Source organism: Mus caroli, unplaced genomic scaffold (assembly GCF_978045245.1).
Source record: "Mus caroli unplaced genomic scaffold, Mus_caroli_1 scaffold_13, whole genome shotgun sequence".
In the NCBI taxonomy this organism is placed as follows: domain Eukaryota; kingdom Metazoa; phylum Chordata; class Mammalia; order Rodentia; family Muridae; genus Mus; species Mus caroli.
The window spans coordinates 53,874,388-53,935,335 of record NW_028227268.1 but is presented as its reverse complement, the minus strand read 5'-3'; the positions used below and the strand labels follow the sequence as shown (position 1 = coordinate 53,935,335).

Below are 60,948 nucleotides of genomic sequence, written 5' to 3'. Positions count from 1 at the left end.
GAGAAACAAACAAAAAAACAATAAAACAAAACAAACAAAACCTCTAAAAAGCCTGTTACTGAAGGCAATGCTAGTCATTGACTAGGTAGCTCCATTTTGCTTTTAAGTCGACACTGGGTTTTTATTTACCATTTTCTTTTTTCCTTCCTTATGAAGCTGAGTCTTTCCTCCCTTTAGTAAATTTGAATGTCAGGATCAACAGTCCTGCTTGAAGAATGTCTTAAAAGAAACTAATAAAACCCCTTAAACAACAGAGGCTCTTCTTGTGCTACAAAATCTTTAGTTGAGACATGGCTACTAGGGTTGGAGCTTTTGCCCCAACTTCTCTTTCATCACCACAGTGCATATTTCATGACATAAGGAGTTGTTTGCATCAAAAGTGAAGCTGAATGAAGGGATACAATAATTTGCAGGTGTAATACTTTGTTGTTTTTCTTTTGTTTGTTTCCAAACAGGGTTTCTCTGTGTAGCCCTGGCTGTCCTGGGACTCACTCTGTAGACCAGGCTGACCTGGAACTCAGAAATCCGCCTGCCTCTGCCTCCCACATGCACCACCACTGTTGTTGTTTTAATGTAACCCTGGCTGCTTTTTTTTTTTTTTTTTTTTTTTTTTTTTCTGGTTTTTCCGAGACAGGGTTTTTCTGTGTAGCCCTGGCTGTCCTGGAACTCACTCTGTAGACCAGGCTGGCCTCGAACTCAGAAATCTGCCTGCCTCTACCTCCTGGAGTGCTGAGATTAAAGACTTGCACCACCAGGCAAGGTGCTCCCTGGCTGCTTTAAACTCAGGAAGATTCTCCTGCCTCCTGAATGCTGTGATTACTGCACTGCCACATGGTTCCTTTTCTCTCTTGCTTTTTATGTGTTTGAGTGTTTTGCTTGCATGAATGTATGTGTACCACGTGTGCAGTTACTCAAAAGGTAGCACCAGGTCTCCTGGAACTGGAATGCCAGACAATCTCCTGGTTTTGCTTGCTTGCTTGCTTTCTTTCCCTCTTTTCTTTCTTTCTTCCTTCCTTCCTCTCTCTCTCTCTTTCTTTCCACTCCATATATTTTGCCTGTTTTTCCCAGTCAATTTCCTTGTCTTAGAACAAGAGGGTTTTTGTTTTGTTTTCTTCAATGAATATAGCCAGATCCTATGTGCCTGCCACATAGATGAATTGTGTTTCCTCCGCCAGTACTGAGTTCTTGATTGCCTGGCTGACTGAATTAGGAAAAGCAAAAGCTTTCATGAATTGAGTCACATATGTCCACCAAGTTCTTTAGCAAAAAGTATGTGTAGACATTAGAGTAAAAAACAAATAAAAAAAGACTTGCTAAATGCAGCAGTGGCTTAAGTCCACTGCACATATCACGTATGCTAATGGTGTCCGGTGGCTCCCTTTTTTGTCCTCAATTGTAGTTCTGGCTGGCCTGAAATTCACTATGAAGAGCAGGTTAGGCTGAAACTCAAAACTCGCAGAGATCTCCCTGCCTCTGCACCCGGATTCCTTGGATTAAGGGCACATGCGACACCCCATCCAGTCTGTGGCTACTTTTAAATTGCACATCTCTGCTTGGCAAGATCAGGGAGGCTGAAAATTTTAGGTGTTATGAGCCAAGTGACTGTGCGCTCCAGCGGTCTCCCGCCCGCCCCACCCCACGTGAAACACTAGGATCCGGACGCGCCGTCACTATAGAAGGGAAACAGGCCAGATCTGGTGACGCACATCTGTAATTCCCGCCGTTAGGAGTCAGAAGCGGAAGGGTCGCTGCAAATTTAAGGCCAGTAGGCTCCTTACGGCAAGTTCACCGCAAAAGGTCCCTGACGCCCCAGTACCCTGGTGGATGCAGAGGGAGGAGGCAGTGCTGCTCCCTGACGTCACAGGTTCCCTCCCGTGAGCACTTGCGCCCGGAGTTCGCGCGTTCTTCAGGGTAGGGGTTTGGCTCATCATGGCTGCTTGCCGAGCACAACCACCTACCTCCGTGAGTGCTGTTTGTGTGATTCTCGTGGGTTTTTTGTTTTGTTTACCCTTCTTGTCCTGGATTTCTTTTCTTCCTATACTCCTTCCATCCATTGCCCATGGTCTTGGCCTGGGGAACGGAGGCTTTTCCGGCCCTTTGTTCCAGGGCGGACCTAGCCTGGAATACGTCTCCGCCCACTGTCGAAGGTTTACGCTCTGTGGGAGATTAGCTTTGCTGGTTGTTGTGGTTACAGGGGCCCTCTGATTTAGCTGGTTTGGGAAAGGAGAAACGCCCCAGTCCTTGGATGCGTACCCCGGTTAACTAAGCGGGAAAGCATCAGAAAACGGTACTAGGCAGCAGAAGCCATTTTGCTAAGCAAAGAGTTAAAGCAAATATCGTTTGAAAAGCTAAATGTCATTGGGTGGAGGTGGAGGGGTCAGAAAGAATAGTGAACTGTCTTGACTTGCTAAGCAACGACTTCTTGGTAGTTGTTAGTGGTCTTTTTATAACAGCGTCACATTAACATCACCTGGTGCTTGCTATGTAATTCACTAGGCTAGCCTCTACAAGTCACTCTGCCTGTCTCGCACTTGGTGGCCCTTTTTGGACAAGGGAGTGGTTGGCTGAGATTTGGGTCTTACTTTACTGAAGTGTACTGTGGACGGTTGACCTGAAAGACCATAGTTGAAAGCAGAGTCTATGGTATCTTCATCCACTACAGCAGAGTTGGGGTACCAGAGGTAAAGAGAAGAAAAGGCCAAGCATGGTGGTTTACACCTTTAATCCCAGCACTGAGAGGCAGACAGATCTCTTGTGAGTTCGAGGCCAGTCTACATAGTGAGTTCCATGACAGCCAGGGCTATGTAGAGAAACCCTGTCTCGAAGAACAAACAAACCCAAAGGAGTAAGACACTAGAATCTAAAGGGGTGGATATTGTAAATGACAGGGAGCCAGTTAAGGAGTAGCCAAGGATTCAAGCTAGCTGGCTGATCAGTGAACATGGCTTTAGTGCTGGAGTTGTTGTAAAGAGGACGTATGTGCTGCAGTGCTGGGCAGAGTGCTGAGACCAGAACTCTCAGCTAACGGAGAGATCTTTTTTTAAAAAAAAGATTTATTTATTATATGTAAGTACACTGTAGCTGTCCTCAGACACTCCAGAAGAGGGCGCCAGATCTCATTATGGATGGTTGTGAACCACCATGTGGTTGCTGGGATTTGAACTCAGGACCTTTGGAAGAGCAGTCAGTGCTCTTAACCACTGAGCCATCTCTCCAGCAACAGGCCTCTTTTAAAGGTCAAGGTAGACGATTCAGCCAGGTGTGGTGGGCTAAACCTTTAATCCCAGCAGTTGGGAGGCACAGGCAGGCAGCCCTGGTGTATATAGCAAGTTACAGGGTAGCAGGACTCCATGGTGAAACCCTGTTTTAAAAACAACCACCACAGCAAAGGTAGGCAATTCAAGTATTTGAGGGTATAGTGTTAGTCTTACATTATACAAAATGAATCTTGGGGTTATTCAAAATACAGACCTGTTTCATTTGATTCGGTAAATGTCCTTAGTTTCCCTTTTCCCCTCGAACAACCAACAGTGAAAGCCAAAGTCTTCCCTATGTAACTGAGTCTTCCCTCAAAATACACTGTGTAAGCAGGGCATGGTGGTGCACGCCTTTAATCCCAGCACTTGGGAGGCAGAGGCAGGTGGATTTCTGAGTTCGTTGCCAGCCTGGTCTACAGAGTGAGTTCCAGGACAGCCAGGGCTACATAGAGAAACCACCCAGTTTCAAAAAAAAAAAAAAAAAAAAAAAAAAAAGTGACATCTGCCTCCCCCCAAATTTGATTTCACTTTGAGGTGATGTCACTACTTTGAGAAACAAAGGTTGTCAAGTAATGGGCAGGGCATGAGAGGGCCAGCAACCAAAACCAAGCAAACCTGAAAGAAAACAACGTACTTCTAGCCTTTGATCATGTCGATGAAGTATTATCTATCTGGGTAGTGGTTTGGTCCACTGTCTAAAACTCTGAGAGTGAATGCAAAGAGAGTGTTTGTCCTAGGTTTAAGTCAGTAGGACTGTCTACACAAGAATGCCAAAATAATTTAGGACATTGAAAGTGGTTTCTCTGAATAGGTGCTAAGGGTGTGCTGACTATGGGATATTGACCGGAGATGGAGCTATGGTGATTAGAACTAGCTGAAAAGACAGAACAGGGCAGATCTAGTGGGATTATATCTTGTGTATATTTAGTTTATAGGGACTCAAGTGCATATACTTCACTAAAAAAAAATGGAATGGTTAAAAATTATACTCAATACAGTCGTGATGGTACGTACATTCCTTAATCCTACTGACACTTAGGAAGTAGAGGCAGGGGATCTGTGAGTTCAAGAACAGTTTGGTCTGTATATTGGGTTATAGGCCAACCAGGGTTATGTAGGAAGATCTTGTCGCAAAAAAAGGTGGGGGTGCTCTTGGTGAGAATGCTCAGGGGTTAGAGCACTGGCTGTTCTTTCAGAGGACCCAGCATCAGTTCTCAGCACTCACATGGTCCACACCCATTCTTTTTTTTTTTTTTTTTTTTTTGGTTTTTCAAGACAGGGTTTCTCTGTATAGCCCTGGCTGTCCTGGAACTCACTTTGTAGACCAGGCTGGCCTCGAACTCAGAAATTCGCCTGCCTCCGCCTCCCGAGTGCTGGGATTAAAGGCGTGCGCCACCACGCCTGGCTCTTCCACACCCATTCTTAACTTCAGTTTTAGGAGTTGGAATGGGCACCAGCATCCATGAAGGCCAAACATCCATAAGTTACTCTTTGACCCTTTGCCTGTGTCCTTTCTTGTGTTCTATTAGATATTACTTATATTAAGATCAGTAATGTGTTTTTTTTTCCTGAGGCTTAATTTTTTTTTCATGCAATGTATTTTGATCTTACTCTTTCCCCTCCATCAACTCCTAGATCCTACCCACTCAACTTCATATTCTCTCTCTCTCTCTGCCAGAAATAGAGACACAAATTCAAAACAAAACTCAAACCAGAAAAGCCAAAAGTAAACAAAAAACAAAACGGAAAAACCAGAAGCACAGAATGTGTCATGTTGGCCAACCAATTCAGAGCGCGGGGCGGGCGTGCTTTAGAGTCTGTGTGATATATCTTCACTCCACTGGAGAAACCTGATTTCCCTTCTCCCAACACACATCGCTTGCAGATAGTTTCTTGGTTAAGCATGGGACTTGGTCCCCATTTCCCCTTCTCCTTGCAGGGTTTTGTCTTGATTGAAATAGTTCAGTTCTCATGCTGTCACAGCCTCTGAAATCATATGTACACCCACCTTTAAAAAAAAAAAGATGTATTTATTTTATCTATGTGTTTTGTCTGCATGTATATGAACACCATGTGTGTACCTAGAGCTTGTAAAGGTTAAGAAGTGCATAGGATATTCTAGAACTGGAGTTACAGATGTTTGTGATGTGCTATGTATGTGGTCCTGGGTCCTTTGTAAGAACAAGTTCCCTTCACCACTGCAATCTCTCCTAGTACTGTGGCTTTTGTTGTCACCCGCCATCTTTGTTGTTGTTTCCTTTTGAGACAGAATCTTACTGTGTCTCTGGCTGGCACCACACTCAAGATCCTCCAGATCAAAGATCAAGTCTTCTCAATGTTGGGTCACAAACTCTGTCCTTTTTTTTTTTTTTTTTTTTAAAGATTTATTTATTTTTTTATGTGTGAGTACAATGTTGCTGTCTTCAGATACACAAGAAAAGAACATCTGGCCGGGCGGTGGTGGCGCACGCCTTTAATCCCAGCACTTGGGAGGCAGAGGCAGGCGGATTTCTGAGTTCGAGGCCAGCCTGGTCTACAAAGTGAGTTCCAGGACAGCCAGGGCTATACAGAGAAACCCTGTCTCGAAAAACCAAAAAAAAAAAAAAAAAAAAAAAAGAAAAGAACATCTGATCCCATTATAGATGGTGTGAGTCACAACATGGTTGCTGGGAATTGAACTTAGAACCTCTGGAAGTCAGAACCTGGAAGTCAGGCTCTTAACCCCTGAGCCATCGCAGTGTTCCACAGCCTCTGTCTCCCACCCTCCCCCCCAAACAATTTTTAAAGGATTTTTTTTTTTTCCCAAGACAGAGTATCTCTGTGCAACTCTGGCTGTCCTGGAACTTGCTCTGACCAGGCTGTCCTAGAACTCAGAATTCTGCCTGCCTCTGGGGGATTTTATTTATTTATTTATTTATTTTTAATTTTTAATATTTTTTATTACATATTTTCCTCAATTACTATTTATTTATTTTTAAAGACTTATTTGCCAGGCGGTGGTGGTGCACGCCTTTAGTCCCAGCACTCGGGAGGCAGAGGCAGGCGGATCTCTGAGTTCGAGGCCAGCCTAGTCTACAAAATGAGTTCCAGGACAGCCAGGGCTACACAGAGAAACCCTGTCTCGAAAAACAAAACAAAAGAAGATGATTTATTTGTTATTGCTTACATATATGCCTGCAGGGCAAAAGAGGATACAAGATCTCATTATAGATGGTTATCAACCACCATGTGGTTGCTGGGGATTGAACTCAGAAGAACTCTGAGCCATCTCTCTACCCCAAAAGTGTGGATTTTTTTAAAGCAATTCTACCCCCCCCCCTTTACAACCAGACTCAATGTTAGATAAGATAACCCTAACCATGGGGCCAGTGCTGTATAATAAGCCATGTGTGCAAGGTACTGTGGAAGCTCCAAGGTCAGATTGGCAGTTGTCCTAGGATGGCCAGAGAAAGGCTGATGGGGGAATCTCTCTGTATCTTTTTTTTTTTTTTTTAATGTAGACGTTTTGCCAGCATGTATGTCTGTGTACCCTGTGCCTACCAATTCCACTGGGAATTGAAATTTGGTCCTCTAAGTCTTAACCCCATCACTGGAGTCTTAAGTTTCTTTTCTTCCTTGCTTTTTTTTTTTTTTAAAGATTTATTTATTATTATATCTAAGTACACTGTAGCTGTCTTCCGATGCACCAGAGGGCGTCAGATCTCATTACAGATGGTTGTGAGCCACCATGTGGTTGCTGGGATTTGAACTCAGGACCTTCGGAAGAGCAGTCGGTGCTCTTAACCACTGAGCCATCTCTCCAGCCCTTGAGTTTCTTTTCTTTTTTTTTTTTCTTTTTTAAAGATTTATTTATTATTATACATAAGTACACTGTAGCTTTTTAAAGATTTATTTATTATTATACATAAGTACACTGTAGCTGTCTTCAGACTTTCCAGAAGAGGGCCTCAGATCTCATTACGGAGGGTTGTGAGCCACCATGTGGTTGCTGGGATTTGAACTCAGGACCTTCAGAAGAGCAGTCAGTGCTCTTACCTGCTGAGTTATCCTCCAGCCCTATTGTGTCTATTCCTTTATTCCCCTGAAAATCCTCCAGCTTTGCAGTGGCAGTATTGTAGCCAATGAGGTTTATTTAAGGCCTGATAGAAAATCCTAGTTGAAAATTCTTTGGTGGGCAGGATATTGTGAAACTGTTTTAACTAGTTTCATTTTCCTCAGGAGCAAGCCTGGCTTGAGGCTGCCCAGACCTTCATCCAAGAGACCCTCTGTCCAGCTGGCAAGGAGCTGAACAAAGAGTTGACTCGGTCAGTAATTGATTGTGTGAAGGAGACGTGGCTGTCCCAGGGGGAGAACCAGGACTTAACACTGCCCTTCAGCTACAGGTAGGGTGAGGTGGGGCGTGGTGGGTGGTTGACTTTGGGGTTGGGAAGGAAGGATGAGTGGAGAAGGTGGACCCACCACACCCTCTTCTGCAGAACTTTCCTATTCTTGGTTCAGTTTCTTTCCTAAAGGTCTCCTAACTTGTCTTAAGTCATGTTTCTAGAGAAGGGGAGGAGAGATTAAGACAGGGATTGAGCTGATATGACGTGTGCAGGCGATACTCTCTATAGCCTTGTTCTTGCCGCCTGCCTTAAGACTTAGTGCTTTGTCGTATTTGCTTTGTTCATTTTTGAAGAAAAAGAGTTAGTAAGGTCTCCTAATAACTGTGTCAGTGATCCTCCTCTGTAACTTCAAAGGTTATCACCAGCCGGAAGGGAAATGCTTGTCCCTTCAATCTCAGTATCTGTGTGTGTATTGTTCTCAGTGAAGTCTTACCAGTTTATTCATATAACTGCATAACTGCATATGTGTGTGTATATATATATATATATATATATATATGCCTATTTATTTAATTTACTGAATTAAATTTATTTTACGTATATGGGTATTTTGCCTGCATGTATGTCTGTGTACCACACATATGCCTAGAGATGTTGGAGGCCAAAAGAGGGCATCAGGTTCCTTCAGGTTGTGGTGACAGACAGATGTGTGCCACTATGTGGATGCTGGGAATCGAACCTTGGTGTTCTGGAAGAACAAACAGTGCTCATTGTTTTGTTTGCTTTGTTTTGTTTTGGTTTTTTTTTTTGAGACAGGGTTTGGGTTTCTCTGCGTAGCTCTGGCTGTCCTGGGCGCACTCTGTAGAGCAGGCTACCCTGAACTCAGTGGTCTGTCTGCCTCCCAAGTGCCGGGGATTCAAGGTGTTCAGCACCGCCGCATGGCTGCAGAATGCTTTTAACTGCTGAGCCATTGCTTCAGCCCCTGTTTGTGGAGTCATTCTTCTTCTTCTTCTTCTTCTTCTTCTTCTTCTTCTTCTTCTTCTTCTTCTTCTTCTTCTTTTTTTTTTTGGTTTTTTTGAGACAGGGTTTCTCTGTGTAGCCCTGGCTGTCCTGGAACTCACTCTGTAGACCAGGCTGGCCTCGAACTCAGAAATCCACCCGCCTCTGCCTCCCGAGTGCTGGGATTAAAGGCATGCGCCACCACACCCGGCAAGTCTTTCTTTAGTGTTCTCTGTGCACATTTATTTTCTCAGACTGCTCCTGCAGTTTACTTCATGTCTCTTGGTCTCTCCTTGTAGAGAGATTCATCCCAGAGTCTCTTGTTTCCCTTAGAGACATTGCCCAACCTTTAGATGTAGACCCCGTCCGTAATTTCACAGCAGCGATCTCTTGGTCCACGTTCTCCTCCAGCCCCTGTCTAGGGTGCTTGGTGCTCTGTCAGGGTGGAGGGTCTTTTCTCACATGAAGCTGACTTTCTCCACTTTTCAGCTTTGTCTCGGTGCAGAATCTGAAGACCCATCAGCGCCTCCCGTGCTGCAGCCACCTGTCCTGGAGTCAGAGTGCTTACCAGGCTTGGACCCGCGGAGGCCGGCCGGGGGATGGCGTCCTGCCCCGGGAGCAGCTGATACTTTTGGGGACACTAGTAGACCTATTGGGAGATTCAGAACAAGAGTGTAGGAGTGGAAGCCTGTATGTGAGGGATAACACTGGAACCTTGGACTGTGAGGTAAGTAGACCGGGGACAGCTGCCTCTGGGGTGAGCAGGAGCAGGAGGTCAGCTGCTAAGGTCCTGGCTAACCTGTGGCTTTGCTCTCTTCTAGCTTATCGATCTAGACCTTTCTTGGTTGGGCCATCTCTTCCTGTTCCCCAGTTGGAGTTACCTTCCTTCTGCCAAGAGGAGTTGCTCGGGGGAAGGACACTTGGAACTGTGGGGTACACCAGTGCCAGTACTTCCTTTGACTGTCAGTCCTGGCCCTCTCATACCTATCCCTATCCTCTACCCAGAAAAGGCATCCCACCTGCTCAGATACAGGTAATTTTCCACTCTTAGGAAAGAGAGGAGCACTGAGAGATTTGAGAATGATGGTGCTTACCGTGGCCGAAGACATATTGGGAGTGATACAGATAATAGATGGAACAAGGGAGCAGTGGGATTTGAGTATCAGGAAAGTTAGGAGGAAGGCTTGGAGCTGGTTGTGGCTCACCTCTAGAATCCCAGCATTCAGGACACTGATGCAGGAAGGCTGTGGAGCCTACAGTGCGTTTCAGGTTAGTCTGTGCTACAGTGGGAGACCCTTTCTCAAAAGACGGAAAAAATAGGTTGGAGTGATGGTTCGCTGGCTAAGAGCACTGTCTGCTCTTCCAGAGAACCTGGGTTTGGTTCCTGGCACCTTCGTGGTGGTTTACAGCCATCTGTATTCCCAGTTCTAGGGGACCCAATACCCTTTTTTTTAGCTTCCCTATGCACCAGGCATGTGGTGGACAGACATATATCCAGGAGAAGCATTCGTACACACAAAATAAGATTTTTTTTCAAGACATGGTTTCTCTGTGTAGTACTTACTGACTGTCTGGAACTCACTCTGTAGACCAGGCTAGCCTCGAACTCAGAAATCCGCCTGCCTCTGCCTCCCCAGTGCTGGGATTAAAGGCGTGCGCCACCACTCCCCACGCCTGGCTGATAACTTTTTTTAAAAGAAAAAAACCCACCAGATTCTTTTGAATATGTTTGTGTACATACATGATGTGTTGATCAACCTTCAGTGTCATTTCCTTGAACAGTAAGGGAAATAGGCCCCTCATTGGCGTGAGTGGTCACAGAGTCCCACACGTCTCACCCTCCACCACAGGGATTATGCCATCACACTGACCTTTTAAAAGGTGGTTCTGGCAATAGAGCTTGTATTTAGAAGGCAGACAAGCACTCTCCCTGGTCCCCACGAGGGTTCTGTGTGTGTGTGTGTGTGTGTGTTTATGAACATCCCATCTTAGCACACAGACGCACAGAGGTCAGAGAGCAATTGTGGGATGGTTCCCAGGATCAAATCCAGTCCTCATCCTTAGCAGAAAGCACCTTTCCCATCGCAGCTGCCTTTGACTGCCAAGGACATATATTACATACCCTGTGTGAGTGCAAGAAGGGTTGAACTGTTTTTAGATAATAGCTTGGAATTATGGCTATTTTACATTGCTACAAGATTGTTTTTTTACAGTGGAAGGGAAGACTTGTGGAAAAGGAGAGAAATCAAAATGCCTTTTTTCTTCTTTCCTTAGAAAGAAATCCAGTATAAAGGAGATAAACCTCGCTGGAAAACTGGTCCATCTGAGTGCCCTGATAATAACTCAGAACAAAAGGTATTTCATCATGACACTTGGTGAATTAGCCCAAGCTGGCAGCCAGGTGTCCATCATTGTACAGGTGAGGACCAGGGTAAAGTTGGGCATATGAGAGTAGAGAGGGTGATCCAAAGAAGAGAACACAGGGAGAGATAAGCCAGACACAGAAGAACAGATGTCAAGTTTGTTATGTATAGTATCTGGATTAATATATAAAATATGGAAGTAGAAACTATGGAGGAAGGAAACAGTGTAAAGGCAGGCAGAGAGGATAGTGGGAGAAAAGACAGAGCTAAGGAGGTGGCTTAGTAAAGCCCTTTCCCTATGCACATGAAGGCCTGGCTGTGATTCTCATGGAAAAAGCTGGGCACAGTAGCATGGCCTGTAACCTTTGTGATAGTGAAATGGAGGCAGCAGAGCCCTGGAGCTTGTAGGCCAGCAAGAGAGCCTACCTCAAAAGGTAGAAGACCTGCTGTGAAGTGATAACTGGGATTGTTTTTGACATCCACATGAATGGGCATAGGGCATCTGCCCACATGTGCACCTGTACACGCATGCTAGAAGGATGGATGCTAGGGTGGTGGCTCATGTTTTTAATCCTTACACCTGGGAGGCAGAGAGGCAGGCAGATCACTGTGAGTTGAGGACAACCTGATGTACATAGCAAGTTCCAGGCCAGCCAAGGCTACAAAGAGAGAGAGACAGAGACAGAGACAGAGATAGAGACAGAGAGACACAGAGGGAGGGAGAGAGAGGAGAGAAGACTCGGGTGGTAACTTTTCTCTTCCAGAGGACCTAGGTTTGGTTCCCAGAACCCACATGACACCTCACAAGTGTTTATAATTTCAGTTTCAAAGGATCCAGCTTGAACACTTCATGCAAGTGGTACATAGATATGCACGAATGTAAAACATCAATCTACATAAAATTTAAATAAATACATTAAAAAAAAAAAAAGACGCCGGGCGTGGTGGCGCACGCCTTTAATCCCAGCACTTGGGAGGCAGAGGCAGGCGGATTTCTGAGTTCGAGGCCAGCCTGGTCTACAGAGTGAGTTCCAGGATAGCCAGGGCTATACAGAGAAACCCTGTCTCGAAAAAAAAAACCAAAAAAAAAAAAAAAAGACAGAGGTTCTGGGAGGTAGTAGCACACGCCTTTAATCCCAGCAGTCAGGAGGCAGAGGCAGGGGTTGTGACACCTGCAATGTGAGCCCCCTAAGGAGGAGGAAATAGTGGCCAGCGGACCTCTGTCTCCTGTGCAGGAAACAGTCACTGCCTGATTTACAGAATGAGTTCCAGGACAGCCAGGGTTACACAGACAAACCAAAAAAAAAGCAAAACAAAACAACCCCCCTACAGACCCAAAGAAACCTAAACAAACCCGAAACCCACAGAAAGAAAAGAAAGAAAGAAAGAAAGAAAGAAAGAAAGAAAGAAAGAAAGAAAGAGCTGGGCGTGGTGGCGCACGCCTTTAATCCCAGCACTCGGGAGGCAGAGGCAGGCGGATTTCTGAGTTCGAGGCCAGCCTGGTCTACAAAGTGAGTGCCAGGACAGCCAGGGCTACACAGAGAAACCCTGTCTCGAAAAACCAAAAAAAAAAAAAAAAAAAAAAAAAAGAAAGAAAGAAAGAAAGACAGAGAGAGAGAGGGAGGGAGGGAGGGAGGGGGGAAGGGGAGAGAGAGAGAAAGAAAGAAAGAGAGAGAGGGAGGGAGGGAGGGAAAGGGAGAGAGAGAGAAAGAAAGAAAGAGAGAGGGAGGGAGGGAGGGAAGGAGAGAGAGAGAGAGAGGGAAAGAAAGAAAGAAAGAAAAAAAGAAAGACAGAGAGAGGGAGGGAAGGAGGGGGAGAGAGAAAGAAAGAAAGAGTGTAAGAGTGAAAGAGTGTAAGAGTGAAAGAGTGTAAGAGTGTTTTGTTTTGGTGCATGATCACGTGTGTCTCTGTATAACTGTTTAGGTTTTTGTCTTTCCATGATCTGAAACATGTTAAAGAGGAATGAATAACCTGTTACTTAACATTTGTCTCAATACTGGAGTCTTGTACTCAGCTCATATTAATGAAATAAATGGTTAGCTTGTATGTTGTGGGGTAAGAGAGTACATTGAACATGATTTTCTTGATGGGTTATTTACCACTTTGAAGACACTTCACGGATGGTTTCCATCTTTATGAAAGGCTTAGGAAATATGTGGCATTTCCTGTTGATGTAGAGAGATCAGTGGCTTATTATAATACTAAGAGTTCAATACTAGTCTTGGGTACATAGTAAGTTTAAAGCCAGCCTGGGCTATATGAGACCTTGTCTGAAACAGAACAAAACAAAACAATAACAAAATAGCCAACCAAACAAACAGAAGAGGAAGAATAAGAGGAAAGTCATGAGGTCTTTGGAGTGAAATTGTTGTGGGAAGGGCCTTTGGCCGACGGGCAGCATTATGGGTGAGGGCAGGGGTCTCATGTTTAATGTTACCTCCCTCTGCCTAAGCCAGATCCCTGCTCAGATGGTGTGGCACCGAGTCCTCCGGCCTGGTAGGGCCTATGTGCTGACAAAATTGCAAGTAACCAAGACCCGCATTCACCATTCCTGTATTTGGACAACCATTCCATCTTCAACTCTGAAGCCTCTGAGACCAGGCTATGTGCAGGAGCTGGAGCTGGACTTAGAGTTCTCGAAAGCTGACCTGAAACCACTGCCCCGGCCCACCAGCTCCAAAGACAGCAGAGGGCAAGAAGGTCTCGTCCGGGCTTCCAAAGTCTTGCATTACTTGGTGAGTGCAAGGTACTGATCCTAGAGGTTGTGACACCTGCAATGTGAGCCTCCTAAGGAGGAGGAATAGTGGCCAGCGGACCTCTCTTTCCTGTGCAGGGAACAGTCACTGCCGTGTTGCATGAGTCTGCCGGCCTCTACATTCTAGATGGGCAGCTGATTCTCTGCCTCGCATACCAGAAGATCCATGGCCTCAGGCGGGTTATTCGACCAGGGGTCTGTCTGGAGGTATGTTAGAAATTGGATGGCGATGAGAAGATGCTCAGTTCATGGGAGATGGTGGGTGACCTCGGAGAGAGTGAGTTTTGGTAGGAAATGAGATAGGCAACACTGGGGAGTTTCTCTTGGAACCTATGGTGGAGAAACAGTAGCCATCTCCCCAGGGGTAAGCTGGGGTCTCACCTCTCTCTGCCCTTGTTTTGTTTTGTTTTGTTTTGTCTTGTCTTGTTTTGTTCCAGACAGGGTTTTTCCAAAGTTTAGTTGTTGTGAGCCACCCATAGTGGGTACTAGAACTGAATTTGAGTCCTATTCAAGAGTAATACTTTTCTTTTAACTGCTGAGCCATCTCTCCAGCCTTTAGGTAGTTTTTTGTCTTGTTTGTTTTGAGACAGGGTCTCACTTGGAAGCCTTGGCTGATCTGACACTTGCTATGTAAACTAAGCTGGCCTAAACCTCAAACTCCCTCCCTCTGATCTGGAGTGCTGCAGTTACAAGCATGTTTTTTTTTTTTTTTTTTTGTTTTAGATCACAGGTAGCTCAAACTGGCGTCAAGCCTCTGTGTAGCCAAAAATGGCCCTTTATCTTCGAGTCCTCCTGCCTCTGCCTGCCAAGGGCTGGGATTTACAGGCGTGTGCTACACACTTCGCTTACCTCCGCTTTTCTGTTTTCCTGCAGCTCCGAGATGTTCATCTCCTCCAGGCAGTGGGTGGAACAACAACAAAACCTGTCCTGGCGCTCTGTCTCCATGGCACTGTTCGGCTTCAAGGCTTTTCTTGTCTTAAGCCTCTGACTTTGCCGTCCTCCAAAGTTTATGGTGCCTCCTTGTATGAGCAACTCGTGTGGAAATGTCAGTTAGGACTTCCCTTATACTTATGGGCTGCCAAGACCCTGGAGGATCTCATCTGCAAGTGAGGAGGATGGAGATTGAGGGTCTGGGGTGGAGATGGGTGGGAGTGTTACTTTCTCTGTGGGGAAGCAGGATCCTGGAAGAGACAGATCTTGGGGAAATGACTATGTTTCTCCTCCTGGCCAGGCTGTGTCCCCATGTGTTGAGATGTCACCAGTTCCTGAAGCAACCCTCTCCTGGGAAGCCCAGCTTGGGCCTGCAGCTCCTGGCTCCCTCCTGGGATATTCTGATTCCGCCTGGCAGCCCCATGCGGCATGCGTACAGCGAGATCCTGGAAGAACCACACAACTGCCCCCTTCAGAAAGTATGAGGACGTGGGGAAAGATTGGCTTGATGACCCAGGGCACAGGGACACAGTGTGATTATGTCTCTCTCCCCACACACAGTACACTCCGCTGCAGACTCCCTACTCATTCCCTACTATACTCGCCCTGGCAGAGGAAGGGCAGCACAAGGCTTGGGCTACTTTTGACCCAAAGGCCCTGCTGCCTCTCCCAGAAGCCAGTCACCTGACCAGCTGCCAACTGAATCGCCGCCTAGCCTGGTCCTGGGTCTGTCTGCCATCCTGCGTGTTCCAGCCAGCCCAGGTAAGGGAATTCTAGAAGGCTCGTGGGACTACTTATTGCCAGTTTCATCACTACTACTTGTTCAGATTATGTGTTTTTTGTTGTTTTTTTGTTTTTGTCTTTCAATCATGCTCTGTGTGTGGGTGTGTGAGTGTATGTGTGCGTATGTGCACATGTTTGAAACAGGGTCTGTGTAGCCCTGACTGTCCTGGAATTCACTCTGTGGACCAGGCTGACCATGAACTCAGAGATCCGCCTGCCTCTGCCTCCTAAGTGCTGGGTTTAAAGGCGTGCGCCACCACCCGGCTTACTGACTTTCTTTTTTTTTTTTTTTTTTTTTGGTTTTTCGAGACAGGGTTTCTCTGTGTAGCCCTGGCTGTCCTGGCACTCACTTTGTAGACCAGGCTGGCCTCGAACTCAGAAATCCGCCTGCCTCTGCCTCCCGAGTGCTGGGATTAAAGGCGTGCGCCACCATGCCCGGCGCTTGCCCGGCGCTTACTGACTTTCTAATTAGACTGCTGTATCTGTTCCTGCGCCTCACTGATTTTTCCTTTTTACAGCAACTGGGAAGAATGAAAGAAATTGTAGCTAGAGTCAGGTGTAGTTACACATGCCTTAATCCTAATGCTCAGGAGGGAGAGATGAATGGATCTCTTTGAGTTAGACCAACTGGACTACATAGACCCTGTCAAAAACAACAAGAACAACAACTAAAACCATGGTGGGCATGGTGGTTAGCCTGTTTCGGGCTAGCTAGAGATGCACAGTGAGACCTTGCCTCAGAAACAAACACACAAACAGAACAAAACAAAAGAGGGTGGTGTGTATGGACCTGGAGAGATGGCTCAGTGGTTAAGAGCACTGGGTATTCTTCTTTCAGAAGGTCCTAAGTTCAATTCAGAGGTCCTGAGTTCAATTCCCAGATACCACATGGTGGATCACAATTCTTTCTTTGAATTATTTCATTTATTTTGTGTATGAGTACACTGTAGCTATCTTCAGACACACCAGAAGGGGGCATCGGATCCCATTACAGATGGTTGTGAGCCACAGTGTGGTTGCTGGGAATTGAACTCAGGACCTCTGAAGAGCAGCCAATGCTCTTAACAGGTTGAGCCCTCTCTCCAGCCCCTGCAACTCTCTATGAAGGGATCTGATGCCCTCTTCTGGAATACAGGTGCATACACAGACAGCGACTCATCCCTTAGAGAGTGGTGACCTGAGCTTGTTCCCAGACTCTGCATGGTGAGAGAAGAGAGCTGACTCCCTCAAGTTGTCCTTTGACCTCCACAAAAGTGAAATGACATCCCCCACCCCCAGTAAATGTAATAAAACAAGCCCCCAAAACTGTAGCTTGGAATATAGAATTCTGTTGGGTTTTGCTTTGCTTTGTTTTCGTTATTGCTTTTTTTTTTTTTAACCTGAGGGAGTCTTGCTGTATAGCCCATGCTGGCCTCGAACTCCCAGAGGTCCTGCTACCTCAGCTTTCTGATTACTTGGACTACAAGTATGTATGTATGTACCACCGTGTTCAAGAGTGTAATTCAGTTCTTACTCTTACACGTGTGAGTGCTTGCCTTTGTTGCTGTTAATGTTTAAAACAGCACATGACACATGGTAGAGGCTCAGTAGAGTTTTTTATTTTTATTTTTAGAGAGACAGGATCTCTTTGTGAACCTTAGCTGGCCTGGAACTCATAATGTAGACCAAGATAGCCTCCCACTTAGAGCAGTCTTGACTCTGTCTTCTGGGTTCTGGCTTATGCCCAGTCTTTGCTGATTGTTTAATAAATATTTAACGGCTTGACCTTTATTTCCTGCAGGTTTTACTTGGGGTCCTGGTGGCTTCATCTCGTAAAGGTTGTCTGGAGCTTCGGGATCTAAGAGGTTCACTGCCTTGTATCCCCTTGACTGAGAGTTCACAGCCCCTCATTGACCCGAATCTCGTAGGTGCGAAGTTGAGAGGTGGGAAGATGGTGGTGGTGGGAGATAGAGCTCAGTGCAGGGCGCAGTGAGAGAGGGAGCGCCTGCTGGGCTTCTTTAATGATATTGGTCAGCTACATGGGGAAGTGTGAAAGGCTGGTGCTGATGGAGAGAAGGAAGAGGAGCCAGAGCTACAGCTCCCAGCATCCATCTCTCCTACACCACATAGCTCCTAAACACTTACCTTCCTGTTTCCTATATTCATAATTAGAAGAACACTGGTCTCACTCGACTTGTTGAGATCCATAAAAAGGAGGCTGGGATGGTGGGCCTTTAATCCCAGCAGAGGCAGGTGGATCTCTGTGAGTTCAAAGTCAGCCTGATTTACATAGTAAGTTCCTGGACAGCCAAAGCTATAAAATAGATCCTGCCTAAAAAACAAACAAAATAAAAACAAAAACAACAAGGGAAACATAGAGAGGAAAATTTGTTAGATTCAGAAAAAAGGCATGTCACAGGCTTGGGGAACGAACAAGAAAAGGCCTGGAGTATTCTCTGCTTGGTGTAGTTGCCTAGGGGCTGAGATGATGAGGTGTGGGCGGTGGCCCAGGATGGCACAGATCTATCTGCCCATGGGTTCTGCTTCACTCCTTTCCACAGTTTTTTTCCTGCTAAGATAGAAACCTTCCTTCATCTAGGCTGCCTGGTGCGGGTAGAGAAGTTCCAGTTGGTAGTAGAGAGAGAAGTCAGGAGCAGCTTCCCTTCCTGGGAGGAGATGGGCATGGCACGCTTCATCCAGAAGAAGCAGGCCAGGTCAGCTCTCGGGAGCCGGGCTTCCCTTGGAGAAGAACCTGGTGTTTGGGGATCCAGGGTCTGAATCACTGAAGATCTGCCTCTTCCAACAGAGTCTACATCCAGTTCTACCTGGCTGATGCCCTGATCCTGCCCGTGCCTAGACCTACCTTTGGTTCAGAACCATCTCAGACAGCCTCCTCCTGCCCAGAGGGACCCAACCTGGGACAGAGCCGGCTGTTCTTACTGTCCCACAAGGAGGCCCTCATGAAACGTAATTTTTGTCTCCTTCCGGGAGACAGTTCACAACCTGCAAAGCCCACCCTGAGTTTCCATGTGTCAGGAACTTGGCTTTGTGGCACACAGAGGAAGGAGGGTTCTGGATGGAGCCCACCTGAGTCTCTGGCCGTTGAGAACAAGGAGCAGAAGGTAAGCTGGGACTCCAGGTTCCTAGGGCCTGACCTCCCGTATGTACCCTGTGCTCCACACTGGAGTTTGATGCTGTGCTGTCCTTCTTCATAGGTCTTCCTCATCTTTCTTGGCTCTTCAGTTCGATGGTATCCGTTCTTGTACCCAAACCAAGTGTACCGACTCGTGGCTCCTGGCCCCTCAGTGAGTGTGTTCCTCTTGCACATCAGAAAGCTAGTTGGGTTGGACTCTGGAGCAGACATGTGCGTGCTGGGTCCTCTAGGTCTCCTGGAATAGGCAGAATTTAGGGGGACTGAATCATCTGTCTGTAGGGATCTCTTTCTTCACCAGGCTCTAGGAAGAAGTCAGCACGGGAGGACTTAGGCCTAGGCACATGCTGAGGCAATTGTCTTCATGTTTCCCAGCAGACACCAGTGTTCGAGACAGAGGGCTCATCTGGCACCTCTCGCCGTCCTCTGGAACTGGCTGACTGTGGATCTTGCCTCACTGTCCAAGAGGAGTGGACCCTGGAGCTTGGGAGCTCTCAGGACATACCTAATGTACTGGAGGTCCCTAGAGCACTGCCCGAGTCCTCACTGGCCCAGCTGCTCGGTGACAAGTAAATATTGTCCATTACCTCTGGTCCTCTTGGCTGCGCTCTGCTCTGTTCTGCTCTGCTCTGCGCTGGCTGGGCTGAGCGAGCAGTGTGTGTGTTCTGTGTGATGTCAGTGTGAGAGGGGGTTCTCTTTCAGTCTTTCTTGTCACTGTAGGAATAGTCACAAGTGTTGTCTCCTACTCTCTCCCTCCTCACCGAGCTTTTGCTGTTGAGACAGGGTCTTGTCTTTTGGCTGGTTTTGAAGTTGCTATGTAGCTGAAGATGACTTTGATTCCTACCCAGCTGAGCAGATGTTCTCACAGTTAAGGAAAAGCTTTAGCAATAAAAGGAAGCAGAAACAGGAAATGCAGGGAAGAAGGTGGCAGTGTAGAGAAGGACCTGCGTGCACCGCGTGTGGTCGGTAATGAGTACAGAGGCGTGGCACTTCATAGAGGATTCTCTAAGCGAGAACAAGGGAAAATGTTTCCTGTGTGAAAAACTCTACTGGACTGTGTTTTTATTACTAAAACTGAATATAAGCCAGACATGGTGGTATACATGTTTAATCCAAGCATCTGGAAGGCAGAGTCAGGTAGATCTCTGAATTTGAGGCTACATAAGGAGTTCAGGCTGTCCAGGGCCAAATGGTCAGTCGCTGTCACAGAAGAGGAGGGGGAAAAGTGGCCATAGAGGACTGGAAAGATGGCTCTCTAGAACTGGTTGTCATTTCAGAGGGACCACACCGGGGGTTGGATGGTGGTACATGCCTGTAATCCCTGTAATCCTAGCACACCCAATCTAGAAGAGAGCTACCATTAGTTTTAAGATAGATCTTGTCTAAAAAATAAACAAGAGAAGGAGGATTGTGTCTAATTTTGTTTTGTTTTTCGAGACAGGGTTTCTCTGTATAGCCCTGGCTGTCCTGGAACTCACTCTGTAGACCAGGCTGGCCTCGAACTCAGAAATCCGCCTGCCTCTGCCTCCCAAGTGCTGGGATTAAAGGCGGGCGCCACCACGCCCGGCTGTGTCTAATTTTTATGAGACTGATATTTATTATTAGAAGTGAAGTAGGCTGGAGTTCGTTTGCAGGGTGATAAACACTTTTAATCCCAGCATTTGGGAGACAGAGGCAGGCATATCTCTGAGTCTAACACCAGCCTGGTCTACACAGCATTCCAGGACAGCCAGGGCTATGCTGAGAAACCCTGTCTCAAAAAATAGGAAGAGAGGTCAGGGAGGAAGTTAAGGTAGTGTATATGTGTAGTCATTTTCTTTGGGGACCGGAGACAGGAGAATTGCTGAAGGTTTGAAGCCAGCCTTCAACCTTCATGTAGTAAGAGCATGCTACATGGTGCTAGGATGTCTGTGCACCAAGACCCTCAGAAGCCAGAAAAGGGTACCCAATCCTCTGGCACTGGGGTTACAGACAGTTGTCTCAAAGGATTAGAAAAAGAAGGAGAAGAAGGAAGAAGAAAAGAGTTGTATTTAAAGTGAATGTTTTCCTAGAAACCTGCATCTTCAGGAAGTGTAAGACTATAAATGATGGAGAGCTGGGGACGGCTCCTTTTCTCTCTTGGGAGCTGATCTCTCAGTTGTGTTTCCTCATGGATCTCTGTCTCTTTCAGCTCCCCCAATTCCTTGGTATCTTTCTCTGCTGAGATTTTGTCTCGGATACTGTGTGAACCACCTCTGGCCCTTCGCCGGATGAAACCTGGTAATGTGCTATTGTCTGGGGAAGAAGGTTTGAATTGGAGGTATGGGACCTTGTAGTCCTGGCTGATCACTGGCCACCCTTCCCTCTGTCCGTAGGGAATGCTGGGGCTATTAAAACAGGTGTGAAGCTAACAGTAGCTCTAGAAATGGATGACTGTGACTATCCCCCTCACCTGGACATATATATCGAAGATCCACAGTTGCCTCCCCAAATAGGACTCCTTCCAGGAGCCCGAGTCCTCTTTAGCCAGCTGGAGAAAAGGATTTCCAGGTGAAGATGTATATCGTATGGCCACGCCTCCTTTGCTTACTGATGTCCTCTTGAATATTCACCCCCACCTAACTGTGCCACAAGGACGTGTTTTCTTTGCTTTACTGTTTTGTTTTGTTTTAGGACAGGGTCTCACTATGTTGTCCTGGCTGATTTGCAACTTCCTGTGTAGCTCAGGCTAGCCTCAAACTTACAAGCTTCCTCCTGCCACTGCCTCTGTCTCCAGATGCCAGGAGTACTATGCTCAGCTTTGCTGTGACTGACTGTTAGTCTGCTGTCTGCTGTTCTCTCTGCTTTGATAGAGCTCTGGATATGCCCCTGGGGTAGAAGAGTTAGCCCAGCCTGGAAGTCGTGATCCCAGTCTCGCCTCCTTCCCCAGCCTGACTACTCTGTCCTCATACCCACTCCTCTTCTCTCTGCAGATCCAACATTGTTTACTGTTGTTTCCGGTCATCCACTTCTGTGCAGGTCCTGAGCTTCCCCCCAGAGACCAAAGCCAGGTCGGTGTTGAGCCCCTGATGTCTACATTTCCCAACTTCACACTGACATTTTCCTCACGTGCCTGACCCTGGAGCGCCTGCCACAGGTGTAGACGTCTCTGATCGCGGGGAGCACTTTTTTGAGTCAGAAGGGTTTCATATACTGCAGATAGAAAAAAATACCCAGTACCCGTTACTTGGAAAAACTTGAAGTTCTAAGCTCTTGGAGGCTTTTTTCTCTCCATGTATGTCATTCCTGACAAACATCTTGGTATTCAAGCCTGAGAAATACTTGGTGGCTCTTGGAGATGAGGAACCAGAGTGTGGCAAGGGCTGTGGGCTTCCAGAGGTACATAGAACTCACCACTGTCCCTGCTCCCATCCCTGTGCTTGTTAAGACCAACTAGATTAACCTTACTTTCTAAACTCCTCTGCCTTGACTTAGGGTTTTGAGATTGTTTCACTATGTAGCCTTGACTGGCCTTGAACTCAGTATGTAGACCAGGTGGTCTTGAACTCAAAAAGATCTGACTTTACCTTCTGAGTGCTGGGATTAAACTTCCATGCCTGGGTAACCCTGCACTTTTGATGGTACCCTAAAGTCTGTGCTGGGTTGTTGGTATGTGTCGGCACGCCCAGATTCTTGTGCCTGTCTGCTGCTTGACATTGGTCTCTCTGTTGTCAGTGCTCCTCTGCCCCACATCTATCTGGCTGAACTTCTCCAAGGTGACCGGCCTCCCTTCCAGGCCACTACCTCTTGCCATATTGTGTATGTCCTGAGCCTTCAGATCCTGTGGGTGTGTGCTCATTGCACCAGCATCTGCCCCCAGGTACTGGGAGAGGACATGCTGAGCTGGGGGTGAAGTGCCAGAGTGCTGTCATTGGAGGAAGAGGACTTTTCCAACAGTGTTTTGTTTTGTTTATCCCAGGGTAAGTGTAGTCGCCGGGACCCCAGTTGTCCATCTCAGAGGGCTATAAGCCAGGCCAACGTCAGGTAGGCAACTTGTTACACTGCTTATTTCCTAGTTATGCAGTTTCTGGTGTCTACAGTGGCATGATTTTTGTTTAGTACTTTTTTGAGTAAGTGGGGTATGGTAGGTACACCTGTAATCCAAGCATTGAGTAGAGAGGGTGGTGTTGAGAAAGGAGAATTTATGTGAGTATGATATCAGGCCAGCGGGGCTACATAGCAAGACCCCATCTCATCCTCTTACCTCCAATTTTTTTTTTGGGGGGGGTTGTTTTGTTTTAATGAAGATAAAGTGAGCTATGTAGTAGCAGCGCTGTGCTGTTGGAGGTCTGTTGGGTCTGGGGACTGTCCCTGTGGGTTTGCTCGGGGAGTTTTGCTTCCCTTCTCTTAGGCTCCTGGTAGAAGATGGCACTGCAGAAGCCACGGTGATCTGTAGGAATCATCTTGTGGCAAGGGCACTAGGGCTGAGTCCTAGTGAGTGGTCCTCCATCCTCGAGCATGCCAGAGGACCGGGGAGAGTGGCCTTGCAGTTTACAGGGCTAGGAGGCCAAACAGAGGTAAGTACTGCTGCTCTGATAGATGTTCAAATTCTTGGGGGTTTGGCACGTGGTTAGAAACCTGGGTTCCAATTAATCCTGAGTTTCCCTTTCTAGTCTGCAAGCAAAACCCATGAGCCCTTGACCCTGCTCCTCCGGACACTTTGTACCAGCCCCTTTGTCCTCCGACCCGTTAAGCTTTCTTTTGCACTTGAAAGGAGACCCACTGATATTTCCCCACGAGGTATGAACAAGGTGGACAGGTCCTAAAAAGGAATGTGGATGGGGGCTGGACAGGGGCTTTCTAGTCTGGGAAGGAAAATGGCGGAAAGGAACTAAAATGAAGAACACACAGGATGTTTGCTCTTGCTGTCTCAGAACCTTCCCGGCTGCAGCAGTTCCAGTGTGGAGAGCTCCCTCTGCTGACCAGAGTGAATCCCAGGCTCCGACTGGTCTGCCTTACTCTGCAGGAGCCGGAGCTCCCCAACCCTCCACAAGCGTCTGCTGCTTCGTCTTGATGGCACTGCCTAAGGTGGCCCCAGAGTTTACAGGACCCCACACACTGGAGTGAGGAACTCCCGCCCCGCTGTGATTTCTAGTTATTCTGGTGTCAGCATGCCTTGGAGACACTGAAAACGGCAGATCACAGCATGATAATGGTGTTTCCTCCAGTTGGGGTAGAACACCTACACTCAGAGGTGACCCTCCCTGAGTGCTTGGGTTCTGCCTTGTAGAGAAAGCAGAACGGAGACCTTGCCCCTTATGATTGTATTGTGATAGGCCCTTTGGGCTACAATAAACTTCTTTGAGGACTTTCTGACCTGTGTTCATCTCTGAGGTGCCATACCTAAACTGATTACCTTGCTAGTTTCCCACCAGTGTGGATGGTGGAAGGTGGTTTACTGAGCTGCAGGTCCAACAGAGGAATGGTAGGAAGGAAAGTCAGACCTCACTAAGAGTATCAATTAGGGAGTGGGGGCAGGGTGTCGAGAACAGGGGTATAAGGTGGTCTCAGCAACATTTGGCAGGAGTGGGGTTCATGTCAAATGTCAAATGTTTGGAAATACAGAACAGAAGAGCCAAGGTGGGGCTGGGAGGTGGGGGAGGAGCTGGACCAGGAGGCTGGAATAAATGTTCTTTGGGTTCCCCAGAACCAGACCTCAGGTAGACCTTTGGGCAACGGACAGCAGAGTCCCCTGGTTCTTTGAGTTGCTGCCAAGGTGGCGGTGGGGGAAATCGTCTCGGCTATATTACCTTCATGCCAACGATTTCCTTGTGTATTGTAAAGTTGGAGATTGCTCCAGAACAGACTTGGGAGTGACTTTTGAGTGTCATTCTAGCAGTTGGCCGGTTAGCTCAGTTGGTTAGAGCGTGGTGCTAATAACGCCAAGGTCGCGGGTTCGATCCCCGTACGGGCCAAAGTTGAAATTCTTTTGTTTTTAAATACTTTTACCTAAAATATTAGTTCCTGAGACGTCTAATTACAGAACGCATCGTTTGTAATCTCTTAAATCCTGAACTGTTAGCGCTATATAAGTGGGAAGGAATACATCCCAGAGCCGAGAACGCAGGGAAGTCTGGGTCGCCTTTCCTGCGTCTTCCTTTCCCACGCGATCTTTGCGTGGAAAACCAGAGACTTGGGGAGGATCTGGAAGGAGGGTCTCGAGGATGTTCGGTGTAAAGCCTAAGCATCTGTTCCCGTCCAGCTTTGGCTTTCGTGCCACCTTTCTACCTAACAACATCCAGAGCTAAAAAGATTATGGTTACAGAAAGAACGTGAGAAGTAACAAAGGCTTAGGATAAAAACAACTTCAGAACTTCTGTAGTCGTGGCCGAGTGGTTAAGGCGATGGACTAGAAATCCATTGGGGTCTCCCCGCGCAGGTTCGAATCCTGCCGACTACGTCTAGGAGTTTTTTTTTTCCTTTGCCCTCAGTTTTTAAAAGTTTCGACTGTATTGTAATTGTTTTTGTCCCAGTAAGAGCTGTGCAACACTCAAAATGTCCCTTCAGAGTTCTAGAATCTAAGGTTAATCGTTCATCTCCTTTGAATGTCGAATATTTTAACACTAAAGGGAACCTCATAGACAGAAGGACGAAGCAAACCTAATATATTTCAGGCTACCGGATAGGAAATTGCCATTTGCATTGTGAATCGTATATTCCTGTAGTACATTTTAGTAGAGTGTCTTTTTGTCACTGGCGCCGTGGCTTAGTTGGTTAAAGCGCCTGTCTAGTAAACAGGAGATCCTGGGTTCGAATCCCAGCGGTGCCTTTCTATGTCCTTTGTATCAATGTAGTCTCTTCTGTTTTTAACTGGGTCTAAATAACCTTTACCAATTTTATATAAAAGCAAGCACTGCGGGTCCTAACCTAAGAAGTTCCCCTTTCCCATCCCACTCCTACATAATTCCTCCAATTTCTCAGCCCACCCACTCTGTTATCCTTACTCCTTCCCTATCTCTATTAATTTTATATTTATTTCTTTCTGTTTGAGGCCTCATGGTTTTATACTTTGTAGACAAAGTTATACAGAGTATATGTTAAAATTTGGTGTGGATTCTAGATGCAGTCCTGTAGCAGGCAGGCCTTTCGTGTGCGGTTACGACTCCAACCCATCTGTATCCCCACATGGAGCAGGTAAGGGTGGGATCAGCCAGACTCAACAGGCCTGCCACCGCTGAAGGGCTCAGACCTTCTGGGTAAGAAGTAAGTGGGCACCATGGGAACGGGTCGTGTGGAATGGGAGCCACATGTGAACTGGTGGGGAGTGTTCCTGGCACACTAAGGCTGGGTAGGGAAGGTAGACGTGAACGCTGGAAGGACAAGAAAGGACAGTGAGATGTTGACAGGGCTTACCTAACCTCCTTGGACAGCTCTAGACACCATTCCCATTTGGCCATGTCTGAGTAAAAATGTGGTCTTGAAAGCATTGCTCTCTCTTGGACAAACTAGTGACATGATAGTCACATGTAAGCAAAGGGGTAAGGCAGACCTTTTTCTCAGGATCCTAGGAAGATAATCTCTCAACACAAGACAGGAAGGGCAGGGGCATGCACAAGAGCATGAGAAATAGGTGGCACTTCTTCCTGCATCAGAACAAAGATGCTGGGCAGGGTCAGCTTTCTGTATGACCCCGTAGAAACTTGCTGTGCATTCTAAGGAAGAACAGGCAGCCTGGGACAGGGACGGCACAATAAACACAGATGAAAGGGAATGGAGAGATTACTCAGTGGTTGACTATTGGCTGCTCTTCCAGGGGAATCTGGTTCAGTTCTCAGCTTGTATCTCCAGTTCCAGGGGATGTGACACCCTCTTCTGGTCTCTACAGTCACCAGGCGACATGTACAAGACACCTCCTGCACACATTTTTAAAAATGTGTTAATACTTAGGTGGGCATTGTGGCACGTGCCTGTAAATCTAGCCTTCAGTTCATACACACACACACACACACACACACCAGAGGTGGGCAGTTGCAGGAAGAGAATTCTAGACATGCTTAGGAAATAATATGTCTTAGTAATAGGCAGGGTGTGGATCAAGAAATCCCCTTGCAGAGTACGTAGGCTCCAGGTATAGACCAGCCACTGACTGCATCACATCAACACCTCTTGCCCTATCCACATGGGAATCTGCAAGCTTGGCAGTCCAAAGTTAAACCCTGGACCTGTGACTTTCGGGGTAAAACTTTGGCTCCTACTAAAATGTAACATATTTTCATCAAAGTCTAGATAGAAGGGCATTTTATGGTGTGTAAGAGCACACATTTGTACTTCGTTTTGTAGGAATGTGTGAAGCCTGCTCCTGTTACAGAGAGAAAGGAGACCTAAAACCCCAACGCCAAGAATCTCAGGGGAGAGGCTGGTCAGAGGAGCAAGGCCTCTTTGACTTTGAAGCGCTTGCCTTTGTTTCTCCTCTGGGTGTAATCTGCTGTCTGAGGACAGAATGCGGAAACAGACCTTTTAGGATGTTAATTTATTGCTTTCTCAGATGCTGATTCTGAATAAAGATTCAGTTCCCGGGGTTTATCCATGTTTCGGGCGGCACACAGCCAGTTAACACTAGGAGAAAATGAGAAAGCTAAACAGGAGGGTAGTGGTGGAATCTGATGCTATGAGCTGGGAACCCAGGACCCCAGTGCTAGCAACACTTTCTTGGGATGTCTTCTTGGTCTGTCATCACTCTCTTTGTTCTGACTTCTGGCTGGGTGTTGATAGGCAGTGTGGACAGATGGTAGGCTACTGAAGAGTCTACTCCCGGTCCGTCGCTAAAGACTAACGTGGAGATGGCGAGAAAACCTGTAGTTCACCCATGGAGTTCGGGACGCGGCCCCCGGAGCGTTCCCAAACCAAGCGGTTCCGTTGATTAAAGTCAAAGCTCAGTACAGGAGGCTGGGCCGGAGGACCACAGGCAGGGCAAGGAAGAGCGGAGACCTTAGGGTACGGAACCGCACCGGACGTAGCGAAGTCGCCGTCTCTGGTGGCAGAGAGGCCTGGCGGAGAGACGAGGGGACGACCTAGCCGACACTCTTACTTCCAGGGAGGAGTCGGGACTCTTGGCGGGCGCCCAGCAGTGCATCTCTAGATTTTGTTTTGCAGGGCTTCGCAGTGGGTGGTCCCGCAGCGCGCCTTCCCTCAAGGGCTGGTGTCACCCGGACCGTAGCAAAAGTCTTACGACCTCTATGGGCGTCTGTAGAGCAGGTCACACGTCGGCTCGTTGGTCTAGGGGTATGATTCTCGCTTCGGGTGCGAGAGGTCCCGGGTTCAAATCCCGGACGAGCCCCATCTTGCCCTTTTTTTTTTTTTTTTTTTTTGCTTTCCTTTCCGGAGTGCTACTGCGTAGGCAGCAAGCCCTTTGAGGGCTCTTACCAGTGAGCATTTCGGTGGCAGGAAAGTCAGCGTAGTCCTAGCTGGCGTTGCCAGCGCGAGCGAATCGGCGTCCACTCTTAGTCAAGTCGCTCAATTTCTCCCCTCCGCTCGCTTGCTAGGTATCTCACCTTGGAATCCACAGGTTGGTATCAGGTTGACTGATGTCCGTTTTGGGATTGCGAATGACAGGCGATGAGGGGCGGGAGGTATTCTAGGTCTTCTTGAAGAGCTAGGGATCATCAGAACTTGAATTTCGACAGTTTTGAAGACCGTCTGTGCCCTTCAATCACTCCTGCTGTTTTCGGACTTCTTGGGGACCCGCAAATATCTGATGATATTCAGATTACTACTGAATATCCAAAAAGAAAAGGCCGCATAGCCCGGGCTTCGATATAGATAGAACCCAGATCAGGGATCTAGAAGGAGCTCTCTTCAACTTACTCCTCGTTAGTATAGTGGTGAGTATCCCCGCCTGTCACGCGGGAGACCGGGGTTCGATTCCCCGACGGGGAGAAGTTCCTTTTTTTTTTTTTCCTTCCAGTCGTAGTTGGAGAAAGCTGAGGTTGGGCGTATAGCATAGGATACACACAAAGAAGAAAGAATAAAGCACCCACATGGCAGAAAAAAGACAAATGACCAGGGTTATGGAGAAGTGGCAATCATGCCTCTGTTGACTCCTAGATTTGGAGGAAAAGATTTCTTCGAATATTTTAGACGCACTGATTTCGGTAAGAAAAAAGTTCGCTGCTGCGTTGGCCGGGAATCGAACCCGGGTCAACTGCTTGGAAGGCAGCTATGCTCACCACTATACCACCAACGCAGGTGGAGACCATCTCTGCAGGGATCATATTTATATGTATCTTCCTGCTAACGCTTACAGTTATTTTGTCAATTTATGTGATTATGTGAAAAATAGAAACAAGAAAAGCAACTTCCAGAGAAACTAACCGAGATTTTTTTTTTCGTTGTTTTAGTCATTTGCACAACTGGGATTAAATGTAAAACTCTGTTTAGGAGTCTAGACAGGATGACATTTATCTCTAGAAAAAAACGTTCCAAACATAGAAGTCGCTTCTTTGAGTGAGCTAAGTGTGGCTCAAAGTTAAAGAGTTAGTCTTTCTGCCCAGCGCCAAGGAGCCATTTCATCCTTTCCATGTGAGCGCGAACCTCTCCGAAGCTGAGAACCAGGAGAGCAAAGCCGGAGTCCCAGCCGGAAGAAAATCATCCGCAGTTACTGCGGTTGAAGCTTCTGTTCACAACACCCACAACGATTGGGCCATAGGGAGGCCTCGTGGCGCAACGGTAGCGCGTCTGACTCCAGATCAGAAGGTTGCGTGTTCAAATCACGTCGGGGTCATCTGTGTTCTTTATTTTCTAATTACCTGACCTCTTTAATAGTACATTAAAGGAAGAAAAGGAAAATTACTACCCACTATATCGAGACTTTCCTCTCCTTAATGCTGCTAAGACATGTCGAGAGTTTTATGCCTTTTTCTGATTTTTGCCAAAATAACCATGCCTTTAATATAATAAATAGTTAACAGAAATTGTTAATGAACAGTCCCCACAACTCTTCTTTAGATATTGCACTTATGATACGTCAATAAACATTCTTTATTCGGGGGAAAAAGAAAAAGAAAAAAAAATGTAGCAATAGTCTATCACTTTAAAAATAATAATAGCTACTTATATTACCTGTTTTCACTTTGATATATATATATACCTGTTTATATATATATATTACCTGTTTTCACTTTGATTAATTCTTGTTTACTGGTGTCCACAATTTTGTACCGTTGTTTTTGCTCAACAGGTTTTTTTGTTTTGTTTTGTTTTGTTTTGTTTTGTTTTGTTTTTTTTGTTTTTTCCTACGAAGGGCTGAAATTTCATGCATCTGGGAAGGGTCAGAAGAATTTTGGATATCCAAAGCTCTGACATATACACTGTATTAAAAATATAATTCCTTATAATTTAAGCGACAATCAAAAATTTGATGACATAGCTGGGCAGTGGTGGTATACGTCTTTAATCCCAGCACTTGGGAGCCAGAGGCAGGCAGATTTCTGAGTTCTGCTCTACAGAGTGAGTTCCAGGACAGCCAGGGCTACACAGAGAAACCCTGTCTTGAAAAACCAAAAAAGAAAAAAAAAAAAAAATTGATGACAGTTGTGATAAAGTATTAAGCAACTTTTCTGACGTTGAACATTTAAAATTTGCCACCACTGTAGCCCCTTCTGCTTGTTTGTTTGATCTGGGTTGTTGGAGGGTTGTTGGGTCTTTGGTTTTTTCCATGAGCTTCTCCTGTAGCCCAGGCTAGCCAGGAACCTTAAGTAGCTGACTCTGACCCCCTCATCCTGCTCTCTGCACTTCCACAAGCACTGACCTTACAAGCAGCGCTCACTCCCAGCTCACATTTATTTATTTACTTACTTACTTATTTACCTTTATTGAATAAGCTCTGTGGTGTGAATTCCTGGGATTTCAGTTTTGGGGTAGAGGTTTTTCTTAGCTGTCCTACTGGCTTCAAAGGATATGAAACTTTTTCAAGCATAAGTGAACTTTTTTCTTCTTTGTCCCCACCCCCGACCCCACCTTCAGGACTCTAGTGTTGGTGTCTGGTATTTAAAATTTTTAAATCTGTTGTTGGGGTGTGGTTGCCAGCCCTGAGTCCCCTTTACTATATTTCGAGAGACTGAGGAAGTCAAAGATTTTCCGCCCGCACCCAGGGCAGAAGGATTTCAAATCCATCAGGATCAAGAACAAAGAAGAATAATGTGAAGTTCAAGGTTTGCTGTATCTTTACAGCCTGGTCATCACACACAAGAAGAGGGTAGAAAGGCTAAAGTAGTCTCTGCCCTGTGGTTTGGCAGTGAAGGAATTGAAATAAGCCAGATATCTGCATTTGACTATTAAAAACCCCAAAAAGTCAAAAATAAAATAAAATAAAAAGTACAATAAAGTAAAATTCAAGTCCAGCTGTTCTGTTTTGTTATTTTTATTTTACTATTTTGTAATCCTGGCTTGGAATTTACTGTGCAAATCACATTGGTCTTGTACTTGGAGTGATCCCCCTGCCTCTGCCTCCAAAGTGCTGGGATTACAGGTATAAATGAGCCACCATAGAGTGGGTCTGAATTTCTTAAAGTGCTTTTGGTCAACCCTGAATATAAATGTTACTTCTCCCTGCTTCTCTCTGGGGGCCAGAACCACTAAGTTTTCAGCCTTCAAGTTGTTTTTAAAAGGAAAAAACCAAAACAGCAGAACAAAGCAGGAAGTGAAAGAGAAACCCAAGCTAGCAAACTCTGCTACCCAACCCATCTCCCCACCACATGCACACAAATGCACACAAGCCCTGTCTTCCCAGAAAGATGGCTTCCTGTCCTAACTCTTCTTTGCTCCACTAACTATAGCTCTGTCGTGTGGCAGGGGTTCCAGATGAGGAATTCGGGCCTCAGAATACGACCCACACAGCAGAGGCCTGCCCTGCCAAGTAGAATCTACGTTACCTTTTCTGCCTTCCCTCCTGGGCCTTGCCCTGTCTCATGCCAGACCAGTCACTCTGTCACATGTACCAAGACAGTGGCATACAGTGGACTAGTCTTTGTTGCAGAAGTTGTATATGCCAGAGCTTTGGAGTCCCAAAAGAGTTATGAACTTCCTGGCCACATGAAATGTCAGCCCTTAGTGTGAAAGTAGTGAAAATACCCCTCGTGGCCACCTTCAGTGTGACTTGGCCAGCAGAGGCCATCTCTACCATGACTCAAGGAATATAAGAAAAACCAAGAGCTAATTCGTCGGGAATTGCTAACGTATAGAATTAGAAAATGGATTATATATATATATATATATATATATATATATATATATATATATATATGGAGTAAACAGCTCACACTGTAGCCTGGAGCTCCTAGCAATCCTCCTGCCTCAGGCTCCAGAGTGCTAGAATTACAAGCCTACTGTCCGAAACCTTTCAGGATTTTTAAGAACAAAATAGTAAGGACACATAAGCAAAAAATGTGCAAGAGAGTGGATTTTGGGTGTGCCTAGCCCAGAAATGTAGACCATGCCACTGGCTGAAAGCTCTTCCTAGGAAAACAGGATACTTAAGAAAATACAAACGGAAGAAACGAACTGGGCTTGTCAGTGGTGCAGTGAGATAATTAGAAATTCAAGGCCAGTCTGGGCTGAACTAAAGGCCAACTTGGGCTGGACAGAGAGACCTTGTCTTGAATAAACAAAAACCAAATACAAAACAGACAGGTAGGATAGAGAACCCAGAAATGCAGTTTCCAATTCATGATTTATACACCCACAGATTCAACTGTTATCTGTCTGTCTGTCTGTCTAACCTACACCTCTATCCATCCCATCTAGAAGATTGTATCTGCATTGAGTAGTAGACTTTCCCCGCATCATATTCCCTAACCTAGGTCTTACTGCTGTCTCACAGTGTTTTTGTTGTATTAGGTAGTTAGGTGATCTAGGAATTAATCAATGAAGCCTAGAGAATTACAAACCCTATGCAAGCAAATACTGTGTCATATACAATATTATGTCTGTGTATGTAATAGACCTAAGCATCTGCTTGAATTGAATATTATGGGGCATTGTAAAGGCAGTACACCAAAGATACAGAAAAAAGATTGTACTTTCAAAGATCATATTAAGGGTGGCATCTAAATTTTCGTGTAAACCAGACAATTTAACCAAGGCCTTCGGAAAGAACTCGGTCATATTAATGTTTACTCTACATATTTTATTTATATATAATTATTATTTTAGGGTCTTTAAGACAGAGTTCCACAGTTTAAATCCACCTCCCTCCCAGCTCCTCTCACCCTACTCTTTCATTCTCAAGCCCTTATTATTCCTCCCCCGCAACACCCCAACACACACCACACCACCACCACCACCACCACCACACACATACACACACATACACACACACACACACACACACACACACACACACACACACACACACACACACACACACACTTTTCTAGCTCCCTACCTCCCCCCAGGGTTTCTCTGTGTAACCCTGGCTGACCAGGAACTCGCTTTGTAGACCAGGCTAAGTCTCGAAGTCACGAATCCACGTGCCTCGGCCTCCCGAGTGCTGGGGTTAAGGGCGTACGCACTACTACCGCCCAATTTAAATATTTAATTTTTTATAACTAGAAAAAAGAGCGTGCACATCTTGGGACACAGTTTCTAACTAGTAAAAAGACGCCTCTTAGGCCACACCTTCGTTCTGTTTCAGTGACTACGTCACAAAAAAAGTAGCCAATGAGAGTGGGCTGAGTGGCGGCTCAGCCAATGGACCTAGAGCGGGAGATTCGAAAGCGTCCGGGTCGCGGCGTAAACCGGTTCTCCGTGTGCGAGCGCCTAGCGGCGTAGGCTGCGGCTTTGCAGGGGACTGCGGGGGCTGCAGCGATCCACGGGGCTGATCGGGTTCCGTTGGGCGGGTCCACGTGCCCGCCGATCCGCCTGGAAGGAGAGGTGCAGGAGTACCCCCGACCTTGGCTGCCTGCTGACTCGCTTCCTTCCGCCCGCCCAGGCTTGCACTCCCCACGGATCTGCCTCTGCACCTCTTGCCTTCGCTGTTGTTTCCCTCTCTGCCCAGCTCCCCTCCCGCTCTCGCCCTGGAGAATGGCTCAGAAGGAGAACGCCTACCCATGGCCCTACGGCTCAAAGACGGTAAGGTCCTGGCCACATTCCCCGCCCCACGTCCCCCGGAAGAAGAGTCCATGAAGATAGAGGCTGGGTCTTGCAAATGGCCGGACTCTAAGCGTTTCCGACGTGTGGGCCTCAAGAATTTGCTTGCAAAACTCAGTCTGATCACTTGCAGTCTTACCGTAGCAGATGTTGCCAACCTGAATCTGAGGGCTTCGGTAGAGCTGAGCCTGCTCGTCACGTACAATAATAGTGGGGACTGAGCAAACATCATCGTGCTTTCGGGTCGTGAATCTCACTCTCGAGTCTGAAAAAATTAACTACACAGGAAATAGATTATAGAATAGAAGGTTACGGTTTAAAAAGTTCCGAATGGTCTAAATATTTATGTACGGCCCTGGGTATGAAACCCACAGCTTCCAAGTTGTAATGTACCATCCATAACTACACTCCAGCTTTGGAATTTATCGTACTGAGTGGTGGAAGTAAGAATCCAAGTAGATTTGAAATGCTGTGTGTATGTGCGTGAGTGTGCACCACACTGGAGATAGTAAGCACGGTGGTGCACACCTGTAATACAGCACACCCGTAACGCACTTGGCTATATGATGGGACCCTGTGGTCACCCCCAGATGAAGAGCGCTTCACTGTATATATTCTGTTCCCTGTTGGTGGGACCTGAGCATCCTGGACAGTCTATCTCTTTCTTTGTCCCAGCTTCCTCCTCTGTGGAGCCCTGAGTCAAACTGACAAGCGTGGAGTCTGTTACTTTTACCCTGATTTACTATCACAGGAAAATATCTATTACTCAGAGAACTTTGAAAGTGAAGTGACCCAAGTGTAAACATATCTTTTATTCTCCTGGCCTAATTTGTCATCCCCGAGAGTCACAGTGTGATCAAATATCCTCCACCCCCTCTTAGGCCATCAGTATCCCTATGGTCTGTTCCTAGAAAGAGATGAAGTTGTGTTTCAACTTCACAAGCTCAGGCTCTTACATAAGCCTGGGTGGTGTGTTTAGAACTATCCAGGCCGGGCAGTGATGTGCCTGCGGTGGGCTGGGGTCAGGGGAATTAGTAAGTGGTATAGTAGCCTCTTGCCTTGGGTTGTTTTGTCATTCGTTCATTTACTTTGCTTTTTAATTTTTTTGTGGAGGGTGATGTTAAAACAAGGTCTTCTAGCTGGGCGGTGGTAACGCACTCCTTTAATCCCAGCACTTGGGAAGCAGAGGCAGGCGGATCTCTTAGTTCGAGGCCAGCCTGGTCTGCAAAGTGAGTTCCAGGACAGCCAGGGCTACACAGAGAAACCCTGTCTCAAAAAACAAAACAAAATAAGGTCTTCTTTAGCTCAGGCTGCAGGCTGGCCTTGAACTCCTAATCAGGAGCCTCCACCTCCTTAGTGCTGGGGTTGTGGATGTGTGCTGGATGCTCTTAAGTTGTTTCATTTTTTTATTCATTTTATTTTTGTAAGTTACTTTTGTTTTTCTCAAGACAGTTTCACTAAGTAGCTCATCCTGGAACTCAGTCTGTAGAGCAGGCTGGCCTAAAACTCAAAGATCTCCCTGCCTCTGCCTGCAAGTGTATGCCACTGCTGCTGGCTGCCAGTTGTTTCTTAATAACCCCTTTCACGTGGAGCAATGAGTGGATTCTTGGCTAAGCAGGCAGACCATGCTGTATCAGTATTGTTCTGTGAACTGTGAGTGGACGGGTTCTTTAGCAAGCAGCTGAAATGCGCCTTGTAGTACATTCTGGCCGTGTTACGGGGACAAGGACGCCCTCAGAGTCACCCTTTGTTCCTCAGCCTCAGTCTGGCCTGAACACGTTGTCCCAGAGAGTCCTACGGAAGGAGCCCGCCACGACATCTGCGCTTGCCCTCGTGAACCGGTCCAACAGCCAGTCCACAGGTACCTTGGACGATGGGGAAGGGGACAGGGGGACTGGGAATGTCAAAGGATGGACTCAAAACATAACTCTCTCTCCTTAGCTGCCCCTGGCCAGAAGTTGGCTGAGAACAAGAGTCAGGGCTCCACTGCCTCGCAAGGATCCCAGAACAAGTAGGGCAACTTGAACAGTGATGGGGTAGAAATGGGGGAGGATAAGGGGAGCACGGATAGTGAGAGATCAGCCACCCGGAGACTCTGAGCCAGCCAGCTAACTCCTCCCCACATCCCCGCTCTTCTAATCAGGCAGCCTTTCACTATTGACAACTTTGAGATTGGGCGTCCTTTGGGCAAAGGCAAATTTGGAAACGTGTACTTGGCTCGGGAGAAGAAGAGCCGTTTCATCGTGGCACTCAAGATCCTCTTCAAGTCTCAGATTGAGAAGGAGGGAGTGGAGCACCAGCTTCGCCGAGAGATCGAAATCCAGGCGCACCTGAAGTATGCTGTCACCCCTGACCCTGGTCCCTCTGCTAACGGGATCACCTCACACCACTGTCTCTGTCTTACTCCGCCTAGACCACCTGCCCCACCCAGCTCCTAGACGCAGCCTGAAGCTTCTTTTCTCCTTGCATCCCCCAGACATCCCAACATCCTTCAACTCTACAACTACTTCTACGACCAGCAGAGGATCTACTTGATCCTGGAATACGCCCCGCGCGGGGAACTCTACAAGGAACTGCAGAAGTGTCGGACCTTCGATGAGCAGAGGACTGCCACGGTCAGGGCCTACCTGGTGTGTGGGATCTAGTGCCTGGGCCGTTGCTGGAAACAGGGGGCCTGATTGCCTGTTGTGTGGACCCTCACAGATCATGGAGGAACTGTCAGATGCCCTGACGTACTGCCATAAGAAGAAGGTGATTCACAGAGACATAAAGCCGGAGAACTTGCTGTTAGGTCTGCAGGGAGAACTGAAGATTGCAGATTTCGGCTGGTCGGTGCATGCCCCATCCCTGAGGTATGGAGGGACTTGGGGGGCTGTTCCTGATGTGAGGCTGTGAAGTTCTTTACAAAAGTCTTCAGTGTCTTGTTCCTCAGGAACATTTGGGTTGGTTTTTTTTTTTTGTTTTTTTGTTTTTTGTTTTCTCCTTGCGGTATAGACTTAGTGATATCTTTACAGAAATAGGTGACTCAAGAATTCATGCCCTAGCCGGGTGGTGGTGGCGCACGCCTTTAATCCCAGCACTCGGGAGGCAGAGGCAGGCGGATTTCTGAGTTCGAGGCCAGCCTGGACTACAAAGTGAGTTCCAGGACAGCCAGGGCTATACAGAGAAACCCTGTCTCGAAAAAAAAAAAAAAAAAAAGAATTCATGCCCTAGCCGGGCGGTGGTGGTGGCACACGCCTTTAATGCCAGCACTTGGGAGGCAGAGGCAGGTGGATTTCTGAGTTCAAGGCCAGGCTGGTCTACAAAGTGAGTTTAGGACAGCCAGGGCTATACAGAGAAACCCTGTCTCGAAAAAAGAAAACAAACAAAAAAGAATTCATGCCCTAAATGTTCTACTTTTTTTTTTTTTTAATTAAATATAGTGGACCCTCCCTCATCACGTTGTTGAAAAAGCTCCCACTCTACTGACTGAGAACTGATTGGTTGGTTGAGACAGGATCTGGTCTTACGTAGCACAGGATGACTTCAAACTCATTACATAGCCAAAGATAACTTTAACTTCTGATTCTCCTTGCCTCTGCCTCCAAACATACTAGGATTACAGGCATGTATCACCATGCCAAGTTTACCCTTGCAAAATCCTGTTCTTTTTAAAAGGAAATATGGTCTCCCTATGTTGCCTTAAAGGTCCAGGTTTAAGTGAGTGGCTGGTATTCCAGGCGTACCCTACAGTGCCTGCTTACCCATGTCACATTTTATTTGGTTTGGTTTTAGGGTATTGGGGGTGGAATGGAGGGTCTTACCTCTGCTAGGCTCCATGCTAGCTCTCTGACTCACCTACAGGCTTCAGAACCTCTTCCCAAGAGTACCCTGCAGCCCAAGATGGCCTCAAACTGACAATTTTATGTCAGCTGCTCAAGTGTTGGGATTAAGCCAGGTGTTGTGGCACACACCCATAAATCCAGCTGTAGGGAGGCAGTGGTAGTCAGGGTAACAGATGAAGTCAAGGCCAGTGAGTTCCAGGCCAGCAAAGGCGAGAGAGAGAGAGAGAGAGAGAGAGAGAGAGAGAGAGAGAGAGAGAGAGAGAGAGAGAAAGAGAGACCCCTTTATTGTTTAATTCTTCAGAGTATTGCACAGTAAAATATCTAATCTGATTTATTTAAGTCGCATATGTTTGGTGGGTGTTGGTATTTTTGTTTTTTTCCTTGACGTAAGCATTGCCCTTGTCTCTGATTATTTATTAAGATTAAGATAATTCATTATTTGTGACCATGCTGGTGCCGTGCATGTCCACCTCTGGCTTTTATCATTACCACCTCTTACTCGAGAGTGCATCCTGGGGTCTCTGGGACGCTCACTGTCAAGTAAAGAGAAAAGAGAAGCCATCTGATTTCTGGGACTCTCTTCCCTCTTCCCTCATCCCACCAGGAGGAAGACCATGTGCGGCACGCTGGACTATCTGCCCCCAGAGATGATTGAGGGGCGCATGCATAATGAAATGGTAGATCTATGGTGCATCGGGGTGCTCTGCTATGAACTGATGGTGGGGAACCCACCCTTCGAGAGCCCTAGCCACAGTGAGACGTATCGTCGGATTGTCAAGGTGCGATAGCCTTTGTGTACTGTAGGAGCCAGGGTCTGGGGACACTCAAAGTGGATGCACACAGCTCTGCAGAAATGTTCCTGCTTTGTGAATACTTTTTACTTATTCTCTGACAACTTGTACGTGTATGTAATATACCTTGATCATATCCACCCCTAACGACACTTCCCACTCCCCTGGACTCCTCCCCAACACGTGCCCAGCCTGCTTTCACAGCTTCTTTCTTTTTATAGCCCCACTGAGGACAGTTAGTGTTGCCTGCATGAGCACCAGCAACCTACCTGTTCCATGCTCTCAAAAAAAAAAAAAAAGAAAAAAAAAACGAACAATGCCTCCTTTCCCCTAGCTGCCGTCCACTGCCAATAACCCCTCTCTGAGGGTGTCCTCGCGCTCCTGACGGGATGGGTAGTCAGAAGAATGTGGTCAGGGTAACACAAGTGACACCTTTCTTTTCTCCACCTGCAGGTGGACCTGAAGTTCCCCTCTTCTGTGCCTTCAGGGGCCCAGGACCTCATCTCCAAGCTGCTCAAACATAACCCCTGGCAACGGCTGCCCCTGGCGGAGGTTGCAGCTCACCCTTGGGTCCAGGCCAACTCACGGAGGGTTCTGCCTCCCTCTGCCCTTAAGCCTGCTCCTTGATTTTTGTCCCTGTCATTTCTCAGTGTTCTTTGTCTGTCTGTGTATGTGTCCTGAGAAGGGGGTGGGAATTGAAAACTATTCCTAGCTCCAGTTCTAGGGGATCTGATCTCTCTTCTAACCTCTACAGGCAAAATTAGGCACCCCTGTGGTACACATATATGCAAGCCAAACACATGAAGTTACTTACAAACAAACAAACAAACAAACACACAGATAGTGCTGGAGAGATGGCTCAGAGAGATGGCTTGGCAGTTAAAAGCACTGGCTGCTCTTCCCAGGAACCTAGAACTCAATTCTAGCACTACATGGTGCTTACAACCACTGTCTGTAACACCCAGTCCTGGGGAATCTGGGGCCTTTGAGCCTCTGCAGGCACTAGGCATGAATGTGGTATACATGTATGCAGGCAAAACAGCCATGCACTGACTTTTAAGAAACCCTCTAATCTGATTCCTTTCAATTTGTCAAATGTTGAATGTTATTTTAAAAATATTATAAGCCATTTAATACAATTTTTCTTTGAAACATGGTATAGCCTAGTCTGTCTTAAATTCAGAAAAATTATGAAGAACAAAACATTTTATAATAAAGTCTTAAATGTTTCATGTTTTTGAATACTGTGGTAGTCTGAATATGCTGGGCCCAGGGGGTGACATGATCAGGAGGTATGACCTTGTTGGAGGAGGTGTCTCACTGGGGGGGGGGGGGGGGGGCTTTGAGACCCTTAGACAGAAGTTGATACCAGGGTTGGGGTATTGCTATGATAGGCCTGACCATGCTTTTGTTTGGAGGAATGTGTGTTAGGCCTTTGTAAGGAAGTGGAATGTTCTAAGTGGGGCTTAATAGGCCGTCCTGTGAGAATATAGGAGATGGTGGAACCGAGAGCCATTTGAACTGTAGAAGCCTGTTGCCTCGAGAGGTTTCAAAGAAGAATTTTAGAATGTGGCCTAGAGCCTGTTCTTGTGATGTTTTGGTGAAGAATGTGGCTGCTTTTGTACCCCTGTCTGAAGAGTTTGCCAGAGTATAAGGTGAAGAGATTCAAATTAATTCCATTGACAAAAGAAGTTTCAAAAAAGCCCAGCAGAGACTCTGACCTCTGGCTTACTCTCATGACAAGCATTCTGATGAAACATAGCAAGCTCAGAAAGGAGACATAGAAAATGCACGGTTCATAAAGTGAAGGGGCAGGAAGCCAGATCCTGTGTTCAGGGCTAGTAAATGGAACCACGGGAGCGGTGACCTTGGCAAGCTCCCACCCAGATAGACCGTGAAGCTTTACAGTTGGACAAGGGGTGGTTATGTTGTGTTAGGTGTTCTTAACCTGGTTAATGGTGGACTTTTTTTTTTTTTTGAGGCAGGGTTTCTCTGTGTAGCCCTGGCTGTCCTGGAACTCACTCTGTAGACCAGGCTGGCCTCGAACTCAGAAATCTGCCTGCCTCTACCTCCCAAGTGCTGGGATTAAAGGCATGTGCCACCACTGCCCAGCAATGTTGGACTTTTGATCTAGAGTGATCTACAATCCAGAAATGGAGGACATAGGCTTTTTTTTTTTTTTTTTTTTTTAAGATCGATTTATTTATTATATGTAAGTACACTGTAGCTGTCTTCAGACACTCCAGAAGAGGGCATCAGATTTCGTTACGGATGGTTGTGAGCCACCATGTGGTTGCTAGGATTTGAACTCGGGACCTTTGGAAGAGCAGTCGGTGCTCTTAACCACTGAGCCATCTCACCAGCCCCGGACATAGGCTTTTAATACAGATCTTGTGGAACAGTGGCCATGAAAAGCTTTGGCCCAGACATGGTAGTCCACAGTTTTAATCCCAGGAGATAGGCAAGTTCTAGGTGAACTAAAGCCTAAATCCAGGTGTGGTGGTACACAACTTGATCACAACATTCAGGCGACAGAGCCATGCAGATCTTAGTTCAAGGACAATCTATAGAGAAGTTCCAGGACAGCCAAGCTTAGGCCGTGAAGGAGGTGGAAAACAGAAAGCTGGTGATAATGCAATGGGGGGGTGGGGGGTTTCCAGCTCCAGCAAAAAGCAGAACTCAGCAGCTTTGGCCATGTGGCTCTGGCTTTAGAGTCAAGAATTGAAGGGACTACTGGGACAGTTGACAGTTGATGGAACTAAGACACTGGCATCACTAAGGTGTAATCTGAGAAGTGTTTTCTGAGAGCACAACACTGCAGCTAGACTTGGTAATGTGTAAGAGTCATCCAGGTGGTACTGGTTTTGAAGGTATGAAGAGGTTGTGAAGAGCAGCTGAGGCTTGGCACTGTGAGAGACCATGGAAGGCCGTTAGTGGAGGTGCAGGCTCAATTGCAGTTGATGGCCCAGGACTAAAGGGGCCATGCAAAGAGGTTGGCACCATTAAGGGAACCTATGAGAGGTCATTTGTAAAACCTGGTTGCAGTGGAAGACCCCAGCATATTGGAGAGGCCAGTACCGTGGATGACAATCAAGAACAGCTGCAGCAGTAGAGTGGAGTCAACTAGAGCCTTGAGTGCTACAGAGGGCAGAGCTGGAGAAGTGCCCCAAGCCCTTTGGAGATGCCCAGAAGATCATGTGTGAATCCCAGACACTCGAAGAAGACGCTGAAAAGTTGAAGTTGCCTTGGATATGCCAAGATGTTCGAGATGTCAGAGCCACGGGATATCTGCCGAGAGAAGCTGCTAATGGAGTGGAACCAGCTTAAGAGAATGAAGTTTGTTGCTGCCGAACGCCAGCTCTGCCAACAGCAGTCAACAAGGATGAAAGGAGACGGAAACCCCTTTGACATGGAACCCGGAGCCATGGAGTTTGGAGTTTGCCCAGGTGGTTTTCTGTCTGTTTTGGTTCCAGTGTCTCCTCACCATAACATTTAGGATTGGTAATGTATATCCTCTGATGTTGGAAGTCTGTGATCTGCTTTTTGATTTTGATTTCTTAAGGGATTACATTTAAGAGATTACATGAATCTCAGAAGAGACTTTGAACTTTGGACTTTTAACATTGTCGAGACTATTCTAGACTATGGGACTTTTGAAGTTGGATTAAATGTATTTTGCATTATGCTATACCTAAGTATGGCCCCCATAGACTCATGTGTTTGAACAAGTCTATGCTTTGAATATGCTTGGCCCCGGGGAGTGGCACTATTAGGAGGTGTGGCCTTGAAGGAAGTGTGTCACTGCGGGGTTAGGCTTTGAGACCCTCCTCCTAGCCACGTGGGAGTCAGTCTTCTGTCTGCCTTTGTAACAAGATGTAGAAAAAGTTTCCTTGATCATGGTCTCTCTTCACAGCACTGGAAGTTAAAACAAATACTGTAAAAAATTGTTAGTACAGTTTGTCAGCATTGTGAAGAAAGCCAGCAAGGTGGTGGCAATGCACACTTTTAATTCCAGCACTCGGGAGGTAGAGGCAGGTGGATCTCTTTGAGTTCCAGGACAGCCAGGGGCACACAGAGAAACCTTGTCTTGGGGAGTTTTGAAGCCAAACATCAAGTTAGTTTGGCATGCCAGTGCCTGGTGCTCAGCAGGCTGAGTCAGGACAATCACCCCAAGCTCGAGGACAGCGGGGTCTGCAGATCAAGCTCCAGGGATCACCCAGTGATGCAGCAAGCAAAGCTTTTTGCCAGCTCTTGGGACTCCTTTCCTCCTGTTGGGTTGCCACATCCAACTTTGATTTGAATGTTTTTGCTTCATCTCAATATATTTTATTTTGTCATGTTTGGATGGTATTTCTTGGAAATACCTGCTCTTTTCTAATGAGAGACAGAAATGGAGTGGATCCAGAGGTGAAGAGAGTTGGGGACAACCTGGAAGGAGTAGTGGGTGGAGGTGGGGTGGGGGATGGGACTATAAATAAGATATATTGAGTGAGAAAATAATCTCTCAACTAAAGAAAAGGTTTTTTATTAAAAAAAAAAAAAAAAAAAAGAGCCGGGCGTGGTGGCGCACGCCTTTAATCCCAGCACTTGGGAGGCAGAGGCAGGAAGATTTCTGAGTTCGAGGCCAGCCTGGTCTACAGAGTGAGTTCCAGGACAGCCAGGACTACACAGAGAAACCCTGTCTCGAAAAACCAAAAAAAAAAAAAAAAAAAAAAGAGTCAAATATGGCCAGTCAGTGTGAAACAGACTTTTAATCCTTGTGCTTAGGAGAAAGAAGCAGGCAGGTCTCAGTTGGAGGCTAGCCTGGTCTATATAATGAGTTCCAGACAAGCCAAGACTAACTACATAGTAAGAATCTGTCCCAAAAAACTAAAATAAACTGGGCGTGGTGGCGCACGCCTTTAATCCCAGCACTCGGGAGGCAGAGGCAGGCGGATTTCTGAGTTTAAGGCCATCCTGGTCTACAAAGTGAGTTCCAGGACAGCCAGGGCTACACAGAGAAACCCTGTCTCGAAAAACCAACCAAACAAACAAACAAAAAAAACCTACTTAAAATAAAATGTTAAGGGGCTAGAGCCATGGCTGCTCTATGTTCAAAGACTTATCTGTAAGTTTAGCTCCATGGTATTCTGGCCTCCGAGAGCACCAGGCACAAACATACATACAGGCAAACAACTCACACACTTTTAAAAATTAAAAAGTCTTGGTCATATCAAGCCCAGGACAGTGGTCCATGCCTTTAATCTCAGCCTTTGAGAAATAGAAGCAACAGGATTGTCACGAGTTCAAAGCCAGCCTGGTGTAGATATTGAGATCCAAGCCAGCCTTGGCCACAGAGTGGAATCAAGATTATAAAAAGCAGCATAGTAAACCAAGCAGTGGTGGTGCATGCCTTTAGTCCCAGTACCTAGGAGGCAGAGGCCGGTGGATCTCTGAGTTTAAGACCAGCCTGGTCTACCCAGTCTGTTCTATGGAGGGAGTTCCAGGACAACCCAAGTTACACAGAGAAACTCTGTCTCCTCTCCAAAAAAAGAAAAGAAAAGAAAAGAAAAGAAAAGAAAAGAAAAGAAAAGAAAAGAAAAGAAAAGAGAGAAAGAAAGAAAGAAAGAAAGAAAGAAAGAAAGAAAGAAAGAAAGAAAGAAAGAGCGAGCTTTGAGGACTGTGAGTTGGATCAGCAGGTAGAGGTGCTTAACACCAAGTGACTGACCCCTGAGGTCCATTGCTGAGATGAAGCTGGGATTTGTATAGTGAGTGGAAGGAGGGAATGAACTCCTTGTTAAGACCTTTTTATCTTCTGACTTCCACATACACAGCTAGTGTCTGCCTGTCTGTGTGTGTCCGTGTGTGTGTCCGTGTGTGTGTCCGTGTGTGTGTGTGTGTGTAGAATGTGAAATAGAATTGGAATGGGAAGAAAGGATCTAAAGAGGAAGGAAAGGGTGTGGAATGCATACGCCTTGAAAGCAGAAGGGAGAGCTTTCTGTGGGAGGAGGGGGACAGGAAGGGGGTGTGGAGTGTATAAGAACAAAGCACAAGGGGCTGGATAGACGGTTCAGCAGTTAAGAACCCTTGATAGGCAGTTCACAACCAACTGTAACTCCTCCATGAGATCTGATTTCCCATACACATAAAAAAGGATTAAAGATAATGATAATCAGCTATATCTTGAGGGTAAATCCTAGTACTAGGGAGGTTGAAGCAGAAAGATCTTGAGTGAAGGCCAACTTAGACTCTATGGACATGGGTCACAAGGCCTGGCTATACTGCTTAGAAGAAGGGGAAAGAAACTCAACAATGGGAAAGTGAGCATAGAAAGGGAGTTGTTTAAGGGATTTGAGTTGTGTTTGGGAATTGCTAAAGGGGACGGGGAGAGTAGGATAGAAGATTCTCTAAGATGTATAACACCGTGATAGTGGTTCAGGTAGCACCAGGGCAAATCAGTTTGACCCTTTCTCAGGAAGCTGGAAATCGAGGTACTTCAAGATCCACCTATATTGCTCTTTGGGTGCATACCCAAAGAGCTCTAAATCTTACAACAGAGATACTTTTTTAGTTGTTGATTTTTCGAGGCAGGGTTTCTCTGTATAGCCCTGGCTGTCCTGGAACTCACTCTGTAGACCAGGCTGGCCTTGAACTCAGAAATCTTCCTGCCTCTGCCTCCCAAGTGCTGGGATTAAAGGCACGCATCACCATTGCCTGCCTCTGAGATACTTGCTCATCCATTTTCATTTATTAACAGAATTGAAAATAGCCTAGTTAGCCACCGACTGATGAATGGATACTGAAAATGTGGTCCATTTACGCAAGGCAATATGATCCAACTATTTAGAAAGAAGAGATCTTGACATGGCAGGTGAATAGATACAGCTAGGAAAAAAAAAATCATCCTGTATGAGGTACCCAAGCCCCAAAAGACAAAGAGCGTGGGTTTTATTTGTCAATGTTAGCTTTTAAGCTAACTTATGTGTACTACAGTCTTAATAAGCAGAGGCTAGGTATTGTGGTAGTTTGAATAAGAATGGCACCCCTAGGCCCATAGGGAGTGGCACTATGCGGAGGAATGGTCTTGTTAGAGTAGCTGTGGCTTTGTAGGAGGAGGTGTGTCACTGGTGTGTCACTGTCTCTCCTGATGCCTGTGGATCAAGATGTAGAATTCTCACCTACCTGTGCAGCACTATGTCTGCCTTGATGCCACCATGCTTTTTGATATGATGATAATGGACTAAACCTCTGAAACTCTAAGCCAGTTCCAATTAAATATTTTGTGAGAGTTGCCCTGGGGGGTTGGGGGGCTGGAGAGAAGGCTCAGCCATTAAGAACACTGGCTGCTCTTCCAGAGGTCCTGAGTTCAAATCCCATCAACCACATGGTGGCTCACAACCATCTGTAATGGGATCATCTGGTGGGCAGCTACAGTGTAATCATATATATAAATTAAGTCTTTTTTTTTTTTAAAGCAGCTTGTGTTTGAAAGTATAAGGAGGGTTGGTTGGGACTGAGAAGTCAGGAGAATAGAGAATTAAACAAAAAAGAAGTTGCTGTGGTCATGGTGTCTCTTTTATAGCAATTGAAACCCAAACTAAGACAGGTACTTAGACAGGGAAATAGAATATACTGTTATGGAGAGCCAAAGGGGAAACTAGGAGGATTAAATGGGTCAAGGAAGGAAGGAAGGTAAAGGAGGAAACATAGGGAGGGACAGCTAACACTAAAGGACATTTAAAACCATATGGAAACCTACTGTAGAGGCTCCCTAAGACATGTACATTACAAAAGGAATCTAAATGGAGTCACCAAATAGTAGGGAAGGCAATGTCCCAACTAAACCTTATGACACCAACTAAAACCTCCACTGTCACACTGAATGTCATCTTATTTTGCACACCTTTGGCATGAAGAAGAGGAGGAGAAAGTAATTATAGTAGTAGTAGTCATAGTAGTAGAAGACAAAAGACTTGCCAAAAATGGCTTCTTTTGAAGGAAAAAGAGCTCAAGAAATGAGCAAGAAACACAAGAATAAAGACAGGGCTGGGCACGGTGGCACACACCTTTAATTCCAGCACTTGGGAGGCAGAGGCAGGTGAATTTCTGAGTTCGAAGCCACCCTGGTCTACAAAGTGAGTTCAAGGACAGCCAGGGCTACACAGAGAAACCCTGTCTCGAAAAACAAACAAACAAAACAAAACAAAACAAAAATTAAAAAAGAATAAAGACAGGGTGAAGGGGACTGCAAAAAACCAGGAAGATTCTGCAATTACTAGCCACAGTGATTGTACACACTTTCCACACAGGATTCAGTTTCAAAAACAGGAACAAGTAGGGCATGGTGTTCTTCTGCCTTTAACCCCAAGCCAGAACTTGGGAGACAGAGGCAGAGGCAGAAGGATCTCTGTGATGTGAGTTCAAGGACAGCCTGGTCTACAAAGCTAGTTCCAGGACAGCTGGGGGTATACAAAGATTCTAAACCAAGGAAGAATATTAATACATTGTTTTGCTAACTAGAAGGGTCCCAGAGCTTTGGCTGTGTTGCAGTTGACGACTTTTCTACCATTTGATTCCTGTCCCACGGCTCTTGGAAAGACTCTCCATCTGCTACAGAAACTACAGTGCCCTGGGAAATGTGGCCCGGGGGTCCTGAATCTTCGATCTGGATGTTGTTAATCCTCTCCCTTCTCATTTATTTTAGCCCTGGTGTCTTCTCTCTGTCTTTCCCCCACACTCCGTACCTCAGCGTTTCTTGTTTATATCAAACCTCTTTGCCTCTGAGGCTTCAGTAAGCCATTCCTCCCTCTGTCAGCAAGCTGAGTTGATGCTCTTGATAGTCCCCATCAGAGACCTTTCCCGACCGAGGCCTCATCTAACTAGTCCTTCTTACTCTCAATCACAGCCCTTTATTTTCCCGAGCGTGCTTATCAAAACGTCTGATCCTTTCACCTATGGAATATTTTCTCTTGTGACAACAAACAAACAAACAAACAAAAACAAAAAACAAAAAAAAAAAAACCCTCAATATTATCCTCCAATGAGAGAAATGCTCTACGCAGAGGGGACAGGAGGCCGAAGAGTGACAAAAGCACAGGAAAGTCCACGAGCTGCAATTCCCCTGCACAGTGAGTCGCTCTGGGCGCTTCAACGACCAGTCTGTCAATGTTTCAAGGATGGAACCAATCGGCCCCGTTCCGCTGGGAATTCCGGCTTTCTCTCTCTTGGCGCTGCTGTTTTTCTTTCTCGGTTTTCTAGCTCGGTTCGGTCCAACCCTGAGCATCCAAGAACCCCCAGAGCTCCCAAGAACGATCCCCGGTGGAGTGCGACTGCTCGGCGGTAGTTCCGGACGACTCCACCGTGGACGTAGAGCCTAAGCTCCGCCCCGGTGGGACTCGGGCGCTCCCGGGTTCGGGTCTTTTAAGACCCGCCCCCTCAACTTTCCGAAGGGGCGGGGCCCCGCGCACAGCTGTCACCCCAGAGCGGCCATCCGACTGGCTTTCACGTGTGTTCTGCAGTTCAATAACAGCCCTCCTCCCGGAACTTCCTGGGGTGGCGACCAATCACAGAGCCCTTCCTGTCCGGACCATTATCATCCGGCTGCCAATCGGCGCGCCTCCGCCAACGCCCCTTAAAGGCGCCGCCGCTGCCCGGGGAGCCCGGCGGACGACTCGCGGTTCCGGCCCCCACCCTCAGTATGGAGGCCGCCCAGGGGCGGCTCGGGCCGGAGCCGGAGCTTTCGGTCGGAGCTGAGCACCAGGCCGCGACTTTCAGCGGCAGGCCGTCCCGAACGCCCTCGAAGCCGCCCTCAGTCCGGACGCTGTCCGGGGAGGAAGAGGCTGAGAGCGTTGGGGTCGCGAGCCGTCATCCCCAAGTGTCCCCAAAGACTTGGAGCGGCAGCATCGCCCATGGGCCGGAGCTGGACACTTGGGAGGACAAGCCGAGCTCCCGGGCGACGCCGTCAGGGGCCCGGGGACGCCGGGGGGTGCCAGGTTCCGAGCACGCCCCGCCCCCGTCCTCCTGGTACCCAGAGCCCGAGCCCAGCGAGGATCAGCCCTCCGCTCTGAGGGTCTGCCGTCGAGGGAGCCCCGGAGGCGTCGAGATGAATGTGGAGCTGCCGCAGCAAGAGGGTGACGACGACGACGACGAGGACGACGAAGAGGCGGCGGCGGGTAGGGCTGGCCGCTCGTTCCCCAGCCGCCTTCAGGACAGCCGCAGCCTGGACGGGCTGAGTGGGGCGTGCGGTGGAGGGGGGTCTTCATCCAGTGGCGAGGCCGGCGCGGGCGGAGGACGTCGCGCCACTATCTCCAGCCCCCTAGAGCTGGAGGGCACGGTGAGCCGCCACGGCGACCTTACTCACTTTGTGGCCAACAACCTACAACTCAAGATCCGACTGAGTGGCGCCCCACCACCCGTTCCCCCTGCCTCTGTGCGGCCCTGCCTAACGCCCGCACCCACCCCCACCATCCCTCCCATCGACCCGGAGGTGCTGAGGGATCTGGAGCGGCTGAGTCGCGAGCTGGGCGGCCGGGTGGACCGTCTGCTTCGCGGGCTGGGTGGTGCGGTGCAAGAGCTGACAGCGTTGAGCGTGGGCTGTATCCAGACCTACCGCGACGCGGTGGACTCCTTAGGTGAAGCCGTGGACATGAGCATCAAGGGCATGTACACCTTACTTGCGCGCTGCGAGGAGCTGGAACGGGCTTTGCAACCGGTTCAGGGGCTGGCACGCCAAGTCCGAGATATCCGACGCACTCTGGAGGTGTTGGAGGCCCTATGCAAGTGACCAGGAGCATAGAGGAGAGACCATGCGTAACCTGGCCAGACCAGGGTCCAATAGGACCCTCAGGACTCTTCAAAGAGCCCTGGTGGAAACTGCTTGCTGAGGGGATGCCTGTGCGTTAGAGGTTCTTCCACAAGCGTTTAGGAGGCCTGTGCCCATTCTAAGCCTGCGGAGTGTGAATGGGCTAGTTGTGAGGATTCTCCTGGTGGGAAGGGATGTAGCTCTGCTTTTATTCAGTTGGCCATCTATAGCTACCCTGTTCTTCCTGACCCTTCTCCCTAAGCTAGAACGCCGTCCATGGGAATACAGGCCCTTAGATCTCTGCTGGAGGGTGGGGCAGACACGGAATGTGTGATCAGAGAGACCTCAGCCCCGCTGCGACTATCCGGATCCCAATGGTCACACACCTCAAGTGCCAGGGGCTTTAGGAACTTGAGCGGTCCTTGCCCACACACCATGCGAGGGCGAGGGCGCAACATCTGCATAACCTCCTGCTTCTTTCCTCTGGTCCCCTAAAATGCCACGGGGTGGAGGAGCACATTTCATGATGGAGGGAGAGCGGTGGGGGGCGCGGGGGAGTGTCTCACTGCTCTCAGGGTTCAGGTCGAATTGTTACTGGTTTTGAAGCCCACCTGTTGTGGAGTATTCTAATTAATTTTGGCTTTCTGAGTTTTTGTGGAATTAAAGTGCTGCTGCTGCTAAGGCTGAGTCTGTTTGTGTGTGTGTGTGTGTGGGGGGGGGTCGAAGGGGTTGAGAAGCCAAAGGAATGGGAATGAAGGCCCCTGTGGCTCCCCGAGCTCCCGGGAGTAGGAACTGGGAGTGTGGGGGAGGAAGTCTCAAGCTAGATGGAGGAGATGCGTCAGAGCTGAGGGAGATCATAAAGGGCCCGAAGAGCCACTAAAGCAGAAACACAACCAAGGTCTTGAGGGGAAAGGGCTTCTCTGCTCCCGATGGGTAGATAGACACTGGGCAGATTGGTTGTCTTGGTTATAGAGGAAATATAGAGAAATATAAACTCTTGACAGCTCTATCATGTGCTGATCAGAGTTCTGTATAATGATTTAAGACAATCGTGTCCCAATGGCAAAGGCTGTCTTCATACAATTTACATAGTACGTTCGTTCAGGAACTATATGTTATAATCATAAAATATCCCACACTCCAAGACATCCCCACATTTTTGCAGCATTCCAGTATATTTGTTTAGTTCGAACTGTTTCAGTATTAGGAAGACAGCTGTATGAAGTTTTCTTAAATGTCTCCTAATAAGAAAACGATTAAAGCTGGCAAAGCCGCCTTGTTAAGGTGAACATTAGTGCTCGCTTCGGCAGCACATATACTAAGAGGTGAACATTAGAAATAAAACCAAACTGGGAGAATTTCATATTTTTATCTCATAATAGCTAAGGAGAAAGTAATATTGAACAAATGCTTTTTGTTTAAAAAAAGTAAAGGTACTGGCCCGTACGGGGATCGAACCCGCGACCTTGGCGTTATTAGCACCACGCTCTAACCAACTGAGCTAACCGGCCAGAGACGAAAACAAGGGAGCTCTAAAGCAATGTAAATAAATGGCTGTACCAACTCTGCTTAGAAAATGCATTTTATAAAACGGAAAAATAAATTACCCAAACTAGTCAAATAAAGTACTCAAGTAAGGAATCAAGTAGAAACTCTGATAAAGCCCAAAAGATGAGACTTTGGCATTTGATTGCTGGTCGGAGCGTAAATATGATGATATTCAAGGCTGGACATGTTCTAGTAACCACTCTCAAATACGAGGTCACAAGACTCCAGGGGCTGAGCAGTAACTGGTTTTCTATTTTCCCCAAAATAAGAAACAACAAAGGCACCGCTGGGATTCGAACCCAGGATCTCCTGTTTACTAGACAGGCGCTTTAACCAACTAAGCCACGGCGCCTACGTGATGTTGTGACGCCTTCACTACTTGGCCAGGTCAATTCCAGGGCACATGAAGAAGCCGGGGAATAATTTTCGACAGTGCTGGAAAAAGACTAACGAACAAGCGAAGAACAGGGTGGGAGAAATTATAGGGTTATCTGACTTGGAACGTGAAATTACAATGATGACATTTTAAACCCTTGTTTCTAAGGTACAAAACTGAATGTAGACCTTAGAAGCTACAGACGACGAGGATGGGATTCGAACCCACGCGTGCAGAGCACAATGGATTAGCAGTCCATCGCCTTAACCACTCGGCCACCTCGTCTACACAGCACAAATACAGTTTGGCTTCTCTGAGACCTCAACTCTCACTCCTGACGGGTAGGCCTTGCATTTGTAAACAATTCTATTCATAACTGCAGAACGAACTAGCAGAACAATAGTGGGTCTACCTCTCGGCAGCTGAGAACACTGAATGCTCCAATTGCGGTTGGCTGGTCTTGAGAGTCCTGCTCTCTGCCCAGAATTACCTTGACTATCCGCAAGAAAATACTCGCGAGACATACTGACCAGGAGGCATACTGACCAGGATTTGCCTCCTGAGCTTTCCCATTCTTGTTTTTTTAAGAGCTGTTTCTTCTTTGATCATTGGGGCAAAAATAAAGGAAGCTAAAGAAACGTAAGAAAAAAAGGAGCTGACCCCGACGTGATTTGAACACGCAACCTTCTGATCTGGAGTCAGACGCGCTACCGTTGCGCCACGAGGCCGGCCGGCCACCGCTGTAGACAGGGCACCTCATGACTATTGCAGGGAGCCACCCCACCCACCCACTTGTCCACAGTGATTTTGGGTTTCTCTGGAAACCCAAAGAATGGAGCTTCTCCTCTTGAAGGAAGACCCACAGACTGAACTGTTCAGAGCGATCAGCTTTACACCTCTTGCTCCATGGCCTCCCCACCCTGTCCCTGGAACGGACGGGACTGGGGAGCTGGGAAAGAAACGGGAGGGAGAAGAAAGAGTCAAGAATGAGTCCCCCTTTTCAGTTTGGCCTGACGTGGCGCATGCAGAGGGCCCGGGAAGAAGAAATGACTGATCAAGGGGAGAGGAGCATCTGGGTCCGAAACTGTGAGTAAGGTTCAGGAGCCGTCAGGCTGAGAGCGTTTCTTGTTAAATCGCCCTGGCTAGCGTTGAATCTGTTCTGCAGTCCAAGCAGGCCTTGGATTTGCATTCTCTTGCACTCTACCCTTGGAGCTGGGATTCTAGGCCTGGGCCATCAGGCCCTGCTAGAAATGCTACATTTTAGTTGTCTGAGACCAGCCTGGACTATAGGATGTCCTCTGTCAAATGGGGAGGGAGCAGGGGAGGGAGGGAGGGAGGGAGAACACTGAGTGTAGTAGCTTATGCCTGCACCAGTGTATTTGAGAAGTGGAGGCAGAATGGGGAGTTCACAGACTAAGGATTTGTCTCAAAAAAATATCTAGAGATAATAAAATATTTTCTTGGGAAGCAGCACAGCTCTTTTCCCTAATGGAAACCATAGGACTACTAACACTTTTGTCCCATAAAAAAGGATCGCTTAGATATCACTGAAAAATTGGGTTTGTTTTGGAAGAAACAACCCTTGGTCCATGCTCTTTATTTTTTATTTTGTTTTTTTCAAGACAGGGTTTCTCTGTATAGCCCTGACTGTCCTGGAACTCACTCTGTAGACCAGGTTGGCCTCGAACTCAGAAATCTGCCTGCCGGTCCATGCTCTTAATCCCAGCACACAGGAGACAGATGCAGGAATACTGTGAGCTGGAGGCCAGCCTGAGATATATATGTATATGTATGTGTGCGTGTATGTGTATGTATGTGTGTGTGTATGTATATATATATTTTTTCCAGGCTTGTCCCTGCCAAGGGCCATATTGTAAAACCCTGCCTTAAAATAGCACAAAAACAACCTTTTATTTTCCATTACAATAATAGTGAGTGAAGAATAGTCCTGGGTGTGGTGGCAAGGTTTGTAATGCCTGCACTAGGGGAAGGTGAGGAAGAATAATCTCAAATTCAAGGACAGCCTGGGTTACTTAGTGAGATGGTGTCTGGAAAAAACAAAACCAGAACCTAAAAATACCCAAACTCCGGTGGTAGTGGCGGCGGCGGTGGTGGTGCTGCTGATTGATGGTGGTGGTGGTGGTGTTGATTGCGGTATACCAGTACTATGGTCAAGATTACTTCAGGGCTAGCCTTGGCTATACTTTAAGCTTCAGGCCAGGTTGCTTGTTTTTGATGGAGGAGTAAGTCAAAAAGTAATAAAATGATTCATGTGCAATAAAAGAGGGGCACAGAGATCTCTAGGCAGCGCAGTCTTGTAAACTTTGTAAATCATGTACATGTTTAATATCATTAAAAGATGAAATTGAAAGAATTACGATGGCAGCCGGGAAGCACGCACTTGACTCAGACCACGTGCCAGTTTGCAGGCAGCTCCGCGATGGGCTGGCAGCTCAGGCCTGAGCTCTGTGGGCAGTCCCACGTGAACAGCCAGCTCTGCCTATCATGTGGGTGCTCCACGACACCGCGGAGCCTGGAGGAAGAAGAGGAGGTACAGCAGCGTCTGCTGTGGGTCACTGCCACTGGAGCAATAGAGGACAAGCAGGCAAAAGCATGACGACAACCTAGATCACACACACACACACACAAGCACGGCACAGGAAGGTTCTGACCAGGTAGATGCCACCCCTGGGTTCCAGGAGGTCTGGATGCTCCCGGCAGGCAGACTCCCACGTACAGGGGAAAGCACCGATCGGCGGGAAGGGCAGGACCGACATGTGTCGCCAACACACCGCCAGCATGCGTTGAATGGAATGCCTGTACCCAAACGCCACAAGCAACTGTCTGAGAAGGAAACAATTCCCCAGGCCCTGGCAGTGCCGCACATTCAGTGATGTAGGCTCTTTTGTTCCCTCCTAACAGAGGCAATTTGAACTCTCAGATAATATTTGGGGTCACTTTTCTTAATTTCTGTTTTTATAATCCTAAATACTCATCTCTCTCCCTCCCTCCCTCTCTTCTTTCTAGGAGAGAAATCCTGAAGGGAGAAGCAGATTGAAGAACACCGGTCTCCTGTAGTACCAGCTACGGCCACAGAGTGGCACTGAAACTCAGAAACAGCTTTTCTAGGACAGGCTTCTGAGAACCAAGGTCGTGGAAAAAGTCAGGACAGTTGTACAAAGCTCACTTCGTCTCATTACCGTATAACATGAAGTGTGACTACCTAGTTTCTACCATCGAGTAGGCCCCTTAGGCTGGAAGCCTACTATAATCAGAAAAACCCAAACATCCAGACGCTAGAACCTGGATCCCACAGCCAGGCCCAGACCTTTTTCCTCTAAATATCTCTCATAGAGAGGCGTCAGGGCACATTCCAGAGATCCCAGAACTTGAGAGGCTGAGACAGGAAAACTACCAAGAGTAGGCCATTCTACAGCACACAGTGAACTTCAGGCTAAACAGAGCTATAGTGTGAGACCCTGTCTTTAAAAAAAAAAAAAATTCAGTATTTCTTGATCTCTTAATTGTCTTACTCCAATCCACCTGCTCGATTCCATCCTGACTCAAGCCCCAATCTATCGCATGTTTCTTTCACATCCTCCTCATTCATCTTCTACTTAAAATGTTTTCCATGTTGCAGAGAACACAAACCTGACTATGCCTCTGGTCATGTCTGTAGAAGCTGAGAAAGCTAAGCTCTCATCCACTTCTCCAACATCGGTCTGATCTCTCCTCCTGCTTCCTTAAGCTTCAGCGTCCCTGGCAAACACACACGGCTTATCTAGCCCTGGCTCCTCCCTCGTCTGGAACGCTGTTTCCACAGATCTCCGCAGGGCTGACTCCTGCCTTTGGATCTTTGGAAATCCTCCAACGCATGTCCTAGCCTTTCCTCACCCTTAGTTTATGATACAGCCTCTTCTGCCTGGAGATAGTCGCCAGCTACACCCTCACCCAGCACAGGCTCGAAAATCACAGGCAGGGAAGAGACACTGTTCAGTGCTTTCATCTTGTCTGTGCCCTAAGTGAGTTGGCACATTTTACAGCATCCTAACTTCTGTGATGGAGAATACAAAAAACTCACCTCTCATTAGAAAACAAAGAAGAAGAAGGAGAAGGAGGAGGAGGAGGAGGAGGAAAAGGAGAAGAAAGAGGAGGAGGAGAAGAAAAAGAGAAGAAGAAGAAGAAGAAGAAGAAGAAGAAGAAGAAGAAGAAGAAGTAGTAGTAGTAAATAAATGTAGTTATGAACACTTTGACCCCAGCACTCTGAAAACAGAGGCAGGAGGGTCTCTGTGAGTTGGAGGGCCAGCCTGATCTACAAATGTGAATTCTAGGAAAGCTGGCGGTACATAGTGAGACCCTGTTTCAAAAACAAAACAAAAAAACAAAACAAAAAACCCCCAAACAAAAATGGCTGTCTTGAGGTACCTTAATTAAAATAATTAACAGTCTTATTTTTTAAAGACTTTTTTGAGACAGGATTTCACTGTGTGCCCTACAGACCTGTCCGCCTCTGTCTCCTGAGTGCTAGGACTGAAGCTGTGTGCCACCATACCTGGAGATTTATTTTAAATATTGTGTATAAGTATGTGCATTGAGTGTGAGTCCTTGTGTGTGTGTTTGTGTGTGTTGAGTGTGATTGTGTATGGTGTGTTGAGTGTGAGTATGAGTGTATGTGTTAGTGTGTGTGTGTATGTATGTGTAAGTGTGTAGTTTCCAGAAGAGGGCACTGGATCTGGAGTTACAAGAAGTTGTAAGCAGCACCATATGGGTGCTGGGAACTGAATTTAACTAGAGTATTCTGTGCTCTTTGTTTCAGCAGAGGGTTTCTGTGTAGCCTTGGCTGTCCTGCTTTGTAGACCAGGCTGGCCTTGAACTCACAGAGATCTGTCTGCCTCTGCCTCCTGAGTGCTAGGATTAACACCTGGTGCAGGGATTAATCACTAAGCCATTTCTACATTTTTTTTTTTTTGTAGAGACATTTTAGTTTTTTCCTTTTATTGAACTGACTATATAACCTAGCACGACCTTGAATTTCTAACCCTCTTTCCCCCACCTCCCAAATGCTGGGACTATAGGTGTTTCCCCCCTATCCAGCTTAAGACTCAATTTTATATGAAAAAGTTATAAAGTTTCACCATATAGGAGCTTGAGTGGAGCTCAGTAGTAAAGCAGTCGTTTAGTGTGGTCCATGCCCTGTGTTTGATCCCCAGTGCAGCCCACAGGCACAAGTGTCAATAAGTAGGAGCTGAATATATAAGGACATTCAATGCTATAGATTATTCTTTATGTTTTTTAGAATGCCATTCTATGCGTTGATAATACTATAGGTCTCAGAAGGGAAGATGGGAGGATGGCTCAGTGGAGGGTGCTTACCTACCTATATGTAAGAGGCCTGGAGCTTATCTCCAATACTGAAAAAAAAAAAATCAGGAAATTACATGATTACAATGCTGTCGTTTAAGTTACAAACCCTATACAAAACTTGTCAAGCATCTCACCTCAGTCTTTTATAATAAAATGGGGGCGGGGGGCAGTTCTTTTGCCTGGTTTGGGATCTCAGGTTCAGTTAGATTCCCCCACCCCCAGCCCCGTTCATTCAGAAGACCTCCAGTTTGTCTTTCATGACCTTTAACTAAAATATGTTGACTTTGAGTTCTAAATTCACTCACTGGCTTAGGAAAGGGAACCCCATGTATTACTTTAGGGAGACAGAAGCATTTCTTCTTCTTCTTCTTCTTCCTCTTGTTCTTTTCTTCCTCCTCCTTCCTCTCTCTCTCTGCCAATTCCTTGAAACCAAAATTTAAGAAGTATCTATTTTCAAAGCTTCCCTTTGATATTATTCTAGTGTTATCTTTTAATTAAAAAAAATATATATATAGCACGCATTACCTTGCTGGGTTTTGTTCTTGTTTTGGCTGTTATCAATCTCCCCACCTAGAATATAACCTGGAGGGACTTTATCGAGGTACTCTCAGATGAAAGCACCGTGCCTAGCATCTGGGAGACATCAAATATTTGTTGAATAGATAAAATCCCTCTGAGCCTGAGCCTTGTCTTTTGGGCTGATTTAGAGGCACAAAGAAAAAGGAATGGAGGGACCAGAGAGTGCAAGTGGGATGGGAGGTCCATTGACATGGGACTTGATTGTGAACTGGAAAGTGCTGAGAACTTTCCGATTCTCCGATCTGCAGGGATTTCATCCGAAGCCCTAAATCGGTCACATCACCCTAAGAAGAGGTTCTTGGTCTGTAGCTGAGCAATGTCCGGGGCCTAACAACTCAGAGCGAGCGTGAAATCGGTGGTGGGTCAGCGTCCCAGCCTAGGCTAAGCCTCCCAGGAGCACACAAGCAGTTCCAGTCCCCCGCTCCATTCTTCACCCTTTCAGATCCCCTCCGTTCCCGAGGCAGTCACCTCACCCACATCCAATTCTAACCATCCCAAGGCTGCTCATTTCTGCAATCGGCAAATCTCTCATGACACGGAGACAAGTTATTTAGGGAGAAATTAGAGTCATTCTTCGGCAAAGTTTTGCTCTAGGGCGGAAGGGGGAGTCCTCTGACAACCAGGGGCTAGGGGACTTGGCGCGACCCTGGGACAAGCTCGGCGCGTCAGCCTCTCCTCGTTCGTCCCCTCGACTCCTAGCGCTCAAGGCAGTGAGTGGGAAGCACAGGAGAAGAGAGGATTTAGTGGTTCTGGCTGCATTCTCTTGGGTCCATTAACGGCTCACGTACCGGGCCTTTAGACGTCGGTAGAGGGAGCAGCACTATCGCGAGACTTGCGAAAGCAGCAGCGTGGCGCTTGCGGACGCAGTTACCATGGCAGCCGGGCGGCGCCGGAGCGCGCGGGAAGGAGACCTAAGTAGAGAGGTCTGGCCTGCTTGCTCTGGGAGACTTGATGAGTGACCCACCCCAGACTTCCATCCTCAAAACCCACGGCCTCCACTCGAGGCCCCCGAGGCCATGGGTCGGATCTCCGGGCTCGTGCCCTCTCGGTTCCTGACGCTCTTGGCTCATCTGGTGGTTGTCATCACGTTGTTCTGGTCCCGGGTAAGAAGCGGACAGGGCGCGTGTGCGCGTGCGCGTGCCCTCCCGGCCCTCCCATTCTCATCTTGGAGTGGACCCATTTCAGCTCAGTCCACTCACACAGGGTCGGTTCGTTGCTCCCGTTCCCCGGCCCCTCCCCAACCTGTCCCCGCAGCCCCATCCCTCTTTTGACATTTCTTTCTTTCTTTCTGCCCGGCTCGCCAGGAAAGCAACATCCAGGCTTGCCTGCCTCTCAAATTCACCCCCGAGGAATACGAGAAGCAGGACAACCAGTGAGCTCTTGGGGCGGGGTGAGAGTGCAGGGGTCTTCAACAGAATCCAGAAACCTTGGTCCAAGCCCCTTTCTCTCTGCAGGCTGGTAGCCGCGCTCTGTCTCACCCTGGGCCTCTTTGCAGTGGAGCTGGCTGGCTTCCTCTCAGGAGTCTCCATGTTCAATAGCACCCAGAGCCTCCTCTGTATCCTTTTTGTTTGGCCATCGTCCCCATGTGCCTCATCCCAGTCACCACTCTTTCCACCTCTGTAGGCCTTTGGGGCACAAGTGTCTGCTCTACATGGTAAACCGAATCTCTCTCTAGGTGAGAGGTTTTAGACAGTGTTGGGGAATTAATAGACTTCAAGCATTCGTTAAATCCTGATGTGAGCCAGGTTCTGGCGATCCCTGGATGGGAGTAAAACCATTTTATCCCGTTTGAGGAGGTGGCAGATAAAATCTATAAATCAATGTGATAAACAATATGCTTGTAGGTGTGTGTAAAACACAAAGCACTATGGGAACTAAGAAAGGGACCAAGAAAATAGAGCCCAGGTGTGGTTCTGCAAGCCTTTAATCCTAGTGCTCAGGAGGCAGGGGCAGGTGAATTTTTTTTTTTTTTTTTTTTTTACTTATATATTTAGGTTATCTGAGACAGGGTTTCTCTATGTAGACCAGACTGGCCTCGAACTCAGAAATCCACCTGCCTCTGCCTCCCAAGTGCTGGATTAAAGGCGTGCGCCACCACTGCCAGGCTTGTTTTTTGTTTTTTTGTTTTTTTGTTTTTTTGTTTTTTTTTTTTTTTTTTCTTTTTTTGGTTTTTCGAGACAGGGTTTCTCTGTGTAGTCCTGGCTGTCCTGGAACTCACTCTGTAGACCAGGCTGGCCTCGAACTCAGAAATCCGCCTGCCTCTGCCTCCCAAGTGCTGGGATTAAAGGCGTGCGCCACCACGCCCGGCTTGTTTTTTTTTGTTTGTTTTTGTTTTTGTTTTTGTTTTTTTAAAAAAAAGGTAGCTCTTTACTCTTGAATTGTGGACAAGGAAGACCAGGGCACTGGAGAAATCCCCAGTGTATCAGGTCTGTAGGTATTCTTGTGTGGCCTAGGGCATATGTGACATTAACCTTCCCAGAAGTGTACAGAGTGTACAGGGCACTGGAGAAATCCCCAGTGTATCAGGTCTGTAGGTATTCTTGTGTGGCCTAGGGCATATGTGACATTAACCTTCCCAGAAGTGTACAGAGTGTACAGGGCACTGGAGAAATCCCTAGTGTATCAGGTCTGTAGGTATTCTTGTGTGGCCTAGGGCATATGTGACATTAACCTTCCCAGAAGTGTACAGAGTGTACAGGGCACTGGAGAAATCCCTAGTGTATCAGGTCTGTAGGTATTCTTGTGTGGCCTAGGGCATATGTGACATTAACCTTCCCAGAAGTGTACAGAGTGTACAGGGAGAGGTCCTATCAAAGCAAACTCAGCTCTGGTCTCTTACACATAATTGTCCATAAATTCAGAAGACATGGGCTGCCAACTCTGGCGCTTGTCTTAAGGGAAGGGTACAAGCTGAACCCAAGTCCAAGTACCAACGGGGCCCATCATGTACTGATTACTTTCCTTGACCCCCTCTGTACTGTTAAGCCATTGCAGCCCACTGTAGTGCGTCTGTGGCCCTGTCTTTCTTCGTATTCGAGCGATGGGAATGTACCACGTACTGGTACATTTTTACCTTCTGCAGGTGCCCTAGCACCCAATATTTTGGAATGGGGGGTGGTGGTGGAAAGTCGATCCCAAATCTGAAGGTTTCCCCCACCTAGACCTTTCCTGCACTTGTGAAATTGGTAGAGTTTTGAAGAGTCATACCCACCCTAACCCACCCGCATGCATATAAGGTTTGGAGGTTCAAGTGTTTGGGTTGGAAGGGGCTCTTAACTCCCCCGCCCCGGCCCCGTACTTTTCACAGCGCCTTCCCAGCGGTCACTGAAACTGCATTATTCATCGCTGTCTTTGGGCTGAAAAAGAAACCCTTCTGATCACAATCCGGGTGTAGGGACCAAGGCTGGAAAAGTGATGAAGCCACCTCCCACTGCTGCAAGAAAAAGGCAGAGGCTTCAGTTTTCTCTCGCTCAAGTCCTTTGCTCCTCCCAACTGCGGCTAAGCAGAGGATGGCAGTGTTGCAATAAGATCTCTCAAATCTTGGATTATAATTTTATTAGAGTTTTGTAATAAAATTTATTTTATAACAAGAGCAAGGCGTATACTATTTTTCAGACGACCATTGGATGGGCCAAGAGGCTGGTATAAATAAAGGCTTTTATCTTGTGGTATATACGTGGGCTAGAAGCAATGCTTCTATTTGGATTTTTACGGTAGAAGCTAGGCGGAAGTGAGTGGGCGGGGATATGCAAATAAGTATCTCACATAGCGCTTCTAATTTGCCGCGTGTGAGGGGAGCATTCTGGGATGGTTTTGTTTCTCCCTTTTTGCACCGAATGGAGAATAAAATACTTCCAACGACTTGCAAATAGATAATATTCTTGCGTTGCAGGAACTGTAAGTCACTGGGTTCGTGCTAAAGTGTCGTATTCTCACCCTTCCTTTAATAGGAAATGTCTCTACTTATTTAGCAAAGGGCTCCCTCTGTTCTTTATCGTCAGGAGGTTAATCCTTACCTGTTCCTCCTTTCGGAGGGCAGTAGAAA

The 60,948-nt window shown here is 47.1% G+C and overlaps 4 protein-coding genes, 1 long non-coding RNA gene and 12 other non-coding genes across 19 annotated transcripts in view; 11 read left to right on the top strand and 6 right to left on the bottom strand.

The window, feature by feature from the left end:
* Positions 1-1,734: 1,734 nt before the first annotated feature.
* On the top strand, positions 1,735-23,870 carry Ctc1 (CST telomere replication complex component 1). 2 transcript variants are annotated; one of them, XM_021176914.2, is made up of 23 exons: positions 1,735-1,962; positions 7,476-7,639; positions 9,068-9,305; positions 9,400-9,611; positions 10,853-10,997; positions 13,398-13,676; positions 13,775-13,903; positions 14,570-14,802; positions 14,928-15,105; positions 15,188-15,388; positions 17,190-17,316; positions 17,988-18,102; positions 18,195-18,510; positions 18,604-18,693; positions 18,918-19,108; positions 20,710-20,798; positions 20,894-21,068; positions 21,491-21,568; positions 22,233-22,377; positions 22,477-22,541; positions 22,909-23,074; positions 23,171-23,297; positions 23,432-23,870. In XM_021176914.2, exons 1-23 carry the CDS (start codon positions 1,930-1,932, stop codon positions 23,569-23,571), a joined length of 3,636 nt encoding a protein of 1,211 aa, XP_021032573.1. In that variant the 5' UTR covers positions 1,735-1,929; the 3' UTR covers positions 23,572-23,870. The 2 variants fall into 2 exon arrangements, with proteins under 2 accessions (XP_021032573.1, XP_021032572.1); XM_021176913.2 differs by having other exon boundaries at positions 18,915-19,108.
* Positions 23,871-24,398: 528 nt separating this feature from the next.
* Positions 24,399-24,472, top strand: Trnai-aau (transfer RNA isoleucine (anticodon AAU)). The gene has a single exon. It is a non-coding gene; the product is annotated as a tRNA-Ile (tRNA).
* A 403-nt stretch (positions 24,473-24,875) lies between these two features.
* Positions 24,876-24,957, top strand: Trnas-aga (transfer RNA serine (anticodon AGA)). Its single transcript has one exon. It is a non-coding gene; the product is annotated as a tRNA-Ser (tRNA).
* Positions 24,958-25,252: 295 nt separating this feature from the next.
* On the top strand, positions 25,253-25,326 carry Trnat-agu (transfer RNA threonine (anticodon AGU)). The gene has a single exon. It is a non-coding gene; the product is annotated as a tRNA-Thr (tRNA).
* Positions 25,327-27,762: 2,436 nt separating this feature from the next.
* Positions 27,763-27,834, top strand: Trnap-cgg (transfer RNA proline (anticodon CGG)). The gene has a single exon. It is a non-coding gene; the product is annotated as a tRNA-Pro (tRNA).
* Positions 27,835-28,361: 527 nt separating this feature from the next.
* Positions 28,362-28,433, top strand: Trnad-guc (transfer RNA aspartic acid (anticodon GUC)). Its single transcript has one exon. It is a non-coding gene; the product is annotated as a tRNA-Asp (tRNA).
* A 235-nt stretch (positions 28,434-28,668) lies between these two features.
* Trnag-ucc (transfer RNA glycine (anticodon UCC)) lies at positions 28,669-28,740 on the bottom strand. The gene has a single exon. It is a non-coding gene; the product is annotated as a tRNA-Gly (tRNA).
* Positions 28,741-29,205: 465 nt separating this feature from the next.
* Trnaw-cca (transfer RNA tryptophan (anticodon CCA)) lies at positions 29,206-29,277 on the top strand. The gene has a single exon. It is a non-coding gene; the product is annotated as a tRNA-Trp (tRNA).
* A 4,019-nt stretch (positions 29,278-33,296) lies between these two features.
* On the top strand, positions 33,297-39,449 carry Aurkb (aurora kinase B). Its single transcript, XM_021177041.2, has 8 exons — positions 33,297-33,623; positions 35,400-35,502; positions 35,583-35,652; positions 35,785-35,976; positions 36,118-36,256; positions 36,345-36,493; positions 38,070-38,244; positions 38,710-39,449. Exons 1-8 carry the CDS (start codon positions 33,576-33,578, stop codon positions 38,881-38,883), a joined length of 1,050 nt encoding a protein of 349 aa, XP_021032700.1. The 5' UTR covers positions 33,297-33,575; the 3' UTR covers positions 38,884-39,449.
* An 8,387-nt stretch (positions 39,450-47,836) lies between these two features.
* Borcs6 (BLOC-1 related complex subunit 6) lies at positions 47,837-49,723 on the top strand. The gene has a single exon (XM_021177342.3). The coding sequence runs from the start codon at positions 47,933-47,935 to the stop codon at positions 49,016-49,018; it is 1,086 nt and encodes a 361-aa protein (XP_021033001.1). The 5' UTR covers positions 47,837-47,932; the 3' UTR covers positions 49,019-49,723.
* Positions 49,724-50,473: 750 nt separating this feature from the next.
* Positions 50,474-50,547, bottom strand: Trnai-aau (transfer RNA isoleucine (anticodon AAU)). Its single transcript has one exon. It is a non-coding gene; the product is annotated as a tRNA-Ile (tRNA).
* A 315-nt stretch (positions 50,548-50,862) lies between these two features.
* Positions 50,863-50,936, bottom strand: Trnat-agu (transfer RNA threonine (anticodon AGU)). The gene has a single exon. It is a non-coding gene; the product is annotated as a tRNA-Thr (tRNA).
* A 227-nt stretch (positions 50,937-51,163) lies between these two features.
* Trnas-gcu (transfer RNA serine (anticodon GCU)) lies at positions 51,164-51,245 on the bottom strand. The gene has a single exon. It is a non-coding gene; the product is annotated as a tRNA-Ser (tRNA).
* A 371-nt stretch (positions 51,246-51,616) lies between these two features.
* Trnaw-cca (transfer RNA tryptophan (anticodon CCA)) lies at positions 51,617-51,688 on the bottom strand. Its single transcript has one exon. It is a non-coding gene; the product is annotated as a tRNA-Trp (tRNA).
* A 1,621-nt stretch (positions 51,689-53,309) lies between these two features.
* On the bottom strand, positions 53,310-57,748 carry LOC147001482 (uncharacterized). Its single transcript, XR_015045046.1, has 4 exons — positions 57,692-57,748; positions 56,660-56,746; positions 56,338-56,371; positions 53,310-53,493 (listed from the first exon to the last, which is right to left on the bottom strand). It is a non-coding gene; the product is annotated as an uncharacterized LOC147001482 (long non-coding RNA).
* A 23-nt stretch (positions 57,749-57,771) lies between these two features.
* On the top strand, positions 57,772-60,495 carry Tmem107 (transmembrane protein 107). 2 transcript variants are annotated; one of them, XM_021177454.3, is made up of 5 exons: positions 57,775-58,006; positions 58,208-58,275; positions 58,358-58,458; positions 59,889-59,985; positions 60,211-60,495. In XM_021177454.3, exons 1-5 carry the CDS (start codon positions 57,920-57,922, stop codon positions 60,278-60,280), a joined length of 423 nt encoding a protein of 140 aa, XP_021033113.1. In that variant the 5' UTR covers positions 57,775-57,919; the 3' UTR covers positions 60,281-60,495. The 2 variants fall into 2 exon arrangements, with proteins under 2 accessions (XP_021033112.1, XP_021033113.1); XM_021177453.3 differs by lacking the exon at positions 60,211-60,495 and having other exon boundaries at positions 57,772-58,006; positions 59,889-60,170.
* Positions 60,496-60,897: 402 nt separating this feature from the next.
* The window catches only part of LOC115032630 (U8 small nucleolar RNA), a 135-nt gene continuing 84 nt past the window's right edge, over positions 60,898-60,948 (top strand). The window contains exon 1 of the small nucleolar RNA XR_003838267.1: positions 60,898-60,948. This exon is cut by the window's right edge and continues 84 nt beyond it. This is a non-coding gene — a small nucleolar RNA (U8 small nucleolar RNA).

Bases quoted from the DNA above. Each gene is read 5' to 3' on its own strand.
- Ctc1 (XM_021176913.2), top strand. From the start codon at position 1,930: ATGGCTGCTTGCCGAGCACAACCACCTACCTCC. The intron at 14,803-14,927 runs GTGAGGAGGATG...CCTCCTGGCCAG, and splicing joins CTGGAGGATCTCATCTGCAA to GCTGTGTCCCCATGTGTTGA. The intron at 22,542-22,908 runs GTAGGCAACTTG...CCCTTCTCTTAG, and splicing joins ATAAGCCAGGCCAACGTCAG to GCTCCTGGTAGAAGATGGCA.
- Borcs6 (XM_021177342.3), top strand. From the start codon at position 47,933: ATGGAGGCCGCCCAGGGGCGGCTCGGGCCGGAGCCGGAGCTTTCGGTC.
- Tmem107 (XM_021177453.3), top strand. From the start codon at position 57,920: ATGGGTCGGATCTCCGGGCTCGTGCCCTCTCGGTTCCTGACGCTCTTG. The intron at 58,276-58,357 runs GTGAGCTCTTGG...TTCTCTCTGCAG, and splicing joins TACGAGAAGCAGGACAACCA to GCTGGTAGCCGCGCTCTGTC. The intron at 58,459-59,888 runs GTATCCTTTTTG...TGTACTGTTAAG, and splicing joins TAGCACCCAGAGCCTCCTCT to CCATTGCAGCCCACTGTAGT.
- Aurkb (XM_021177041.2), top strand. From the start codon at position 33,576: ATGGCTCAGAAGGAGAACGCCTACCCATGGCCCTACGGCTCAAAGACG. The intron at 35,653-35,784 runs GTAGGGCAACTT...TCTTCTAATCAG, and splicing joins TCGCAAGGATCCCAGAACAA to GCAGCCTTTCACTATTGACA. The intron at 36,257-36,344 runs GTCAGGGCCTAC...GGACCCTCACAG, and splicing joins ATGAGCAGAGGACTGCCACG to ATCATGGAGGAACTGTCAGA.